Source organism: Vicugna pacos, chromosome 18 (genome assembly GCF_048564905.1).
Source record: "Vicugna pacos chromosome 18, VicPac4, whole genome shotgun sequence".
Taxonomy (NCBI): Eukaryota; Metazoa; Chordata; class Mammalia; order Artiodactyla; family Camelidae; genus Vicugna; species Vicugna pacos.
Window position 1 is genome coordinate 19,498,170 of NC_133004.1, and position 68,667 is coordinate 19,566,836.

At 58.7% G+C, this 68,667-nt stretch overlaps 3 protein-coding genes across 3 annotated transcripts; 1 reads left to right on the top strand and 2 right to left on the bottom strand.

Annotated features, from left to right (window-relative positions):
- The first annotated feature begins 40,373 nt into the window (after positions 1-40,373).
- SSTR5 (somatostatin receptor 5) lies at positions 40,374-46,720 on the top strand. Its single transcript, XM_072942072.1, has 2 exons — positions 40,374-40,476; positions 45,569-46,720. The coding sequence occupies exon 2, from the start codon at positions 45,619-45,621 to the stop codon at positions 46,717-46,719; it is 1,101 nt and encodes a 366-aa protein (XP_072798173.1). The 5' UTR covers positions 40,374-40,476; positions 45,569-45,618; the 3' UTR covers position 46,720.
- Positions 46,721-53,878: 7,158 nt separating this feature from the next.
- C1QTNF8 (C1q and TNF related 8) lies at positions 53,879-55,313 on the bottom strand. Its single transcript, XM_006204247.4, has 2 exons — positions 55,109-55,313; positions 53,879-54,429 (listed from the first exon to the last, which is right to left on the bottom strand). Exons 1-2 carry the CDS (start codon positions 55,311-55,313, stop codon positions 53,879-53,881), a joined length of 756 nt encoding a protein of 251 aa, XP_006204309.2.
- A 4,612-nt stretch (positions 55,314-59,925) lies between these two features.
- Positions 59,926-66,065, bottom strand: TEKT4 (tektin 4). The gene is made up of 6 exons (XM_006204248.2): positions 65,428-66,065; positions 63,232-63,302; positions 62,711-62,854; positions 61,809-62,031; positions 60,977-61,131; positions 59,926-60,211 (listed from the first exon to the last, which is right to left on the bottom strand). The coding sequence occupies exons 1-6, from the start codon at positions 65,959-65,961 to the stop codon at positions 59,995-59,997; spliced, it is 1,344 nt and encodes a 447-aa protein (XP_006204310.2). The 5' UTR covers positions 65,962-66,065; the 3' UTR covers positions 59,926-59,994.
- Positions 66,066-68,667: the final 2,602 nt, after the last annotated feature.

Sequence of the window (68,667 nt, forward strand, 5' to 3'; positions counted from 1 at the left end):
GGTTCCCGGTGGCCCCCCTGGCTTGGCAGTGAGGTGTCCTGGTCTCTTTTTCCAGCAGGCGTGGGCTGAGCGGAAAATGACCTCAGAGGGTGGGGAGGCCAGGGAGGCCTGTGGAGCTCAGAGGGCATCCTGGGGGCTGGGCTGGGGATCCACCAGTGGGTAAGAGCCCTAGCATTCCCAGCCCCTGAGAAGAACCCTGGCCACTCAGGCCGGCCCCTGTCCAGCCTGCACCGTGGGCTGTGCTGACAGAGGCCTGTCTGGGAGGAAGTGGGGGAAGACATAGAGGTAGGCGGCACTCCCACAACCCTGGACACCCAAGCACTGGCTGCACGGAGCAGGAGGACTCGGCCGGGGCTGGGCACGAGTGCTTATCTGTGCTCACAGCGTCAGCAGGGCTGTCTGCGACCACTTAGCCAGGTGGGTGGTGGGAGGTGGTGGGTGAATCAGAATGCGGCTCTGGGCTGTGGGTGGGAACTGGTGGCTTCATAGCAGGTGGGCAGTATTGATAAGAATGGCTTCTCAGTCGGAGAATTGCCAAGAAAAAGAACCCCTCCCCAAGGCGTTTATACCAGAGGGAGTGGAGTGACCCCTGATGGGGGCATGGAGGAGGGGTGCCATGCAGGGTGGGCAGTGTAGGGGTGGGTGATGGAGGGGAGCTGGGGCCCAGGGCTGTGATGCTGCTGAGACACCATGGGCAGGGGGTCCACAGTCTCTCTCAGGCCCACTTCCCCAGGGGCAGGGGGATTGGGTTGAGTGGGGCAGGGAGGGGAACTCCTGCACTGTGGGCCTGAGGCTCAGGGGGGTCGGAAGATGCCCAAGACAGTGTTCCACATGCAGCCAGGTGAGCCAGGTGAACCAGTTGTCCAGCCTCCCCTGCCAGGGCGCCGGCTTAGTGGGCTTGGAACAAATAGCCCACCCAGGTGGAGGGAGTGGAGTGCCAGCCTGAGGTGGGCTGGCAATTTTTTGATGCTCCTTGACCAGTGGCATCATCACTCCAATGTGTGTCTGTCTTATGTCTCTTACAAAGACTCAGCATTAGATTTAGGGCCAACCCTGCTAATCCAGGATGACCTTACTTAGATATCCTTCACCTAATTGCATCTGCAAAGAATCTTTTTCTAAATATAGTCATCTTCATAGGTTCTGGTGGCATGAATTTTGGGGGGGCACCATTCAGCCCCCTGTAGCCAGGCACAGATGGGTCCAGAGACAATGGGGTTTGGACCCACCCACTGCTTTCCTGTCCCTCTGCCCTCAGCGTCACCAGGCAGAGGCTGATGCCTGACCAAGTCCTTGAGAGAAAGAGCCAGGCAAGCTGTTGGGTCACATGGAATTTGCCCGCATGTAGAATTAACCACCAGTTTCAAGGGTCAGGGTCAGGATGACTCGGTTTTCATGAGTCCCTCAGGTGAGGACCAAGGCTGGGCTTAGCACCCTGGCTGGTGGTTCTGCCCCCATGAGCCCTTGAGAAAGGAATTAAAGGCTCTGTTTGCCCTCCTAGACCACTGCCTTCCAGGCCCTATTAACTCTGTTCATTTATCCAACCATCCATCCTTCCATCCATCCATCCACCCATCCATCTACCCATCCATCCATCCATCCATCTGTCCATCCATCCATCCATCCACGTACATATTTATTAACCCATCCAATCATCTATTTGTCTGTCCATCTATCTGTCCATCCTCTGTGTGTCTGACCTTGGGTGATTGATGAAGGAGAGGGGAGGGGAACCCCAGACAGGCCTCATGGTCCACCCTCCTCCCCAGGGCCTTGGCCTTCCTGCCGGCCGCCAGGCAGGCAGCCCAGCCCGCAGCTATGGGCTCCGGGTGGGAGTCTGGACCTGCTGGCTCATGTAGCTGCAGCTGAGAAGTGTTTCCAGTTTGTAGCAGTGTAATTACTCACCCTCCTTTGGACAAGGAAAACTCAGGGAGAAAGATGTGTGTCTGCTAGTCCAAGCTGATTCAGACCAGGAAGAGGACAAAAAGGCTAGACAAGGGTGGTTTAGGCACGAGTAGAAGGGCAAGAGGAGGGGGCTCTGAAGAGGGAGAGACTCCTGAGTGCTCCCAGTGTCCATGGGTCCAAACTTTGCTAGGGCCTGAGGGTGCCCAGCCTTGGGGTAGGGGCTTGGCTGAGGAGAGGGAGTTGTTGGCCAGGGGGTGCAGGCTGCCAGGGCTCTGGGAACTCAGTGGGCGGGGCTGGCTTCATGGCATGGCTACATAACTGGGGCATCTGGAAGATGCCGAAGGGGACACTGCCTGGGGAGCAGTGACCAACACCCTCTGACCCCAACTTGACAGCATCTCCACCAGGCTCCTGAAGCAAGCAGGGATGGTCCAAGGCTGCCAGCTTTGGAAGTGACCCTCAGGGTGCCCAGAGGAACCTGTCTGGGGCTGTGGGAGGAGGGTCAACCATAGACAGCTGCAAGGAGTTGCGGACTTTGCTTCGGATGAGACCCTGGTTTCTGGAGGGATGTGAGGAGGAGAGGACGTTTGGTGAGTGCTGGCCCCATGCCAGCACCACCTGCATCACCTCCTCATGCTCCCAACCTCCCCAAGAGGTACAAGGGGAAACCGAGACCCAGTTCCACACAAGTGGGAAGTGAGGGGCTAACATTCTTTGCTGGCCTGTGCTGCCACTGTGGACAGATCCCCATCCTGGAGGCCCTCAAGCTGGCCACCAGTCCTGAGAGATCTAGTGAGCATGGCAGTGGCCTCCCCTGTGGTCCCGCCAAGCCCACGTGTGCACTGGACAGTGGCCTGACGTCCCCCCCAGCCCCTGGCGTGGGCTGCAGTAGACAACGGGGCCCTGTTTAGAGCTGGATGAGTGGGCATTGGGGGAGGGGAAGAGTCCAAAGGGCAGGGAAGGGCCAGCATGGGGCGCTTCTCACCTACTAGCCTGTCATTAACCCCTTGAGGCCCAGCCAAGAGTTGGGGAAAGGTGGGCCAACTCCGCACACAGTGGTTCCCTGCGGGGCAGATCTTAGCTCAGCACCTACTGTGGGCAGTGCAGGCTACGCTAAGGCTGGGAAGGGAGCAGGATCCCCTCATTTGCTTTGCCAGTTCCTCCTAAGAGGGCACCTGCATTTATTAAGCACCTCCTGTATGCCTGGGTGCACAGGAATTGTCCCATAGCCCTGTATGCTGGGCCATGTTCTCTGCCCTGCACAGGAGACCCAGAGGAGACACAGCCAGCCCCACTGTGGGGCTTCCCATCCATTCCCCCAACAGCCCACAAGCCCCAGCACCCTCTGGATGCTGGAAAGGCCCCAGGAGTTGGCACATAAACACCTGGCTTCCCGCCCCACAGATGGAGCCAGGAGCCTCCCTCGATGGCTGCTCCTCCCTGTCCATCTCCTCACATACCTGCAGACAAGCCACAGGCACTGGGGCCTTGTCTGGAATCTGACTCTAGGTGGGGGATGGGGCCCATCTCTTGGACCCCTGTCCAGGGGCTCAGAGGGCTAAGTGGGAGTTCCCAATGCCCCCTACATGGCTGCTTTGCCTGGGGTCTTGGAGTAGGAAGGGGGCTGGGAAGCTTTGCCTTCTTCCCCTCCTGTCCGTGGGTCCCCAAGTCAGGGAGGGGTGGAGAGACCACCCTCAGAAACCTCAAAGCTGAGGGAGAGGGTCCCAGCCAGGAAGGGGGCTGTGTGTCCCGCAGCTGCCCCCTGCAGCCGAGTTTCCAGGGGAAGTCACCCAGTGGCCGTAATTCATTTCAGATTGCTGTCTGCAGCGCTGCCAGCCCTGAGCGTGTAATCGTCCTGTTTCCGACGGCCGGTGATTTCCGCACACTTATAATTAGGAGGACTCACTCCCCTGGCCGCGCCAACCTCAGGCTCCAGCCGAGCAACTTCCGAAGGAAGCCCCTGCCGTCTGCGGGAACAGCGCGGCTTCCCGCGGGAGAGCCCGGAATCCTGGAGGCGCCAAAATGAGGAGGGGGCCCGGAAGGCAGGGGGGCCCGCCCGGGGGACGTGTCGGGAGGGGCTGTGCTGGCGGGCCATCCTGGGGGGCCCAGGAGGGGCTAGACGAGAGATCCCACGGCTGGGAGACAGGATCCGCCTGGAGACACCCCTTGTCCCTGGGAGGCTTGTGCGTTTGCTGCCTTGGGAATTTGGGACAATTATGTACAGTCGTTTGTGGTTTTCTTCTGTAATTGCTGGTTACGGTCCGTGACTGCCAGGGACTGAGGCCAAAAGGCCAGAGGCTGACGGCACCTGGTCGGTGGCTCCGGAAGGGTCCCAGTGCAGGCCGGGGCTCCCTGCTGCCCCCCTCCCCCTGCAGGTGGTTTCTGCTGCGAGGCAGGGGCTCGGCCCATGGTGTCTCCCATTCCACCCTTCCAGCCAGGTGACCCCAACATGCCCCTTCATCTCCATGGGGTCACGTGTCCTCCCTGTGCAGCTAGTGGAGATTTGGGGGGCCTCTGGGGCTCCCAGACATGTGTCAAAACACAGCCACTGTGTTGGGGTCTAGGGCTCTGTCGGGACCTGGGTTGGGGTGCTTGGGTGACGATCCCGTGAAGTGGCACCCCGCACACGCCCTGGGTGCCCACCATGTGCTCAGCCCTCTTTCCCAGGCTGCCGTTGTGGTCACCAACACTCAGAGGACCCCACCAGGGCCTTCTGAGTGAGACAGGCGTCCCCTCCCTGACCCCACTGCAGCCCTGGGTGGCTGTGTGACACAAGGGAAGATGGATGTCCCTTTCGTGGGAGATGTCAAATATTAGTCCAGAGCTTGGCTGGAGAATCCTCACGATGGCCAAGCTTCTCCCTCCTATTCGTGACTTTCAGTCAATAATTCTGTGTATAGAGTCAGCTCAGGTGACTGAAGAGCCCACCAGAAGAAACACGCCTTGATTCCTTCAATGATAAAGGAAAGAGTAGCTGAGAGCCAGGCCTCAGCGATGACTATTTGGGATGAGAGCCTTTGCCTGGGAGGACCAGTTTATCTCCTGCCTTCTCAGGAGGCTGGACGCTGGGAGGGGTGGTCTGACCCGCCAGGCAGCCTTCAGTTCCAAGGTCAGAACTCAGAAATCTCTGGTCTTGCCCACATTCTTTATCTTTTGCATAAAATTTTAAACACTATCATACAAATAAGGCATGCTCATTGCAAAACTCTTAAGAATGTGCCACTGCAACAGACAGAACACCAGCATTTCTACTGTGGCCCCCAACACACAAATATCCCCTCAGGAAATTTTGGGCCACACGTCTCTCCAGAAGACTTTCCTATAAACGCAGGTGGAATGTATCCATCTGTTTACTGGTTGTAAAATCTTATACGGCAAAATGGAATCAAATCTCTGTAATCCCATGTGGATGGCCAGCCTCCAATATGGTGCCAATGGTTCTCATCCCTGGGTGTGGTCCTTGCCTCGACGAGTAGGGCTGGCCTGTGTAAGTGGTAGGATACTGCAAAGTGACGATGTGACTTCTGCAGCTGGGTCCCTAAAACCTCTTTCAGATCACTCACCCAGGGAGATGCCAGCCACCCTGCTGGGAGGATGCCCATGGGTGCTGAGGCTCCCTGCCTGCCATCTCTGACTTGCCACTCCCAGAAATAAAAAGTGGGCCCCCTTGGAAGTGGACCCTCCAGCCCCCGACAAGCCTCGAGGTGATGCAGCCCAGCTGACAGCTTGACCACATCTTCAAGAGGACCCAAGCCAGAACTGGCCTGTGAAGCTGGGTTCCTGGGCTCAGAGGCTGTGTAAACAGTTAAATGTTTGTAGTTGTGTTTTGTTGGGGTTTCTTTTCTTTTTTCTATCTTTTCTTTTTTTTTTTTTTGTAGCTGTTTTAAGCAGCTAAGTGTGGGGGCAGTTTTTTTGCACAGCTACCCTCATGTGCTAAGGCCACCATAACAAAACACCACAAACAAAGACGGGATGGCTTGAACAGCAGAAATGTGTCTCTCACAGTCCCAGGATATACAGAAATCCTGGACGTCCAAGATTAAGGCATTGGCAGGGCTGATTCTTTCTGAGGCTTCTCTCCTTGGCTTGCAGACGGCTGTTTTCTCCCCACATCCCCTACATGGTATCCCTCTGTGCAGGACCGTATCCTGAACTCCTCTTCTTATAAGGACATCAGTACATTGGACTACGGTCTACCCATATGGCCTCATTTTACCTTCATCACCTCTTCAAAGCCCCCATCACCAAATACAGTCACACTCTGAGGACCTGGGGATTAGGGCTTCAACATAGGAGCTTGGGAGACACACTTAGCCCACAGCAGCAGCAGTGGGAAATACACCACACTAAGCTGTTTTGCCCTTGCCCTGGCCTTTGCCCTATTGAAGAATCATTTTGCCTGGTGAGGCCTCTTCATTGGCTGACATTTCCTGCAGGTGCTCCTCCCCTCTACAGGCATTTGGGTTGTTTGTTGTTCTGCACTGTGGCCACTGTTGGGTGGCAGGCCACAGTCTTGTAACCAACCCCCTGCCCCGTGAGTTGTTTAGGATCGCTTCTGGGGAATGCGGGTGCTATGGCAACAGGTGGAGGGCATCTCTGGGTTTTCCCTCCAAAACCCTACACCCTCCTAGGAGCAAGAGGGAGGCATTATTCCCACTTCTATCTTTCATCACTGGTCACTTCAGGACCATTTGCCAGTGAGGCTGAAGGTCGTGCCCCCAGCAGCCTTGGCAGAAGCCCTTCCCCTCCCACCCCCTCTCAGGTGTTCAACAGAAGCTTTGGCTGCTGGGGGACTTTCAGGAGAACAGCCACCCTCCTGGGGGAGAGCACACGTAGAACCTGGGGCCAGAACGGCTCACCTCCTTTCTACTTCCCAGCAGAAGTCTCACTCATGAATTCACACATTCATTCATTTGTTCATTCACACATTCATTTGTTCGCTTACAAAGCTCCTGCTGAGTCCTCCCTGTGTGCTGAGTCCTGGCGACACATGGTGAACACAATCCCCAGAACTTGCTTCATGTGTGTGGCTGGACCTGGTGCCCCCTGCCCTGTCCCACTTCCTGCCTGCAAACTGGCTCCCAGGGTCCCTGAACTTAGTGGAACTCTCCAGACAGCTTGCTCCAGACACCTCAAGCTCCAAGGAGTCATAGTCCAGGTTTCCTCACGACAGCCAGCTGAGGCACAAATGGTTGGCCTCTCCCTTCTCTGGGTGGGTAACTGAGGCAGAGGGGGCTGAGTAACTAGCCTGGTATCACAACCAGAAAACTGCAGAGCCAGATTCAAACCAGGTCCCTGGCGAGTCTAGAGACTTAAGCTCGTTTCCCAGGCCTGGGGCCTTTGCCCACTCTACGAGAAGGGCAGTGGAGTTTTGGGCTCCCAACGCCATCCCTGACTTCTCCTTCAGGTCAGGGGAAGGCTGAAGAGAGTCCAGAGGAAGGCCCTCTCCCTGGGCAGTGCTGCTGCTCAATGTGGGACCCAGGCCTGCTGCCTGGAGAGGTCCTCACTCCTCCTGCGCGGGCAGGACAGGCCTCATGGCAGCCACATCCCAGCCACGTGCTGTGGCCCCGGCTGCGCATGAATCCTCTCTCTCAATCTCCATGGCTCCCCCAGGAAATGTGAGTATTATAATTTCCTCTTTGTGTGCAGAGACAGGACTCAGAGAGGTGAAATGACCTGGCCAAAGTCATAGCTGGTGGCTACGCTTGGATGCGGACCCTAGTCTGAACGGGGCTGCAGCTGAGAAAGGAGGAGTCTCGGTCTGCGGGCCGTAGGGAAAATGGCTCTTGGGAGGGAGACCTGGCCTGGCTGTGGGAGCCTGGCCTGGGACCTCGGGGCATAGCCGTTCCCACCCTGTGGGGCCGAGGACGTTCCTGGGAGCCTGCAGGGTCCCCGATCTCCCGGGGCGCAGAGGCTGGAACCCTCTGTCAGAGACAACAGCCGGGCCAGAGACTGCCGCCAGGCTGGCCCGCCGCGGCCCCAACGTGTAATTAGGGAAGTGGGCTTTCGGCTGGGGCCGCGGAGCCCTGGGTAGACTAGCGGCCCGGAAGCCCCAGCTCTGGCTCCGAAGCGAAGCCGAGTCAGCAGCCGTCTGCCAAGCCTGGAGGGCGTTTCCACCCGACACCCTGTGCTGAGAGGGCCGCGCCCGGGCTGGGGCCTGAGGATGGGGCTCCCAGCTGGCCGCCAGCCGGTGACAGCCAGAGCCTCCTGCTTGAGCTCAGGCAGCCTCCTCAGCCCTGGGCACCCCAGCCCCACCTCCCCCCTGGGGACCCCCCAGCCCCTACCTTCTCCTTCCATCCTTCCCGCCCCCTTCTCTCTTTAAGTCCCAGAGCTGAACTCTGTCTTGCCTGGTGGCGAGCTCGCTGGCTCGCTGTGTGAGCACAACTGGGACACCTAGCTGTAAATCAGACCAGTCCTGTCCCTCACCCAAGCTGCTGATCCCAGAGCATTTTCACGTCTTCCTATTTTCTTCACCATTTGGCTATAATCCTCCCAACCAAAGTTTCTGATTTCCTTCCCTCTGGATCACTCAGCTTCACCGTAAACTACCACCTGACCACCTGGGACCCAGGACCAGATGGTCCCTGGGGCCTGCAAACTGGACTTGGTGTGAAGTTCATAGGACTCAGCCCTGCACTGGCCGGACTCTTCCACACATGGCCGCCTGGCCACCGTGGAGGGCACGCGTGCTCTGTGCCTGTGTGTCAGCAGAAGCTCCCGTATAGTGGCCCAAGAGACGCTTCCCTCAATAAGCCTTCCTGAGTCCCGGGCTCCCTGGAAACAGTAACAGTTAAGAACCCCCATCCTTTCCTGTTCCCACTAAGGACCACCTGTCCTCCAAGGACCACCTGCCCTCACATCTTCCAAGCTAAGACTTTGTCCTCTCTCTCCCACTGGCTCCTTTGTTACTGAGGCAATGTCACCTCTGCCACCATCTGTTGCTAATTTTTAACCTTGTCCAGTGCAGGTGGCAGTGTAATTCCTGAGGTATTTAATGTGTCTATGAAGGAGCCTTGATGATTTCTGGCCTTGGCATCAGGCTAACACAATTTTACTGCAATGCTATCATTTTCTTGTTTATGTTAACAGCTTCCGTGGACTTGGCATTCATTTTGTGTGTGGTGTGAGGTAGGGATCTGACTGTACGTGTATTTACTGGTAATGGTTGTCCCCACACCAGTCGCTGTAGAATCCACACTTCCCTCCACTGATTCCGGGTGCGCTAAGTTCCCCGATGTGCCACGTCTGTGGCTGAACTCTCTGTTCCAATCCATCAACTCAAATCAACCTGCAAAAATGAATTTAATCAGCCTGGTTATGCGTGACTCTGAAACAGCTGGTTAATTCAGTGAAAAGAATCACATGCCAGATGTAGGCAGATCATGTAACCAAAAGGCTGGGTCACTATTTTCAGTTTCGCTGAGGATTCGGATGGCCGCTTATTCACGACTCATGCAGCATTATGCCTTGAATGCCTCCTGGGGTTCAGGGCTGGACTGGGCTGTGGGGCCATGGTAGTGAATGGAGCTCACATCCAGACCACCTGGAAGGAGGAGATGGACAACCAGGGAGGCGGACACACAGGAAGTCACTGAGGGTCAGTGCTGGGAGAGGACAGCACAGTGTGGGCATAGTGGCTGGTCAGGAAGGACTTCTCAGAGGATGCTATGGACCAAATGTTTGTGCCCCCAAAAACTCTCGTCTTAAATCCTAACCCCAAATCATGTGTTGGGAGGTGAGGACTCCAGGAGATAACCAGGTCATCAGCCTCATAACTGGGACCAAGCTCTTCTAAAAGAGACCCAGGGGGCTCCCTCACTGCTTCTGTGAGGAGGACACATCTAGAGGTCAGCCCTCTATGAACCAGGAAGCAGGGCCTCACCAGACATGGAATCTGCTGGCACCTTGATCTAGGACTTTCAGCCTCTGGGGCTGTAAGAAATCGAGTTTTGCTGTTTAAAATGCCCAGTCTGGGACAGTTTGTCACAGCAGCCTGAGGGGACTAAGACACAGGAGGTGGCCTCTTTATCTGGATTTGATGGACAAGACTGAGCCCATGTACAATGCTCTGGGGTGGAGACATTCCAGGAAGGCTAAGTGTAAAGGCCCTGGGGCTTCATATCACTTGGTTGGTTTACCTGCCCCCATCGGGGGGGAGTCAGAAAGGGGCTGTCGGAGAAGCAAGAGGCCTTGACCACAGATGGGGCCCAGGTGGGAGGAGGCTGAGCCGCCTACCTGGGTTCACTGACCCAAGTCGGGGGGTCACCCTCTTGCACAGATGTCTCCAGCAGCACCCCTTGGTGGCTCTGTGAAGCCCAAACGTCTGAGCCTGCTCCTCGGCCCCCTGCATCGAAACCCAAACCACCTACTACACATCTGCTCAACTGCCAACATCCAGTTTTCTTTTTTTTAATGGAGGTACCGGGGCTTGAACCAAGGATGTCGTTCATGCTAAGCACATGCTCTACCACCGAGCTATACCCAATGTTCCTCAATGTGCAGTTTTCTGTTACTGTGCACCCGACCAACTCACTCAAAAGCCAAATCCAGTTGAGTATTTTAAAATGTGAGAAGACCTGGGGACAAGCCATGTGGTGTCATTCCGTAGCCCTGAAGCCCAGTTTCAGAGAACACTTACAATGTCCAGACAGACATACTGTCCACCCGGACCAGAGCTCATGGGCTGGGGTGGCTCTGAGCAGCCACCAGCAGAACTGCTGGAGGGAGGGGCAGAGCCCAGTCCTTGATGGGATGGCGAGGTCCCTACCTGGGGTCTAGCTCCTGCCTGTCTTGGCATGGGGGCAGTTGGCAGACGGAGATGCAGTCTGGGTGGGGGTGGGGCACCCGGGGCCTCTAAGGGCATCAGGCTGCCCCCTGACCAGAGCCGCAGGGCATGACGTGAGGGAGCGGGTAATTGAGCTCTGGCTGTGATTTGGGCTGGTGGGGGGGTCGGTCGGGGAGCGGGTTTGTTCAGCATTAAGCCTGGCTCCGCTCCGCCGGCTGTGGAATTCCTTGTCTGATCCAGCTCCAGATTGGCCCAGGAAGAAATTGGGGGAGAATTGATTTGTGCCACGTCCAGGCAACCGCGGGCAGGGAGCCCCCCTGCCGTCCCCACTGTCTCTCCCTTCCGCATTTACCCCTGGCCAGCCTGCTGGCGCCACTGGGAAAGGTGGAGCCAGGAGCGATGGTTTGGGCCCACCCATAGGAGGTCCTGGTCACCCCCAGAGGCAGAAGCCCAGCAGGATCTGCCAGCCAATACTGAGCCAGGCACGAGACCCAGGGATGATAGGCTCACCCTGGCCTGAGTCCCCGAAGGACAGAGACATGCCTGTGGGGAGTGTCAGAGGCTGGGGGGCATTCCCAGACCCAGGTAGCCGAGGTGGAGGATGAATGGAGAGAACCTATGCAGCCCAGTTCCCTTCCTTTGGCTCTCTCACCCTCTGTGAGCCACAGGGAGGAGGGGTGGTCTTAGGCAGGCTTCCTAGAGGAGGCGGCCCTGAGCTGATACAGTGGGGACGGGCAGGGTTTGAATGGGCAGGGGCAAGATGGTGAGGCCTGTAGCCCTGGCCAAGCCTAGTGTCCCCCTGGTTGGCCCACAGCAAGGTGGCTCCGTGGGCCAGACCCTAGTGGGCAGCCCTCGCCTGGCTTTAGCTTTGGTGAATCCATGTGCTCTTCCCAAGGGCCCAACAGTGACTACGGCGTCTCACGCCCAGCTGAGCACTCTCAATTGCCTGGAACGTCTCTCCCTGACACCCTGGCTTCCCCAAGTGCCAGTCAGCCCAACAGACTGGCATTGTGCACCCAACCCCTTCTGGAGAGCCAGCCCTGGGGGGCCTCCTCCGCTGGCCGGCCCAGGGGCAGGAGGAGTAGGGCAGGGGCCGCCAAGAGGCCGGGCCAAGATACTGTAGAAGGGGAGGCCCCAGGAGGGTCTGGCATTCAGAAGGGAGCTCAGAAGAGACCCGGCCCTGCTGGCAGCACAGGAGACTCTGAAGAGATGGTTCCTCCTCGGAGGGGGGCCGTGGTGGGGCTGGTCCAGGAAGTGCCATCCCACACCGACTCTGCCAGCGCCAGCCCAGAGGCATTGGTGGGCTCTGGGCCTCAGTTTCCTGTGAAGTGGGGTTGTCTGTGTTCTGCTCAGCTGCCCAAGGCCGTTGTACGGAGGTCACAAAGGGCAGGTGGCCTCTCCCCACTCCGCAGCTGCTCGTGGGTCTCCCTTGGTCCCCCACTCCCTGTGGCTTTGTGTCCACGACAGGGCCTGTGCTGCCCGTAGGCATGAGTTAGTATCCACACCCCTGCAGTCTTGGGGGAGCCCAGGCCCGGGGCTAAGTTTTATTTTGACTCAAATCCTGCTCTTGGGACTGGCTATTCCCGCCTTCATTTCTGTCACATCCTGTACATTAAAACTGTATTAACATGAACCTCTTGTTTTGAAGGACAGCTGTGCCAACAGCAGCCGTGAAGCCCCTGATGGCCCCAAGTGTAGGGCCGCCTGCCCGCTGGTCTGGGCCCTGGGCAACCCTTTCTGACAGCCTGGGAGGGTGAGGAGGGGCGGCCTGACCCAGGGCCCTAGGCCGGCCAGGGAACCATGGTGAAACCAGCCCGGTGTCTAGTTGCCAGAGGCCTGCCTGACCCTGGGGCCAGCCAGCCTCCCCGGCTGGCTCCAGCTGTCCTTACCTAATGCCGCTGTGGGGAGGGAGGCTGGGCGGCCGCCCCCACATGTGTTCCCGGCCGACGCGGGGTGGGGGACCGGGTGGGAGCCAAGCCCCAGCCTTCGCTGGAGCGGCCTGCCCAGTGTCCAGACTGGGGCGGCCAGGCGCCGGCACGCTGCCTGCATGACAGGCCCCTGGGGGCAGGGCTGGGAGGAGTCAGGGCCGAGGAAGGCGGAGGGCAGAGCCCCTCCTGGTGTCCTACCCGCCAGCTGCCGGAAGACGGCCCAGCGAGGTGGGGAGGGGGCTTCCCAGGGAGGGCCCATGGAGGGAGGGCTTTCTGGCTTGTGCCTTGGCTCTGAGCGGAGAGATACTGCTTACTCCAGCCCGGCCTGTCCATGGGTTAGTTTATGTCCTCCTCTCTGCCACCTCCAGGGCAATTCCAGGGCTCTCTGCCTTCCATGAATAGGGGGAACCAAGGCATAGAGAAGGAATGTCCACTGTCTGAGGATGTAGGTGGCCAAGAAGGGATGTGTCTGTGCTCAGCTTGCCCAAAGGTGCCCAGCAGTTGCCCTTGGCCTTGCCTGGCCCTTGGGGGCCTCCTTCTCAGGCTGGACACTCTTGTGGCCCACTTCCTGCCCCTTTCACCTCTCACCACCTCCAGGAAGCTGCCTGGACTGCTCTGCTCAGAACCAGTCCTGTGTTGCCAGTCCCAGCCACTGCCCAGGCCACGGTGCCAGCATCCACGTCCTAGATGCGGCCAAGCACTGGCCTGGGGCCTGTTGAGGGGTGGGGGCCGCCTCACCACATGCTGTCCAGGCTGAGCAGGCGGGGCCAGGGCCGGGAGAATAGGCACCTTCATGCTGCAGCCCGGGCTCTGTGTGTGCTGTGCCCTGGCCCAGCTCGGCCCACCCGCTCTCCCCACCCCGCTGGTGCCCGCGGTGCCCTCCTCCGCTCGCGCGGCTGGCGGCAGGGCCTCCCCGTGTGGGACCGGGCAGCCACCTGCTGCCCACAGCCGCAGCCGCACAATGGGGCCCTTATGCGCCTGCGGCCAGCGGGTGGCGGGCAGCGCCTCCCGGCCCACCCCAGGCTCAGAGCCCCGTTGTGTGGGGCGGCTGCCCTGGCTGGGCAGCACGGAGCCGGACAGGCGGGCCGCACCCGCCTTGGGCCACAGAGATGCCGGGCCCTGTGCCCCCAGCCCCGTGTGGTTCCTCTCCCAGCACCGTGTTGGGGAGAGGTGGGGTTACCCAGACTGAGTTCCATTCCAGGGCCCCTTCCTGGGTGTCTGGGGTAGCCTGGTGCTGAGCAGCCCCTGTGTGCCGCCATCCACTCCTGGATTTACCTTGGCCCCCAGACCTCCTCTCCTCCAGGCCAAGCAGGGCAGGAGGTGGCAGGAGGTGCTTTGTCGATGCTAAAGCTACCCCAGGCATTGTCCTGGGGAGGCCCATGGACATGTTCTGTCAGGGAGAGGTCCCCAAAGATCTTGCCAGGTGCTACTCTGGGGGCAGCCACCAGACTGAGGAGGGCTGGCTGTGTCTCCACGTAGGGGTGGTGGGAGGCTAGAGAGCAGCCGGCCCAGGACATGGCATTCAGGAGTTCGGAGCTAAGTTGCCTCTCGTTGCAGCCGCATGGACTGTAGGGAGCTTATCTTAGGCACAGAAACATCCAGCCCCCAGGCCGGAGACCAACGGCCTTGAGCGCCAGCCCTGAAATATCAAGGTTATTTTAGGCTCAGGCCCCAGAAGTCCTCCGATTGGACAGTGGCCTCTCTTCCCCTGGCTACCTAGGCTCTGTGGAGTGGGCAAGGGGCTTTATCACAGAGTTGTCTTTTCCACTGTGGATGTGACATGTGACTACAGGGTCAATTTGAGCAACCCCTGAGATGGACAAAAGAGGGACAGGGCCTCTCATCTCCAGAAGCTCAGGGCACAGAGGAAGCCATGTTCCCTGGGAGAGTGAAGGCACAGAGAAGCTGAGCTGAGAAGTGAGACAGGCAGGAGAGCTGAACGCCTGGATCCAGCCATGCCTGAAGCTATAACCCCAACTTCATGATCCAAGAAACTTGTGCTTTTCACTTAAGTCAGGGAAATTGATGTTTCTGTTATTTGCTTCAGAGGCCTTCAGGACACTAGCTGGATCCTTAGTGGGGACAGGAGCACAGAGATGAGCTCAGGGCCTGTGACAAGTGAGCTCCATTCCTTTCCCTTCTCCTGAGGAGCCAAGGCTTCAGAGGCCAGGTCTCACCTCAGCTGCCTGTGCCTACGCCCATGTGTAGCCCTGAGGAGCATCACTGCCTCTCTCTGGTCTGGAGGACACAGTCGGCCCACCCCACCATGGGGCCACCAAGCAGCCCCTCCTCCTTGGGGACCTGGAGACAAGGTGCTTGCCTCTCAGAGCAACGCATACCGGCAGGGAGATGCTGTGGCTGTGAAGGGCTCTTGTGACAATGTTGCCATTCAGCCAGGCCTATTGGGGGTCTCAGAGCAGTGGCCTGCTCTGCCTCCAGGTCACACATAGTCACTAGCTCCCATGCCTAGGGTGTTGTCCTGTGTCTCCCGGTCACACCAGACTATGGCCTCATGGTCCGCCAGAACTGCTCCAGGGATGGCTGAGAGAGGGGGCCACACCTCCCCTCAGGCTCAGGACCCTACAATGTCCCTTCCCCTTCCATCTTTCCTCCCTCGGTCCCTGGCCGTGCCCAGAACTCTGCATGTCTCAGAGATAACTTGGTGACACAAATTCCTAGGGTTGTTTCCTGGCAAGGGGAAGTCAGGGGGCTGGATCTTACACTGGGAGCTGTCACAGCCACTCAGGGGGGACTGTCCCTGCCCAGAGGTAGGGGGTGGCCTGAGGTCCTAGCCCCTCACCTGGTGCAGCCCTGTGAGGGCAGCAGTCCCCACCCAGGGAAGACGATACAGACCCCACGACCCAGGTCTCCTCAGCGGGAGGAGGTAGATCCTTGAACTTGGGGGTACAGGTTCCCTGGTGGAGGGTCTCTGAAGAGCAGCCCTGCCCCGCCCACATCTTAAGAAACGGTGCCTCCAGCCCCCCAGGAGTGGGAGAGCAGCCCAGTGATCGCCCCCCACCATGAGCCTTGCTCCCTCCCAGCTGTTCCAGACGAGCAGCGTGTCCCCGGGGGCCTGTGCAAAGCTGAGGATTTCCTCCGGCCCGGGGGCCCACAGCTGTGCTCACACGTGTGGGAGGAGATGAGGAGTGAGTCGGGGTTGCAGGCTGGCGCTTGCTGGAGCCCCTCCCGGCCCAGCAGCTCCAGGGCCTCGGTAGGGGGAGGCGGGCTTGGGCTGACTCGGGTCCCAGAGCCTCATAGACTGCGTCTATGGGGCTGAGGAGCTGGTGTGCCCACATCTGAGGCCAAAGCCTGGTATTTGCTGTCTGGGGGACCCCAATGGGTGCCAAGAGGCTACTCCACAGCTGCCTCCTGAAGTTCCCAACCATCTGTGCATGGTTCACTTTGCACTAGGCTCCTCAGACCTGCATTGCGTCTGGATATAGGGGAAGGTGGGGGAGGGTGGGGGACGGCAGGAGGCATTCCCACCGTTGGCACAGGGTCCTAGGGTGGCCGCAGCCCCCTCGGGCTCCCCGCTAGGGCAGCCACCTGCATCAGTGCAACGTGGTGCCTGCTGTCATCAAGTGCCAGAGACAGACTGCAGCAGTCTCAGCAGGGCTGAGGGGGGCGTCCCCATCACATCATCCCAACAACCCCGGCTACTGCGCTCCGGCCCCTGGAAGAGCCGACAGAGGGCTCGTACCTGCCCTCTTAGCCGCCCAGGTGCACATCTTGGGGATCCTCCAGGGGGGCCCCACTCCTATGAGGCCAGCCATCCACTCTGCCGGCCTGAGGATCCAGGTAGGGAGGGGAGGCTGGCCGGGTCCCAGGCCGATCGGTTCTGTACGGGTGGGCTGGGGAGCTGGTCAGGGGCAGACAGCACGATCACCACAGGGCTGAGTAAATTAAGGATTCCTCCCTCTCCCCCGAGAAGGAAAGGCTGAGTGAGCCTGGGAGCATAGGCCTGCTCTCTGAGCTCTAGGACCCAATTTTGTTGGCGATTAGTCAAGTCAGTCACAAGACAGGGAGGGGCTCACAGATGGGAGACCCAGAGAGGGGACAGTCCCCTCAGCCTCCTCTCTGCCCCATTGAGGCAGCACACAGGAGGGGCAGGTCTGGACCCCCAGGTGCCCTAAACCTGCTCAGTCAGCAGGTCTTCCTGAAGTTGCCCCTGAACCCCTCCTGCTTTATTCAAACCCCCTCCTCCAGCTCAGACACCAGGTCCAGCCTGATGTTGCCAGGGACAGCTAGTGTGGCCCTGTTTCCCACCTGCCAGCTCTGGCCCATTGGATGAATGCTTGGCCTCTCTGGGCCTCAGCTTCCTTGTCTGGGGAAAGGGGCTAATAGTCATTCACATGTTGAATTGTGGTGTAGAGAACAGAACTCACATTTGTGCAGCTCTTCCAATTCTGTCTGGGCACTGGAACATGCTAAAAGTTTGTTAAATAACCACCACCTCTCCGAGCCACATGCCCTCTACGTGAGGGAAAGGCCACTAACATCAAGTTTAGCAACAAACTGAGACAAGCCAGTGGCACACAGTCGATACTTAATGAGGGCTCAATCTTCTTTAGGGTCTTTCTGGGGGACGCTGGCCCTTGCCAGAGCCAAGAGTCCCCAAGAGGTGACAGCCACCCCGGGGTCTGCCCTCCAGGGTGGTGAGGTGCCTGAGGGGCTCATGTAAGGCCCAGCTTTGCTCCCGAGCGCCTGGCCCGAGTGTGTGGCCATAGCATGTGGGCTGAGCCTTGGACAGGCGTTTTGGGACCAGGGGTGCCGGTCAAGCCCCATGGAGCTGCTGCTGGCCCGGGGCAGCTGGGTCCAAGACGAGGAATGGTAGAATAATCTAGCTGAAATAAAGCTCTTAATAGCAAAACCACTTCTTTCGAGGGAAAACATGATATTCGGCCAGCCGGCGCAGGCACATGGGGGTCTGGAAAAGGAGAAATCTGCGCAGAGCTGCCCCAAACCTGCTGCTAAATTATTAAACTCCTGCATGGGGAGAAGCGATAAAATAAACATCCACTGCTTCAGTCTCTCTCAGAAGTGAAGTGTTCCCGGAGATGGGAAATCCAGATCACGCAGAGAGTCGTTCCGTCGAAATAAAACCATCAGACGTTGGTTTGAAGATGCTGGGGAGAAACAAAGCCCAGATAAATCACCCGCTTAAAGCCAGCTAGCCGCCTCGCCCCTGAGCTGGGCTGGAGGGGCCTGTGCCCGGAGGGGCAGCTGATGGATTGGGTGCTGAGGAGCGGAGGCTGCAGTAACCGTCGCGGGAGACGCCTGGGGCTCGGAAGGGGCATGGGGACCGTGTCTTCCTGGCCAGTCATGTCTGGCCCAGGCCTCCTTTCCTAGGGGGTCAGGAGAGGACCAGCCTGGGGGAGCTGGTGTGCCCACGCCCTCCTCGTCTTGTCAGGCAGCCCAGAGAGTCAACTGGAGACCTGAGGCCCTGGCCAGTTCACCCCAGTCTGAATGTTTGAAGTTGACCCAGAGTGGCCTGGAGCCCTGTTCCGAGGCCCTGAACAACCCCAGGCTGCAGGCTGGTTGGGAAAGATTTTGTTTTTAATTGAAGTATAGTCAGTTTACAATATAGTGTCAATTTCTGGTGTACAGTGTAATATTTCGAGCATACGTGTACATACATATATTCCTTTTCATATTCTTTTTCATTATAGGTTATTCCAAGATATTGAATATAGTTCCCTGTGCTATACAGTAGGAACTTGTTGTTTATCTATTTTATATATAATAGTTAGTATCTGCACATCTTCAACTCCCAGTTTAGCCCTCCACCCTCCCATTTCCCCCCCGGTAACCATAAGTTTGTTTTCTATGTCTGTGAGACTGTTCTTTTGCAAATAAGCTCATTTGTGTCTTTTTTTTTTCTAGATTCTACATATAGATATATGGTATTTTTCTTTCTCTGTCTGACTTAACTTCACTCAGTATGATAATCTCCAGGTCCATCCATGTTGCTGCAAGTGGCATTATTTTATTCTTTTTTATGGCTTAGTAGTATTCCATCATGTATATATACACCACAATTTTATCCAGTCATCTGTTGATGGGCATTTAGGTTGTTTCCATGTCATGGCTATTGTAAATAGTGCTGCTATGAACATTAGAGTGCATGTATCTTTTTGAATCAGAGTTCCCTTTGGATATACGTCCAGGAGTAGGATTGCTGGATCATATGGCAAGTCTATTTTTAGTTTTCTTAAGGAATCTCCATACAGTTTTCATAATGGCTGCACCAAACTACATGCCCACCAACAGTGTAGGAGGGTTCCCTTTTCTCCACACCCTCTCCAGCGTTTATCATTTATGGACATTTTAATGATGGCCATTCTGACTGGTGTGAGGTGATGCCTCATTGTAGTTTTGATTTGCATTTCTCTGATAATTAGCAATATTGGGAAGGACCTTTAGAGGTTGCCTGGTTATCCTGATCCCTCTCAGCCAGGTGGCAAGCACTGGCATGCATAGTACCACTTTTCAGATTGATGCCCGTGGCAGATATCACTAATCAAGCCTCACACTCACTCTTGCAGAAATGGCCTCCTGACTTTTGTAGCACATCCTGGAAGCTGTGTATGTGTGTGGGGATTGGGGGGCGGTAGGGGGTGGTCTAGTGGCTCTGGACTGGGAGGTCCACTAACTCGGCCCTCTGTCTGTGTCGGACCTACCTACAGCCGGTGGGCTGTCCCTGTGACAGGAGAAGCAAGCAGTCTTCTCTCCACCCCAGAACTCCCAGTCCTGACTCTGTATCTACCTCAGGGCTGACGCCGCCCTCCTCGATCCGAGGGCTCCAGCTCTGTGCCCCAGGGTCAGTCTTGTTGGGAAGAGGACAGTCCTGGGGAGAGGAGGTGGATGTCAGAGGTGCCACAGTCTCTCCCACTGTGGGGTGAGGGACTGTGACCAGGGCCCTGTGTCTCTGAGGCCTTGCTGCCCAGCCCCCTCTGCAGCCCCACAAAGACATTTCTCTTCCCTAGCCCTGTCCAGCATCCTCAGGTCCTGTATGCGGACTTCAAGCTGTCCAGCTGTTCCACTGTCTGCCCTCCAAGTCCCTAATGGCCACTGCCCCGGGATTTGATGGAGACAAAGACTTAGCCCTGCATGTAACCAGAGGCCTCCAGGGATGTGGGCTGATAGGAAACACATCTCTCCGGGCACATGTGGCAGCCCCACCAGGCACAGTCAGAGGCCACACAGGTGGGCTCCTGATCTTGGAGCCCCAAGATGTCCCGAAGGCTACCTTCTCCCACAGGTCTGCTCCCGATCTGGGGTCTCTGCCCCACCCTGGCCCCCCAGGATGAGCAATTTCACTGACAGTGTAGGTTTAAACCCAATGCACAAGCCCAGTGACACGGTCCATGAGCAAGGGCCCCGGAACTGAGCCTTCACCTCCAGGGTCAGGAACCACAGCCACAGGCCATGCCCTGGGTGAGGGTCTTGGCGATGAGGCAGGGACAGGAGGACTGGTGGTGTCCAGAGGTGACTGCTGGGCACTGGGCACTGGGCATTGGGCACTGAAGGACAGCTGGGTCACAGCCAAGAAAACAGTAAGTCCCTGCCCCTCACCCCTGCCATGTCCATGGATGGGGCCCGTGTTAGTTGGTGTCCTGGGGCTGCTGTACAAATGTTCACACTATGTGAACTTAAAACAGCAGGAAGTTACCCTGTTTCAGTCTGGAGTCTGGAAATCAAAATCAAGAAGTGGGCAATCCCTCCCTCTATCCGGAGGCTCCAGGGAACCTCTTCCTGCTCATCCAGCTCCTGGTAGTCCCAGATGTCCTTGGCTTGTGGTCACGTCCCTCCAGCCTTTGCCTGATCATCACCTGGACCCTGCCCTCTCCTGTCTCCTTATCTCTAAGGACACTAGTTTTTTTATTTGTGCTCACTCAACCCAGTCCATCCTCACCGTGACTTATTCACACCTGCAAACAGGATCACAGCTGAGGGTCCTGGTGGACATGAATTTGTGGGGGACACTATTCTGACCAGGACAGACATCAATTGTACAAGGAGGGGGAGCCATGTGGGGAAGCCTGGCCTGGCTCATGCCCACCCATGGCACAAGACCCTTCTCAGAGTCCCAGCCACTCCTCTGTAAGGTGGGGCCAGCTGCCCTTGGGAGTCCCTCAGCCAGCACTCCTGTGCTGTGTGTCCTAGTTGGAAGCAGCTATCTGTCCTTGGAGGGTGTGCTGGTGGTAGGCCCCAAGGGACAGAGACAAAGTGCTGGGTGGGGCAGAGAGTCAGTGCCCAGTGCTGGTTCAGGGGGCAGAAAAGGGGTTCCCCAGGTTGGCCTCTGGTTTGAAGTCTCAGTCTCTTTTTTCTGTGGCCATGGACGGCCCAGGAAATAGGCAGCCAGGCCAGGTGGAGCAGAGCCAGACACCTGCTAGAAACACCCCAGGCAGGGGGGAGACCCCTTGACAAATGTTCACAACTGGCCTGGACCACTCTGGGCACCCCTCTCTTGGAATTGGAGTGGACAGTGGGGGCAGGCTCACAGGTCAGGGGTATTGGGGTCTCGAGGGAAGGGAGCAGCATAGGGCAGGGCCCGGCTGAGTCTGGGCAGGGGTTGGGGGGTGGGTTCCCTGGGCTACTCACTGCTGCCCACTCGGGTGGCTGGGAGTAATGACACACCCTGCCCCAGGGACCTTCAACGAAGCACCTGTTCTGGTCTGCATGGCTGGCCCTGCAGTGTCGGTGGGTGTGACCACAAGGCAGGGCCCATTCTTGGCTCTGGCCACTGCCCACAGGCTGGCCACAGGGGCCCTGGCCTCTGCTGCCACAGGCCTGAGCACCCCGGATGCCAGTCCCGGCCCAGGGTAACCCCAAAGCTGAGCAGATGAGGATGAGGTGCCCCTGGTACCTCTGGGACCTGCCCTTGGCAGGCTAGGCTGGGCCATAGGGGGCACACCTGCTCCAGGGTGGGGGTGGGGGGCTTCCGGGCCTGCAGCTGTTGGTCCTTAGGACAGACATGGCCTCCCCAGCAACAGCTGGGCCGGAGGCTAGAGAGCCAGGAGAGCCCAGAGCCCAGGCTGCTCCCGCCCAGGGATCGGTTACGGTGGCTGCAGATGCTTGGGGGAGGACAGGGAAAGGCGAAGAAGGGGTGGTGAAGGGGGGCGGGAAGAGAGCACAGGGCTGACCTCCGACAATCCCCCCATCCCCCACACTCCCCTGGGTGGGAGGCCTCATGTACATGACCACCCAACCCCCACAGCCCAAGAGTCCTGCTGTTCACAGGGAACTGCCTCTTGGTCTCCCTTGGTCTGGGTCTGATTCTCTGTTCAGTGGCAGACCCCAGCCTCAGATGCAGGAAAACTGCCTCCCATTAACTAACCCCCTGGGCAATGCATAGCAACACCCAGAAGCGGCCCCCATCCCCACCAATGATGATGGCCACACACCAGCATCCTGGGGCTGAGTGAATCTGGGGAGGTCAGGAGGCAAGATGCAAGATGTGCAGCCTTGGTGAGAGACATCCCAGGGGGTGGGGGCCAGGAGGGGGCTTCCCTGTGTGGGCACAGCTGGGCCCCATGGCATAAAGCAGGAGTCAGCAGGGCCAGTGTGGTGAAGCACTGATCACCATCTCGTAAGTCACTTCCATGGGTGCCTGTCTTGCTTCCCACAGTCTGAGATTTAGGGAGTCAGGGCAGCACCCCACTCTGAGCAGGGGGCTTCACCCCAGATGTCAAGCACCGGCCAACAGGCTCCCCACGGGGCTGGACGCTTCTCTCCCAGCCATGCTGGCCCTGAGGTCCCTGTCATGACTGTGGGCCAGGGCCTCCCACTTGCCGCTGGACCACAGAGGGACGATGCCTCAGACTCCTTCCTTCTGGTCCAGGTGGCGAGGTGGTCAGACTCTTGCTCCAATGTCTCTATTACTTTTTCTGTTGAAAAGTAGGTCTGCAGACCCCCAAGCTTCACTCTAGCAGTGGGGACATGTCTACCTCACCAAAGGCCCAGGGGTCTGCACAACCTGGCCTGCCTGGTGCCCCTGGCTTCTCTGGGCACTGGGGCTGTCTGCCTGCCTGCCTGGCTGCAGTCCCTGACAGCCAGTTCAGCAAAGGACAGGCCAACCGTTGAGGCCAAGGACTCCCTGGCCTGGCCAAGCAGGACCGGTTTTCGGGATTTGGGGATTTTGAACCAGCTGCTGTGGCAGGTGTGGACGGCCCGGCTGAGCAGAGTCCACTGGCCGCCGGGCAGGTTGCCAGCCAGCTGCTGGAGGGTGTGGGATGGCCGGGCTGGCCCCTTGCCCATACAGCAGAGCCAACAGAGGGTGAATGGGGCTGGGGGCAGCAGGAGGTGCCCGCGTGGTTCACCCCTGTCCCAACCAGAGTCTACAACCCAGCTTCTCTGGGCCCTGCAGTCAGCCAGGGTGGTTGGCTGGCTCTTGGTCTTAGCCTGAAACCCCAGGTTCTCAGTCCCACGTGGGAAATCCTCACCATCAATCAGGGAAGAGGCACAGCATGGACATCCCCTACCCCAATCCTCAGGTCTCAGCTGTGGCTAGACAGCTTTGTTTTGTGTCTGGAGCGTTCGTGAGCCGCTCGCACCCCCTAGTGGCGAGTTCCAGCTTTGTTCCAAGTGATTCACAAAGGCTGATAGAAGCCCAGAGATCCAGGGAGCCACCAGGTGGCGCTGTACTGTGATCCACTGAAAGCATAGGATCAGAGAGGGGTTCTGAACTCTCTTGGTGGGGGCAGGTTTAGGGGACTGAGGTAGAGGAGGGGACCAAGAAGAGCTGCCTTGAATTGGGATCCTCAAATCAGACAAGGACCTTAATGCCAGCAGGAAGCCTACGGAAGGTGGAGGGCTTAGGTGTGGGTCCGAGGGCACCCTCGGGCCTTGGGGGCAGCTGTGTGGGGTGTTTGTGACTCCTGTCCCAGCAAATAGGTATGCCAGTCACCCAGGTGACTAGGCACTAGCTGTCCCTGTGTAGGAATCGTGAGCACTGCATGAGCACTGCAGCCTGGCCATGGACCAGTGGACACAGATCTTCAGGCAGATCCCTGAGGAGGGGGCACAGGCGTGACATGCCCCCTCCTCTCCTGCTCTATCCATGCCACCCACACTGTCCTGAGGCTTACAGCATTGATCCCCAAGAGAAGGGCTCCCCATGGAGGGCTGTCTGGCGGGGAGAGTCACTGAGGGAAGCACAGGGGAGGCACTGGGGAGGGGCCCCAGGGACCCCAGCACAGGCTGCAGGAGGTCTGGGGGACTGACTTGGGCCTGGGGACAGATCCTGGGGAGGCCCAGGGCAAGGCTCTCTTGGAAACTTCCAGTGGAGTGGACAAGAGAAGTAATTATGACCCTTATGTTATTGAGTTGGACGTTGAGGCTCAGAGAGGTTGAGTGACCTGTTGAGGCCACACAGCTGACACAGCTTCTACGAACAGTGCAGGGGTGTTGAGCACTGGGGGTGTTGGGGCAGCAGGAAGGACCCTGGGAACCCCAGGTCTGGTCACCCCTGCTCTCACCTCAGTAAGCACCAGCGCTGGAGAGCCGCAGTTGCTCAGCGGCTCCTCCTACCCCATTGCCGCAGAGCCCGTGGGATCCAGCAGGTGGCGCCAGAGGCCAGCTGTTGCATCAGGCCGCGTCTGCCTGTGACCCTCCCAGCGTCTTGTCCCTGGGTAGAGCCCAGCATGGGAAGGAAGGGTTAGCCCCATGGTGCAAGGTCCAGGCCTTGGCTCCCGTACCCATTCTGTGCAAGCATGGGGTCGGTTTCTCTTGGGGAGCGTGGAGTCAGGGGCTGCCTCCTCCCAGGAACCCAAGGGGGAGGGGAGGTGGGTCCTAGCCTCCTTGTTACTGTCCTTTCCCCATAAACTTTCCCTTCACTGCACCCCACTGGGGGGTCCTGGCAGGGAGCAAGGTGTTGGGAGGAAAGGGAGAGCTCCATGGGGTCTAGGAAAAGTGGAGGAAACATGGCAGGGGAACTGGGGGTCCCAGGAAGAGAACCCTTGGCGGGGAGCAGTGACAGGAGAGGACAAAAGGGCCTGAAAGCCCTCAGGAACAATTGAGAAAGGGTGGGGGGGGCTGGGGCCCTTGACCCCCTATGTCCGTACCTCCTCCCCTCCCCCTTCACTGTCCCACTTTAGCTCAGAGCTGGCCCCGCCCTCAGCCCATTTTCCTCCCAGCTGTGTTGAGAGCCTCTAATTTGTCCTTGCCTAATGCCTTAATTTGTCTTTTCAGCCAATTATCACAATGTCAATTTGATGCTCCGAAGACCTACGTGGAAGCACAGGCAGGGCCAGCCAGTTCTCAGCGGTTTTGAACATTTCCTGCTGAGGCCTGAGCCCTGCTGTCCTGGGAGGGGGTTCTCGTCAGGGCGCCCTGGCATTCGGGAGCGGGCACTGCAGGGCTGGGGGCTTTATGCCTGTATCTCGCCCAGCTGTCACAGCTGTGGGCACAAAGCCTGGGGGTTTCCTGATGTTTCCCCCTCCACCCCTCTCCCTGCCTCCACACCCTTCCTCCCCCAAGTCAGCATCCAGGTTCCAGGTTAGGCCATCACATTTTGCTGGAGGCTTGGCCTGTGTCTTCACTGTGAAACCCTGGTTTTTTTCTGCACCTCATTCCCTGTCTGGGTCTGGGGGATTCCGTCAGGCCTGCCCCGCAGCTCTTTTATTCTCTTTTGCCCACAGACAAGCTGCTATGCCAACCATCATTGAGGTACTTATAGCAGTAACCACACTTCCCGTCCTGAAGGTTCTGTTTGGTTGTTTCCCAAATCTGCTGTGCCTTTTTTCATGCTATTGTATTGGCTTTTACTTCCTCTTCTGTCTCTTTAATCACTTTATGCTTATTATAGGATCTCTTTTGAATTGTTCTGCTATTATTATTTCTAGTTCTTAAAGCGCCAGTATGTCTGCTGCCTCCCCCTGTGCTGTGAGCTCATCTTCGTCAGGGATCATATCTTCCATGGAGCCCCTGCCCTGGGGTGGACACTGGGGACATTTGCCTTTGCTGGAGCCTGGGTGGTCTCTGTGCCCCAGAACAGCCCCTGCAGCCCTCATCCCCACCCCACCCCTACCGCTCGGTGTTGGTGGTGGTGCCCTGCTGATGCCAAAGACCTCCAGTGAGAGAGAGGCAGTGGGCACCGTGGTACAGACACAAACCTCAGTGTCCGCGTTGGAGTTCAGCCCTGTTGCTTATCAGCTTCATGGTTGTGGGCGGGGTGTGTGGAGGTGGTAGCCAGCACCTCCCTCATGGGTGCCGAGAGTCCAAAACAGAGTAATCGTTGTCAGAGGCTTAGCTCAGTGAATGCTGGTTCCCCTAGGCACTATTACTCCATTTTTCCAGCAGCCCCTCCCGTCCAGGGCTGGATGGAACAGACTTGAAAGCCAGTCCCCAGTATCTGCCTCATGGCGAGGCCAGAAGGTGGTGAACTGTGGGCCTTCCCAATGAGTTGACGGCTACTGACAGCCACACAGCTCAGCCCACCGGGACGGGGTTGAAAATACCTGCGGCTTTTTGCTCAGGACAGTGTCCTCGCAGGGCAGGGCAGGGCAGCGTCCCGGTAGCAGCTTCCAGTCTCACTACCTGGGGATTGGAGGGCAGGGTGACCCTTGGCCGGCAACACTGGTGGCCCCTTCTCGGTGGGCAGGATACCCTCCCCAGCCTGAGTGCCTGAGACAGGGGAGGTTTCCAGAGACAGGGGAGGTTTCCAAAGCCAGGGACAATGTGTGTGGTGGAGTGCATGGGTTTTACAGCCACCTCCATCCTCAGGCCAGTCCTGCATGGCGGGCAGTGGGCCGCCAGCTCAGAGCTCAGGCCACTTCTGGTTGGCCACCCCTAATGAAGTTAGAGGTGGTGGCTCTTAAATGCCTTCAGGAAGCCGCTGAGAGGCCCCCATAGAGCCTTCACAGGGCCCCACTGAGGCCCAGAGTGGACTCCTGGTTACCCTCAGCCACTGCCTCTTTGCCTTGGGTCATTGGGGGTGGGTGGGCACAGGTCCTACCCTCCTCCTGGCGTTCCACATGGTCCCTTCATGGAGGTGGAGGAGGGCCCAGCACTAGGCCTGGGGAGGAGTTTGCTGACGAGCAGGACTGCCCAGTGGTCACTGTAGCCAGAGGCCTGGGGCTAAATCCATCCCTGATGCTAGAAGCTGACAGTATGCGTTGAATCATCGAATCGTGTCTCCCTAAAAGATAAGTCTCAGTCCTCTCTCCCAGTAACTGCAAGTGTGACATTATATGGAAGTTGGGTCCTGGCAGATGTGACTGAAGTACGTGGAGGCTGTATCGGGTGAGGGTGGGCCCCCATCCAGTGACTAGCGTCCTGGTTAGAGGAGGGAAACTTGGACACAGACATGCAGGGAGATGGCCGTGTGACCAGAGGTAGAGATGGGGGTAAAGGAGGACTAAAGAGGTGGACGACACCAGCGCCAGGACAGTGCAGGGGGCCCCCAGAGCCTGCAGAGGGAGCACGCCCTGCCTGCACCTTGAGTTTGACCCCCAGTCTCCAGACTGAGAATCCGTTCCCATTGTGTTAGCCCTCACATGTGGTCCTTTGTTGCAGCAGTCCTGGAATGTAAGGCCCTGGACTGTGGTCAGTGCTTCACCCTCAGGGCCTAAGTTACCTCATCTCGTCCTTTGCCACAGGGGTGACTGACGTTCGGGAATGGCACTAGGATCCAGAGCCCAGCAGGTGCCTTGTGAATTCTGGTTTCAGCCCTGGTAGTCCTGCCTCACATGGCTGCCCCCCACACCAGCCACCTGAGACATCACGAGGCAGCTGGACACTCTGGCCCTGGGGCCTAGTCACAGCTCCAATTCTGATTGAATCAGGCCCAATTTAGTCACCATTTAGGGGGCTGTGGCCTCGGCACGGGGAGCTAAATGGTGGTTCAGGACTGCTGGGCACAGAACTGGTTCCACGGCCAGGGTTGCCGGCCACCGGGCACCTGCACCATTGGTGGGCACTTCCTGCAGCCCATCTGTTCTAGGGCCTGGCTCTAGGTCATCTGAGTGGGGCTTGGAGGTGGGACATGTTTGTGGCCTCCCTCAGCCCCTGCGATGTGAACCTCAGTCCACACGGCGGTGTCCCCATGATGTGATCTTCGATGCTGCAGCCATTCCTTCCCTAGGAAGCCTCAGTCTTCTGCCTGGACGAGGTCCGCCCACCTGAGGGAGGTCTGTCCTTACTTAAAGCCACCCAATGGCAGATGTAAAGCACCCACTGTGTGTGTGACTGAGCAGCTGGGTAGAGCCTCGCCAAGTGGGCCCAGAAAACTTTTCATCACAGTTGGTACCATTAATTTTTATTATTTGTATTGCCCAGCTCTTACAGACAAGGAAGCAGCAGAGAGGTGACCACTGCCCTGTATCCACAGCTGGTCAGGGCAGAGCCAGGGTCCCTCAGCTGCCACCTTACCCGGGCCACCCCAGGGAGGCTAGACTGCCTGGTCAGGTGTCAGAGAAAACACAAGGCCAAGGCCAGGCCCCAGACGCACTGGGAGGCTTGGCGGATGTCGTGGCTGGAGTTTGCTGATGGCGTCTGTGATTTGGGGCAATAACAGTTTTTCTCTTGAAAAAAAAATCAGAAGTTCTGGTGATGCCGGGCCTGTGTTCTTGAATGGTTACCATCAGCTGGAGCTGAGAGGGGACCCTGGCTTAGACAGTGGCTCACAGGTGGCCCAGCCCCACCCCTGACACAGGTGCTGTCCCTCATCCAAGTTCCCGGCCAGCCCCTGAGGACGAGGCGTTTGGGAGTGCGGCAGTTGCTCCTCTGCTGGGGGCTCAGATGCTGTGATGTGGTGGGGTGGGGCTCCATCCCCTAAAGCCCAGCACCCTAATTTGCCGCTAAAACAGAGCAATGCGTGTTCTGTGTTTTCATGCTGACTTCTTCATGACTCTGTCTCTGATGGTGAATTCTGCCTCCAAATGCCCTTTGAGTCTCAGATGTAAACTGGAAACAAATAGGTTGATGAATCACTAAATTCTAACTTATCAGAAAAGAGCACTCCTTTGGCATCTAATGAGCGAAATGGACATTTTAACTGATGTAAAAGCTGGTTGATGTGAACAAATCAAGGCAAATGCACTCCTTTTGATTTGCATCCGAGTAGGAAATTAAGAGACTCAAATGAACTTTGAATGTGCCAACATCAGAACATGTTAAGTGTGGAAACGCAAAATCCCACAAAACTCTCGTATTTGTGGGGAGGGCGGGGAAGGTGTGCCTCTCCCTGCCTGGGGAATGCAGCCCTTCCTCCCCCGGGGGGAGCTGGGGCCACAGAGGACATCCGACCACAACCAGCAAGGTTTCTGAAGGGAAACCAGAGTCAAGGGGATAAGGCCAAGACGAGGGTCTCCGGGGGTTATCAGAGAGAAAGATAGGGAATCTGTAAGGGTTGATCCTGTCCAGTGTCCTGGGACCACCAAAATCTGGTGACTCGGAGCAACAGAAGTTCATTCCCTCACAGTCAGGCCAGAAGTCCAAGGTCAAGTTGTAGGCAAGGCCATGTTCCCCTCTCAGGCTCCAGGGGAGGATCCTTCCTGCCTCTTTCAGCTTCTGGGACCCTAGGCAATCCTCGGCTGTGGTCACATCCCTCCCGCCTCTGCCTCTGTCTTCACCTGGTGTCTCCTCTGTGCCTGTGTCTCTCATAAGGATTTAGGGCCACCCTCATCAAGATGATTTCATCTCAAGATCCTTCATTTAATTACATCTGTAAAGACCTCATTTCCAATTAAGGTCACATTCTGAGGTTCTGGGTGGACATGTATTTTGGGGAGACACTGTTCAGCCTACTATGGGCTCTTTGACACTTACGAGCCCATGATGGCCACAGAGCTTCATGGAGGAGGGCTTCCTGGAGGAGGTGGCAGGGCTCTGCTGCCCAGAGAGCTGACATATCTCCCCCTCAGATTCCAAGACCAGAGTTCTTTGGGCAAGACCTGTTTGGCCATCCAACACTAGCTGTGACCCCCGATGTTTGCCTGGCTCCGTACCTGATAAGGCCTGATAAGGGTGAGATGGGCCCAGGGCAGTTTCCAAACAATCTTGTTCTGGAAGGGTAGATTCCTGAACTGACCCCTGCCAGGCCATGTGGGCAGTGAGAGGGCACTGTTTTGGGGATTTGAGTGTTACATTTCCGGTCCCTAAAAGGACAGAGGACTGGGAGCAACCCAGATGTCCTTCAGTGGATGATGGATAAATAAACTGTGGTCTATCCAAACAATGATATATTATTCAGAACTAAAACGAAGTGAGCTATTGAGCCCTGAAAAAACAGGGAGGTACCTTAAATGCTTTTGACTAAGTGAAAAAAGCCAGTTTAAGATGGCTGCAGCTGGATGATTCCAAATACATGGCATGCTGGAAAAGGCAAAATTATGGAGACAGTTAAAGAATCAGTGGTTCCCAGGCGCTGAGGGGGAGGAAAGGATGAACAGGCCGAGCACAGAGGATTTTTAGGGCAGTGAAACTATTCTGTATGATTATGTGATGGTGAATACATATCTGTATACATTTGTCCAAGCCCATAGAATGTACAGCAAATAGAGTGAACCTTAATGTAAGCTATGGACGTTAGTTAATAATGATGTGTCAGTATTATCAATCATTGTGATACTCATTGTAAAAAATGTATCACAAATGCAACACCGATAATAGAGGAAATTGTGTGCAGGGGGAGAGCGGTATATGTGAACTCTCTGTACTATTTGCTCCCATTTCTGTAAACAAAAACTACCCTAAAAGTGCATTAATTAAAAAAAAAAAAAGGCAAAGAGCCAGTTCCTGGGTTTCGGGCTGCAACCAGGCCACAACAGGCTGGTCAGAGAGGTTCAGGTGGGAGCCCCCAGTCCCTAGGACTCTCTGTCAGGTACCCTGTCCCCCTGGGGCCCCTCCAGGGTGTGTGTGTCACCCTGTCCTGGATCCGGGATGTGCAGATCATCACTGCCCCAGGTGCCCCACGTCACTCTCGCAATCCTCTGGGTTGACTGCATTGTAGCCACTGATGTTACATCACACTTGATGGGAGACCTGCAGGCCGGCTCCACAGTGTCCCTGAGGGCACTGTGGGGAGATTAACTTCAGCCCAGGCTGCAGAGAGGCTCCAGGTGCTGGCCGCCCATCGTGGTTTTTGCAGACACAGTGGTCCTGCCTCCTCTCGGCTCTGGGGACTGAGGCCATCATCTTGGCCTAGAAGAGTGGTCACTCCTGGCCCAGCATCTCCTTCCAGCTAAACCCAGGCTCTGAGTAAGGCAGTGACTTCATAGCTCTGGTCACTGGGCATTGAGAACATAGTGCAGGGAGGAAGGCACCACAGGTGACTGGTGTTCGCTGGCGCAGGCCTTCCCTGGTTGGGGTCTGCCCACCAGCTTTGTGGGGCACTGGGTTTGCGGGGCCGGTGCAGTGGATGGGGCGTATGCAGCCTGCTCTGGGGCTGAATCTGTCCCTCTGCTATCTGAGTTTGCAGGGCTCACTCTTTTTTGGGGGGAGGAGGTAATTAGGTTTATTTATTTTTAATGGAGACACCGGGGATTGAACCCACGACCTCATGCATGCTAAGTGCAAGCTCTACTACTGAGCTGTATCCACCCCGACCCTGGGCTCGCTCTTGCTAAACACCTCTTCTTTGTGCCAAGGGCCTGCACAGTGCCGGGCAGGGGCCAGGCAGGAGTACGAGTCAGTCTCCTCTCCCTTCTTGGTGGTCCCTCCTGTCTGTGCTTGGTTCCCTCCTCCCTCCCGTCTTCCCTGGATGAACAGACCTGGAGCAAGATGAGAACACAGGGCCTATGTTCAAAAATCAGGGGAGAAGTTCTATCAATGGTCCTAACACAGAAGATGTTTTCCTTTCCTCTGCAGTCTCTGCCAGTTTGTCTTGGTGTTTTCATTTGGTTGTTTAATGTTGTTTGAAGTGGGGAAAAGTTTTTAAATTTAAATTATGAACGTGAACTCTACCGTTCATCTCCGTATCGTGTGATGTCCATTGTAAGTGCAGCTGTAAGACTCTTCAGGGAAACCACCCAAATTGCCAGTTCGTACTTCATGGTGAGTCTGCGCACGTGCATTTGGTTGTTATCGGATTAGTGGAAACAGCAACCCGAGATTCAGGCAGCTCTTCTGATTTTGCTCCTGGATCTTCACGTTCTGCAGCCCTCTGCCTCTGTGACCCCCGAGATGGGACGGAGGTGAGGCCTAGGTGCTTTCTCTTCCCTTTCCTTCTGTGTCATCATTTCAGTATAGCAGGGTGTCTCGTAGGGAAGAAACATGGGTGAGGAAGGATGTGATGGGGTCCCTGCCTGCATGGGTTCTCAGGATGATACAGGAAAATGAATGTGGGGCAAGAGGATGGCCATGTTCCAGGCCTCGGTTGAGTCCCTGGGACGTGCCCTGTCGAGTGTGGGTCCTTGATTTCATGCAGGAAAGAATTCAAGAGCAAGCCACAGCTGAGTAAAAATAGGTTTATTCAGAGAGATACCTACTCCATAGACAGTGCAGGCTGTTTCGGAAGGCAAGTGAAAGGCCAGGAGGTATGAGGGTCGAGTGCTCAGTAGATACACTCTCCACAGACAGAGTGCTGGAGGTCTTGGCAGGCAAGGGAGCGAGAGGCCACCAGGCGTGGTGTGGCTCATTTTTATGGGCTTGGTAGATTCACATGCTTACAAGAGGGAGGGTTGTTCCAACTACTTTTGGGGAAAGGGCTGAGAGTCCCAGGAATTGGGCCCCCACCCACTTTTTGACCTTATGGTTAGCCTGAGAACTGTCGTGGCCCCTGTGGGAGTACCATTCACCATGTTACTACATTGCAATGAGCGTATAATGAAGCTCAAGGTCTCCTTGAAGTCAAATCTCCCACCATCTTGGGCCTCAAGGCCTGTTGGGAGTTGAATTTTCTGCCACCTCGGTGTTAATTGCCATGTTATTTCTTGAATGGCTGTGCCCTGTCCCCTTCCTTCCTGTCTCAAGGACATTGGTGCCTTCATTCCGGTTCCAACAGAAGGCAGGGACCCTCCGCTGTCAGCTGCCTCCCCCACCAGCTGCCTCCCCCTCACCTGCGCTCACCCAGGGTCCCAGATTGAAAAGGATCCTCCCAAAGTCCATGTGACCTTATTTGCAAATAGGGCCTTTGCAGATGTGATTCAGGATCTACACTCATCCTGGGTTTGGACCTACATCCAGTGACTGCTGTTGTTATCAGAAGAGGATGTAGAGAGACACAGACAGAGAGGAAGGGCAGTGTGAAGACGGAGGCAGAGGTTGGAGTGATGTGGCCACAAGCCAAGGGATGCTAAGGCTGGCCAGAACACCGGAGGCTCAAGGAGACAGGAGCAGAGTCTCCCCTACAGCCTTAGGAGGGAGTGCGACCCTGCTGGCACCTTAATTTCAGACTTTTGGCCTCCAGACTGCGGGAGACCATACCTCTGTTGTGTTAGACCCTTCAGTATGTGGTCCTTTGTTACGGCCACCCCAGGAGACCTTACACTAGCTCTGGTCTTATTGAACTCCATGCATGGTGGGTCCAGAATTGTGTGCTCAGGGCATCATGGGTCCTACATGCACACCGATCGTGATGGACACGCACATTGCATGCATGTCCCCTGCTCCCACACTTGTACCACTGTGCCATCAGATGTCACTTACAAATCACTGTTTCAAAGATCAAATTATTAAGAATTTCAAGATGGCCAGAGCAGAGGGTTCAACCAAGTGAGTGACCATACGAATCAAACAGTATGTAGGGAAAACAGCCCTGTTTTTCTCTCCTACAACCCTCTTCTCCCAGAATACTCTCAAAACTTCAGTTCTGACACCAGATGTATCTACACATCAAGTGGTTCTCAGACACCTGCTGGGTGTCCTACAATTTGACTCGATTCTGACATGGTCTACCTGGAGATCATGCCAGAACTCACAGGATAAGAGCTCAGTCACCACAAGACAGCCTCCACTTGCAAGCAAGTCCTGTGCTTCTTACCAACCAACCAGCTGTAGATCCATGGAGAACAGAGGCTGTTTTTCCAGAATTTGCTACGTTTAGCAAGTGTCAGCCACCGCCCCTGCACCTGATATAGACTCAAAGGTGAACCGGGTCTGGAGAAAGCCTTCTGTGGAAGATGGGTCTGGCTGCAGGTATGTCCCATGGAGGCTGGGGCAGCTCTGAGAGGTGGGCGCCCTGTGTGAAGGGTCTGGGGGGCAAACTGGACTTTTTCTGACTGGTCTCAAGTTGGGAGTGGGGACCATACAGGGTAGCTGCCATCTCCAACCAAGTCCTGACCATTCTGGGTGGAGGAGGCTTCCCAACCTGGTAGCTGCACGTTGTAGGTCAGGGTCCCCTTGTCACATGTGGCTGGCCACTGTCCGTTTGTACATTCAGTCTCCAATCCCTGGAAGGCACTGCCAACCAGGGGCTCCCCATGTCTGAAGCCCTGTCTCCCCACCTTTGGGCATTTCTCATCCGTAACCATGGGGGTTCAGGGTGCTGGAAGGGGACAGCAGCCCAAACCCACCAACACGGCCGGGGCCACAGGGGAGGCTGGTCCATGCAGTCTGCCCCCCTGAGCGGGGCTGCTTGGCCTGGCCACATCATCACCTCCCGGCCCCCGGGGCACAGCATCCTCACCCCTTCCACATTCCAGCCCTGTCCTCTCCTCATCCCTGGGCTCCAAACTTCAGGTCATCTCCCCCATATCTCTGCCTACCCCTTTGGTCAGGCAGCTGGGGAAGCCCGTGGCCTTGGCACTGGGCAGGGTTGGATGTCACTCTGCTGTCTACTCCCAGTGACCTCAGGAAAAGGGACAACCTCTGTTCACTATGTCCAGGAAGGCAGTGCTGGAATGTTTGTTCCCGAGGTCCCAGCCCCTAAACACCTCCAGGCTCAGGGCCAACACTGGTGAGTCTCCACTGATCAATGATGCTGTCTGCAAATGAGCAACAACAGCCCCCACTTCACATCTGCTAATTTGGGAAGCTCGCCGCCTGCCTCCCCCCGGAGGCCTGCCTTCACACCCGCCTCTGAGTCAGTGCCAACAGCTGCACCCGATGCCTCATGCCCTTTGGGCAGCTGTTCCTTACACAGGCAGGGCGGCCCTGGAAACGGCCACGCAGCCTACATGGATGGGCCTCGCCTGCCTTCCCCACCCTGCGCAGGTGGAGCCCACAGCCTCCATAAGCAATGGCCTGAGGAGTTGAGGGACGAGGAGGACCAGTCCCCCTTCTGGGGAGTCTTTGGCAAGAATGGGGCTTCTGAGTCACCCTGAGAGGCCTCTCCTGGGTGATCCAGGCCCTGCCTGAGCCCCTCCATTCCAGGGACAGGAGGGCAGGCATTCTGACCAGGCCTTGGGCTGGATGTCCTGACCCTGGGATCCAAGTCCAGCTTTGCCTTGCATCCAGACAAGCCCCCTACCCTCTCTGAACCTGTTTCTCCAACTTCAGATGAAGAGGTAGAACCTGCAGAATTCTGCCTCTCCTGCCCCCTGGGGGCCACAGAGGGGCCCACGTGTGCAGGGCAGCTGTGTCTGGCCTGGACAGGTGCACCCCCACCCGGTGTCCCCCTTCCTTCACACATCCATGTCTGGTGGTGAGTGCCCTCCGCTTGGTGGTCTAGACTCGTGGGAGCGCATACCTGCCTGGCCCTGACCTGAGGCTTCAGCTCCTTTACTAGGCCTGGGAGGGGCCAGGCTCCCCTCAACAGAGGGTCCTGCCCCTCTCTCAGCCCAGACAGTCGGGGTGCTCTGAGCAGGCACTCCGGGCGGGCAGGAGGCCTCACCGGGGCAGGTGAGAGGAGGGCAGCCTTGGAGGCGGTGGGACTCTGAGGGTCCCTGTGATTTCCCAGGAGGGCCGATTTTTCACCCCAGTGCAGACACCAAGGCTCCCAGGGGGCCTTGCACCCAGATTCCTCGTCCTTCCTCCCTCTTTACCAGGAGCTGGGTCTTGGGGCCCCCTCTGTCCCTGCACCTCCATGGTGCCCAGCACAGCACGGTGCCCATAGAGCCTTACAATGAAGCCCCATCCCCACCCTACCACCCATCCTGAAAGCTGGGAAGCGGCATCTTAACAAGTGCAGGCCTGAGACCACAGCCGGGAGGGTCACCCCAGCCACCCCCAGCTCCCCAGGGGCTCAGCCCCTGTAGAAGGCCCCCTGCCTCCCGCAAGCCCATAGTGGTGTCTACAGGCTGGTGGGTGGCAGATGCTCACTCACCAACATTCACACCTTCTGCAGCCAGGATGGATGTCACCAAGGGGATGTGGTCTGGGAGCTGTGGGCGGCTGAGGGACAAACAACCTGAATGGGGCAGGTAGCTGGGGGGTGGCTTCCTGGAGGAGGGGGCATTTGAGCTGACAGGTGGGAAAAAGGAGGCTGAGTGTGCCAGGCAAGGATATGGCTGGGGCAAAGGCTCTGTGGTGGGAGGCAGTAAGGCCCATCTGGGGAGTGGAGGGAGGGCCAGCTTGGCTGGAGGACAGAGGGTGCCTCACAGCCCTCCAGGACCCGCCCCAGCTCTGGGGTGTTGCCAGGTAAACTGGAGTCAGCCTCCCTCATTTTTGAATAATCACGGGGAGCCTCAGCACTGGTGCCTGAGTACAGGCAGGGGCAGAATGGCTGGTGAGGGGAACGTCGTGTCCAGCAGCCACTGGCCACAACCTCAGGAAAGTGGGGTTGGCAGACCATGGCAGAGCTGCAGCTTGGGTGGGTCTCCACGGGAGGGGTCCAGAAGTCATCCATGGGGAGCCCATCAGGCATTGTCCTGTTGCCATGGCTCCCGAGTGCTGCTAATCCTCACCCTCCTTGTCGGTACTGGCGTGACCTCTGCACAGTGTCCCCAGGCTTCACCTCACTTGATCCTCCTGGGGCTCAGGACCAGGGCTGAGAGGCTAGTGGATGCCTGCCAGGAGCCAGGGTGACAGAGGAGGGGCAGGCAGCCTTGGGGTGGACAGGCTATCTCTCTGGGCATCTTCTCTCCTTTCACATCAGAGTCCCCAAGAGGGCCCAGGTGAGACCACCCAGGTGTTAGGGTGTTGGGGGTGTCCCAGCCTGATGCTGTAACTGACCAAGCACCTGCCCACCCACGGGCCACGTCCCTGCTGTGTGACCCCCCACTGAGGATGGAGGAGTTTGATGGGGGTCTGGATAGCAGGAGCTGAGCCAACACAGCCTATCACCAAACGTGAACCCAGAGGATGCCAGAGGTTGGGGGAGGCTGAGCGGAGGGCCCGGCACATGAGGGTGGGCAGGGAGGAGTTTGAGAGGTCACACAGGGTTTCTGGAAGGATCTACCTGGGGAGGCTGCTGCTGTGTGTGGGCAAGGGGGAGCCTAAGTCTCTTCAGAGAGGGCAGAAAGGCAAAGAGCTGACACAGGGCAGATTCTGGGAAGGGGCCTGGGACCTAGCTTCCAGCCCCCAGAGCCTGGCCTGAGTCTGGGCAGGGGAGGGGCCCAGAGTAGGAGGTTCAGCCTGGGCGGGGTGAGCAGGAGTTCTAAGTGGGCCCAGGAGTGAAAGGGGCCGGGAGACACTGATTTGAGGTGGGCAAGGGGGTTTTGGGTCCTGCCTTTGGGCTAGAGGATCCTCTCAGGCTGCTCTGTTCCCACAGCCCCAGGGGCCCAGGACCAGGTCCAGGCTGAGAAGGATCATGGTGTCTCTGGAAGGGACCAAAGTGGCCGAGGGCCTCAAGACAAAACGTCCAGCACCCACCATGTCCCAGTGCAGCGCCCTCTAGTGGCTCATCCCCCAACAGGGTCCCAGGAAAGAGGATGTGGCCTCCCCATAGCTTTACCAACACGAGCCCTTTGTCTGCATCCTCAGTTTGCCTGACTGCACAATGGGGTGGTTAGACTGGCCGCTGTGGTTGGGTGCTGGGTGGGGAGGGCAGGCTGGGGGCTCAGCAAGGACTCGGGGTGCCCACACATTCCCTCTCCCCTCTTCACTGGATGCTAGAGACCTGGGCAGGTGCTCAGGAGTCCACGCTGTTGCTCTGAGATGATGGGTCCACCTCTCATCACCCCCTCTTGCTCATGGCCTGGTTAAAGCCCCAAATCCTGGCCTGCATCACTTGCCTGGCCAGGCCCCGGGGCACCCCAGTCCCAGGCTGGCCAACCTTAGGCTCTGAGCACAGAAGCCCATCCCAGGCCAGCAGCCAGGCTGGGAGGAGGGATGAGGCCATACCCAGAGCAGAGCAAGCAGCCAGATGGAGGGGATCAGCCTCTGGGAGGGGGCTGGGTAGAGAGCTCCAAGCCCTCCCGGAGGGACCTGAGACCTGAGAGGGCAAGAGGCAAGATGGACCACTCATCTGGGATGAGAGCTGCCTGCTCCTCTGGCATTCCCACCCTGGCCACCTGGCTCAGGTGTGCACACCACAGTGCAGCCATGTGTGCCAGCTTGCTTCCCTGCCTTGCTGGCAGTCCCTGAAGCACAGGCTGAGTCTGGGGTACAACTCAAGAGGTGACCCCGGCATGCAAGAGAGAGGAGTGGGGATGGTGAGACTGAGAGGGTGTGTGCACAGGGTGGACTCAACCCACCAGGACAGGTGGCCTCCCCAAACTGTCCTTCAGAAAAATGGGGCTGGAACTTTTATACTGGCTCCTGTCCCCCACTGGTTGGGGTCCCCCCAGGGGATGAGCCTCCTATACTTCTGGGCTGGCTTCTTGTGGGGTCAACAGAGCTTTCCCTGCACCAAGGAGGGCAAATCGTGCTGAGAACAGATCCTGCCTGGGGTTGGCTGGGGTCCTCTAGGAGCCAGAGGTCACAGACCCCACTTACAGGGGAGCCACAACCTGACCCAAGGCACTGCCATGGACCTTCACTGGCTCTGACTCGAGACACCCTGAGCTCGTGCATGGGGAGGCCAGAGTTGACTGCTTAGGCTGCAGTGGCCCCTGAGTGTGTTCTCAGGATATGAATCCAGTGCTCTCCATTGTCCTCAGCTCCCAAGTCCCGCCCTCTGGTCACTCTCGGGGTCAGGTCACACCCCTTGCCGCGGAGACTACTTCTGCTGTTCCTTCTCTTTCTCACCTGGGGACTCCTTGCTGGAGTCAGGCCTCTTCTTGGAGAGTCTATCCCAGCCTTCCTGTCCCCACTGCTCTCTTTCTTGTCACCCTGATCCTCTGCATATATTATCTACAAAAATTTAAAAGTACGTCTGTTAATTTTTTCTTTTTTTTTTTTCTGGTTTGTCACCCCCTCTCCGCCAGTCTTGGAGCTCATGGGATACAGCCTTGCCTGCACAGCGTCTGCATCACCCAGTGCGGGCGTGGTACCTGGGAACACCGGGAACTCTGTGTGTAATGCATCCAGAGGGTGTGCGAGACCACCTCCCCACCTGGCCAGCCAAGCAGGACATGCAGCCTGGCCCTGGCTGGCCACCCTGTCTTGTCTGTTGAGCCCAGAAGGCCTCCCACACCAGCACATGGGGACAACTGGACCTCAGCATGGGCCGTGCCTGCTTCAGTACCAACATCAGGCCCGTTGTGCTGCAGCCACTGTTCCCAGCAGGACGTCAGGAGGGACAGCTGCCTCTTTGTGGGCAGCCAGGACTCCACTGCAGGCCAGGCCGGCAGCTGCCCGTCTGATGGCCAGCAGGCCTCCTCAGCCTGAGGACAGAATGGGCTGTGGGGGAGGGCTGCACCCCTAGGGGGTAGTTTTCCACTCCCTGGTTCCATTTTTCCTTGACTTGGCTCCTGGCCTCATGTCCTTGGGGGTAGGGGGAGCTGGGGGATAGCTGGGAGATAGGTGGGGGAGGGGAGCTGGGTGACTTCTAGAGCATGGGATTCGGAGTCTGGCTGGGAAGGGGGTGCTGTGTGCTCCAGGGAGCCTCCAGCCTCCCCAAGTGGAGCCTGCATGAAGACAGACACTGGCCTCTGGGCTGGGATGTTTGGATCTCTAGGTGCTTTTTCTTGATTAAATCATAAGCCACAATCCTGGTAGAAAATGTAATATCACAGAGAACCACGAAGAAGAAAAGAAAGGGTCCAGGCGCTCAGCCCCACTGAGTACCCCAATATAACAGGTCAGCATGACACTATCCTCACCTGTTGCTGTCTGAATCCCCTTGGGCGAGGCGCTTGGTGTCTTGGGGGTCTTGCCATCATCCGGGAGCACCTCATTTCATTCAATCGGGAGCTGAGCTCCCCCAGATGGGGGCAGGGTAGGAGCACTGGGGGCTGCATCCCAGGGAGGGACTGTCCAGCCACCCACCCGGCTCTCCCCGCCTGACGGAGCCCAGGCACTAGACTCTGGTTAAAATCAGCAGCTGTCAAGGTGGGGCCTCTGAAGCAACAGCAGTAGCATCACCTGGAAACTTGGCAGAAACGCAGATTCTCAGGCCTGCCCACTATCGGAGTCAGCATTCCCGGCCTGAGACCCGGGCACCTGTGTATTGATGCCTCTATTCAGACGACTCTGATACCTGCTAAGGGGAGACCCCACGGAGTGAACCACCCAACCGGCTAGGCCACCTGCTGCCTCTTGGTCACAGTCTTGACCCCCATGTCTCCCTCGAAACCCCACCCATCAGAGACATAGACCTCCTGCGCTTCGTGCCTCCGAGTGAGAATTTCGGATGGATTCTTCGGGTCCCCTCCAACCCCTGCTGGGGTCAGGGCCCCCAAGCTCTGGTCTGCAGACCGAAGAGAATGAGGTGGGGGCGCCGATGTCATTGGAGTTGCCGCCGACTGGACAAGGGCTGAGAGAGAACGTGCGGAGGCCTCAGGAAGAAAGAGGCACAGACGGGGAGTAGGGCCCACGGGGAGCCGAGTGCCCGCCCCCTGCCCCGCCCAGGGCACCCCCACCTCCCTCCGACGCTCGCCCCGCCCCGCCTCCCCGCCGGCGCCCCGAGCCCCAGCCTGGAGCCCTGAGTACCAAGGGACAGCAGCGCAGGCACTCGGCGGCTCCCCGCGGGCCGGAGGGCACAGCCCCGCCCGGGTGAGTGCCGCGCGTCCCTACCCCTTACCCACTCCCGCATCCCTGCCCGCGCCCCTTCCCTCCGCTCTCACCCGACCCCGCGCAGATCCCCGTTATTCTCTCCGGGAGTCTCACCACACTGCGCGCAGTCCTGCGCCGCCCCGGCCCCGGGGCCCGCCGCGCGTCCCCAACCTGTGGTCGCCCTGTCCCTCCACGCACCCCCTGTGCACCCCTGGGATCCACCTGCGGCTGCCCTGGGTCTATCCTCTCCCCTTTCGTTTGCTCCTCTGTCTCCCCCGCCCCGTTCCCTCCGACCTCCTAGTTCCCGTACCCCTCGCCATCCGCTGGCCTCTGGACCCGATGTGCGAGTCAGGGCAGAAGCCGCAGGGAGACTGGGTCGACCTGCTCTCCCCACCACGCCTCTCTGGGCCCGACGTCCCCGCGGTGGGCGCTGCAGCTGGGCTTGTCCAGGGGCTGGCAAAGGTGGGCGGCTCGCCCTCGAGGGTTTGCTGGGAGGCTGTGGCTGGGGTGGATTTGGGAAGCAAGCGGGATTGCGAGCGAGCAGGAGTCTCAGGGAGGGGGTGGGGCACGCGGGGTTGGGGGGCGTGGCAAGAGCCGAGGTCTGCCCTTTGGCCTGAGGGGAGGCTGCGGGAAGACTGTCCAGGGTTCTGCCAGCAGCACACACACAGTGCCTGGTCCTAGGGTTCCCAGGGTGTTTCTCCTGGATTGGGGAGGAGATGCGGTGCTGTCCTGCCGGCTAGGAACAGAGGCCCTGCCTCCCCAGGGCTTGGCACCTTGGCCCACTTGCCCCCTCCCCAGAAGGAAGAACACACCCTGGAAATTCACCTGTGTGCCATCTCCCCACCTAGGGTCCAGGTAGGGCCCTAACCTGCCCACCTGCCTGGCCCACTGCCCCTGGTCCTCCAGCCAGCCTGGGGTCCTGGGAGAGGGCAAGGTCCTGGAGCCCCTGTGGCTAACCCTGGGAACAGTGGCCACTTGAGGGGAGGACAGGGGAGGACAAGGAGCCTCCCAGGCAGACAGTAGTTGATGGCACCAATGACAGTGACCCCCATTGGTTCCTAAGAATCCCAAGAAAGTGTGCTGGGGGTGGAATGTGGCCTTGGAAACTTCTTGCAGAGTGTGCAGACCCGGGTGTGCAGACCCCAATGTGCCCCTGAGGAGGGGCCTCTGCCAGGCCAGCCTCCTTGTTGCTGCACAGAGCCCCCCACACCCACCTCAGTTCTCCCCTTGAGGGGAAGGGATACCCCAAGACCAAGGCTGCCTTAAGGACAGATTGGGGCTTATTTAGGGGAAGGATAGGAGTGGGGGTTTCCATGGGCTGTGTGCACGGGTAAGGGTGGGGGAAGGCAGGCCTGGATGGGGCCCTTGGATGGTGCTGGGCCCTGACCTCTTAGTCATGACATCCCTGAATGTCTGCCTCTACCCTGTGCAGATGAGGCATGAGCCCCAGAGCACCAAGATTTGACCTTGGTGGTTTCCACAGCTGCCCTTGGGTGGAGGGGGCCAGTTCCCTCTTGTTGACCTCAAACCAGGCCAGCCTGGAAGGGGTTGGAGAGCCGAGGGACCTCCCCCAGGCATGAAGCCCTCGAGCTCCAAGGCTCCTCCCTTCTCCCAGGCCCAGCAGAGCATCTGGTCCCTTCTCTGCAGAGCCCCAGGCAGGTGCCTTTCCTGGCCCTGGGGAGGAGATGCTGGCCACCTAGGCAGGCGGATGGGAGCAGTGATTTAGCACCTATTGTGTGTCGGGCACCGCATGCAGCCTCTTGCTCACCTGAGCTCATTCCTCTGCTCAGCAACTTTGAAGGGGTCACTTAGCATGGAAATCCGGGGTTCAAAGAAGTGGCGTGACTTACCCAAGACTACTTGGCGAGTGTGTAGGGGTGGGCTGGGCAGGGACGGGGCAGGGACGGGGCAGGGGCCAGCATCTATTCCTGTGTTGCAGCAGTGGGTGGGCAGTCCCTTCCTGGAAGAGGGGATCTGGGTGAGAAAGCCAGAGTCGGCCTTTGGTCCTTCCACAGACCCTCCCCCACTGAATCCCCAAGCTGCAGAGGAAACGGACCAAGGGGATGATTTCCCCATGAGTGTGTGATTTCTGTAACTAAGAAGATTGCTGTCTCTGAATGAATAATGGCTTGGAATTATGTTCCAAGAGGCGGGTGCAGCTATGTCGACCTAATTTTGTTTACTGCTCTGAAGTTTAACTCAGGAGTTGGGGTGTTCAGGGGATGGCAGGGAGCCCCGACCATCTACTTGGCCCACTCTGGGTTCTGGGCAGTGGGGAGATCTGGCAGCGGCCTCAGAGGAGCCCTGAGCAGTGGAGAGCTTCCTAGAGACAAGGTGCTCATCTGCTTTAGAGTCAAAATCACATTCAGGTGCTCTGAACCCTTCTAACCCCTTCCTTCAGAGGCGCATCATTCTTCACCACCCAGCCCCCTGAAAGCCCCTCTTTGGGCATTTTCTGGGGAGGGTGTAGCCCCTGGGACTCTCCACCTAGATGCCTATACAACTAACCCGGCTGTCTCCAGACCACTGTCCTAGAATTCATTCCCCACTTACCCTCAAGGGGGCTTGAAACCTTATTTTATGTTTTTTATCTTAATCTTTTAAAAAATTTATTTATTTTAATTTTATTTTTTTATTTTGTGGGGGAGGATAATTAGGTTTATTCATTTATTTTTAATGGAGGTACTGGACATTGAACCCAGAATCTCGTGCATGCGAGGCATGCACTCTCCCACTGAGCTCTACCCTTCACCTCTTTTATTTCTTTTTAAAATGTGAAGGGAGCCCCCTCTGTGCCAGGCCCCGATCATCAGACCGATCCTGCCTTCGGGAGCAAGCCTGCCCCAGGAGGCCCTCCTCCCAGCTGGGTGCAAAGGCTGAATGAACACCTGGGAGTATGGGCTCAGCCCTGCCCTGCCTCCACCTCCAACCCAGGCTCACCCCTTCCTGAGGGCCCAGAGCTCAGGCCGAGGGACCCAGCTTTGTCTTGAAATGCAGTCATCCCCAAACATCCTACCTTGGCCTTTTTTGGGTCATACACCTCAGATTAGGTCACAATATACAGGGCAGCAAATCCAGTGAAACACAGAAAATGTTCTCTTTCCTTCTGGCTGCTGGAGCCCCTGTGGCCTCAGCTACCCCCACCTCTGCTCCTGCTCTTTCAATCCCCCAATTCTCTCTTCAGCTGTATCCAGATGGCAGTTGATCCTGACTTCTGTGGGGCTTTTTTTTTTTAACCCAGATGATGATTTTTCACACCCAAGAGTTGTAATTTTCAAAAATAGGCTCTTGTTCATTTTACTTCTTTGACAGAAGCCAAATTCATTTCATATTTTTATCCATGCCTATTGAGGACCCTAAATATTTCAAAGTGTCTAAGCATGTCAGTGTTTATTTACTTTATTTCACCTGAAACAAGTCCACCGATCCACCTTTTTATTGCCGATTTTCTGGGTCTTGTTTCCCAGGGTCAGTTAGCATGAATTTGGACGTCCAGGTGTGTCTGCCCATCCGGAGCGGAGGCTTCTCTCTATCACTGTCAGCATTGTTTATTCTGCTTCCCACCTTGTCTACCAGATTTCAGTTTCCCCTCAACCCAGGGGTCCCCAGTCCAGGCTTGGCAGCTGCTGGGGTATCGTCTATGTTGAGGTGGCTCGTGGGCATGGGGTCAGCTGACCCTGGATGGTCATCACAGCCCTTTCCAGCCCTGCTCAGGCCCTTATCGGGACCCCTGGAGGCACTTAGACTCCCTGCCAGCCCCCATCCCCTGTGTAGTGCTTTCCGAGACGTCAGCCCCCATCTTCCCGTCCTCAACTTCTCATCAACGGAGGTGCTTATTTTCTCCTCTGTGTCACCATTTTTATGAACTATTTCAAACACACAGAAAAGTCCAAAAATGATGTAACAGATCCACGTGTGCCCGTCATCTGGAACCACAGATGCCAAGATTTCCCTCTGCGTCCTGGCTCTTTCTCTACAAACACATCACACAGCTGAAGGCTTTCTCTCCATCCACTCCCCAAGATGATACACTTTCACACTCCCTCCTCCCCCAGTGTCCCCCACACACATGCATGTCCTCCTGGCCTGTGGCTCAGGCAATAATTCATCTGTGCCTGTCATGGGTTCGCTTGTTCACGGTGTGTCAGGGTCTTCATCTGCCTATTCCCACTCTGGGTCCTCTGCCTGGGGCTTCAAATGTGGTGTCCTTGGGGTAGGGGTGATGGACCCACCCCCGAGTGTGTGCCCTCATGCAGCCATGTCCTGGATCATCTCTTTGGCCCAGCGACATCCATGCTATGGGCAGGGGGTAGCCGTTGGGGGCAGGGAAACCAACTCATCATGGCCACATGGCCAGGGCTCACTGGGGGGTGGCATAGACATGGCTCACCAGGGTACTGTGTTCTTGAGAGACTGGTAGATGCTGGCAGAACCTCTGCAGCCTGGGTCTGCCTTTTCAGCCACATGGGAAGCCTGACACCCTCCTAGAGGTTCCAGGAGGCCACCTGGAGTCCAGCTCTGGGGTCACCCAGGAGAGCGGGTCTGGCAGGTGTCACTGCACTTCTGGCTAGCATGGGCTAGCCATGTCCGGCTGATGTCTCAGCCTCCCTATCATCCCTCCACCCCTCTCCACCACCCTACAGGTCTCTAAGGAGGTGACTCCCACTGTCCTCAGTCCCTTACCTGCAAGTTGGGGGCTATCAGGTCCACTCCCAGGACTCCACAAGGCCTCAGTGAGAGGGTGCCAGCCAGAGGCTCGAGGATGGCCGTGGCTGAGTGGAAAGGGAGGCAGCCAGGGCGGGGAGGGGCGTGGGGGAGGTTGGGTCTCTGGGAGCCATCGTGGTATCGATAGACGGTGTCGGCTCATGGGGCTGCCTGCCCGTGGCCTCCGCAGCTGCTGCCCCGCTGCTCCTTCCTCTCTGGGCTTGTTTTCCAAACAATTTGCTTAATGTGATTCCTGGTCCAGTTGAACATGAGTAATCATGTTTACCTGCCGCCGTGGGGTAATCCTGTGCCACCCAGGGCAGGTGGGGCTGGGCACACGGGAGACGCCCTCCAGGTCAGTCGCTCTGTGTCCTTCATTCTCTTGCAGAGGACGCGCCCAGCGCTCCCGCTCTCCCTGTCCTGCCTGCAGCGGCTGCAATGGAACCTCTGTTCCCGGCCTCCCTGCCCACCAGCTGGAACTCCTCCTCGGCAGCCACCAGCAGCGGCAGCAGTGAGAACGGGACGCTGGTGGGGCCAGCGCCCTCACCGGGTGCCCGGGCAGTGGTGGTGCCTGTGCTCTACCTGCTGGTATGCACGGTGGGACTGGGCGGCAATGCACTGGTCATCTATGTGGTGCTGCGCCACGCCAAGATGAAGACGGTCACCAACATCTACATCCTCAACCTGGCCGTGGCTGATGTGCTCCTTATGCTGGGGCTGCCCTTCCTGGCCACACAGAACGCCATCTCCTACTGGCCCTTTGGCCCCGTGCTGTGCCGCCTGGTCATGACTCTGGATGGCATCAACCAGTTCACAAGCATCTTCTGCCTGACCGTCATGAGCGTGGACCGCTACCTGGCTGTCGTCCACCCCATCCGCTCTGCCCGCTGGCGCCGCCCCCGGGTGGCCAAGCTGGCCAGTGCCGCGGTCTGGACCTTCTCGCTGGTCATGTCGCTGCCGCTGGTGGTCTTCGCGGACATCCAGGAGGGCTGGAACACCTGCAACCTCAGCTGGCCGGAGCCCGTGGGCCTGTGGGGCGCCGTCTTCATCATCTACACGTCTGTGCTGGGCTTCTTTGGGCCGCTGCTGGTCATCTGCCTCTGCTACCTGCTCATCGTGGTGAAGCTGAAGGCATCAGGTGTGCGCGTGGGCTCCACGCGGCGACGCTCGGAGCGCAAGGTGACACGCATGGTGGTGGTGGTGGTGCTGGTGTTTGTGGGCTGCTGGCTACCCTTCTTCATTGTCAACATCGTCAACCTGGCCTTCGTGCTGCCGGAGGAGCCCGCCTCTGCTGGCGCCTACTTCTTCGTGGTTGTGTTGTCCTATGCCAACAGCTGCGCCAACCCTCTGCTCTATGGCTTCCTCTCCGACAACTTCCGCCAGAGCTTCCGGAAGGTTCTGTGCCTCCGCAAGGGCTACGGCACAGAGGATGTGGAGGCCACTGAGCCACGGCCTGGCCACAGTGGCCGGCCACAGGAGGCCACGCCGCCTGCACGCAGCTGCGAGGCCAACGGGCTCATGCAGACCAGCAAACTGTGAGGCCGAGGGCGGGTGGGGCGGGTGGGGCGGGTGTGTAGGGAGGGGCAGACAAGGGCGCAGAAGCCCACAGCCACCTCTTCAGCTTTTAGTCTGGAGAGGGAGGAGGACTGGAGCAGAAGAGGGGAAATATCCAGACAGCAGCGGAGGGGGGCGGGGGGCAGCCTCGCAAGGCAAACAGCAGACTGGAGAGACCGCGTGGGCATACGCAAACGCCAGGTCCCCAAAGAATTCTGCTTCCCAGTCTGCAGCTAGAGTGGTCCTGTCCATATCCCAGAAACGCCGGCTCCTCCTGCCCCCAGTTCTGAAACAGGTCCTAGAGAAGATGCCCGCCAGCCTCGCTGGGAGAGGCCTGTGGGATCCTGGGTGCCTGGGCCTCCGTGAGGCTGGAAGGAGAACCAGAATGTAGGGGTCAGCCGGCCCACTTGGGCTTCCCAAGTCTGCGCAGAGCCAGACGCCAACCCCAGGAAGGCGTGGGGAACAGACAGATCCGTGTTGGGCAGGAGGAAGGCCAGCACGGCCTGGGCCTCGGCAAGGACCCCAGACAGAGACCAAGCCCTGGAAACGAGATCACATAATGAGGGCGCTTGTGTTTGACAACCGCTCCCTGAATAAATTAGAGAATAAATGTTTGACTCTTTCCCAGAGCAAATATTGTCCCTGGAGCCGATCGAAGCCAGTGCAAATCAGAGCAAGTGGATCGTCCGTGGCTGGGAAAGGGGTGGGCAGACACCCAGATGGAAGTGGGCAGCAGGGTGCTTAGACGATAACACGGGCAGAGTGTAAACAAGTGGCCAAAAGAAGTGACAGGCGGGGCTGTCCCATCACCTCCTGGGGGTGGCAGGATCAGTATTTGTCCTGGAGGATGTGGGGTGGGGGTGAGGGGCGTCTGCTCCTTCCATGGCTGGTGAGTGAGGGGAGTGGGAGGCTCATTTGGGACCCCTACTCCCACCCCTGGGTGCTTGGGGACCCAGCTGCCTCCCTGGCCCTAGGCAGAGTCTCCTCCACTCCTGGGCTCTGTCCTGGGTAGTTGCGGCCACAGAGCCTGGCATCAGAGTCACCGGGAGCTGGTGACAAAACCGACCCCAGCTGGGCCCTGGGGACCAGCATCCAGGGAGGGGCTGGTTCCCTGGGAGAAACTGAGGCCTGTTCAACCAGCCTTTCCCCAGTGCATGGTCAGGCCACCCCTGGGTTCAGATGCAAAGTGCATCTGCTCAGAATGACTTTGGCAAGCGAGCAGATGGCTCGGAAATATCTGCCCCGGTCAATTTCTCCCAATTGATCTGACATCCCGAGCTCCCTCCCCAGGGCGGTGCCCATGTCGGGACTGCAGACGCCAGCAGCGCCCTTACCAGTTCCTGCCTGTGAGGCATGTGAGTGTGTGGGCGTGCTTGTGTGTGTGTGCGTACATGTGTTCTTGAGTGAGAGTCTGTGTGCATGTGCCTGTGTGTGTGAGAGTGCATGTTATGTATCTGTGTGTATGAGTGTGTGTGCCCAGGGCCTGATGGACCCAGTGGGTGGAGGAGCCTGTGGGATGTTCTGGGCGATTCCAGGCAGGCTGTGTACCTTGGGTCTGAGTGGGAGCTGGGGATCAGGCTTGGCAAGTGTGAACAGTCTCCGAAGCCCTGGGCACCCCGAGGGCCTGTTGAGGAGCAGGGACAGGAGATTCCCAGGAGGAACGTGAGCCCAGAGAACCAATGGACATGGCCCGGTGGGCCTAGGGATGCAGCCTGGCCTGGCAACTGCTCTCCACACCCAGCACAGGTTAGGGACAGCTGTGGCGGCCACAGAGCTACCACACTGCTTACAGGTCCCAGGTCTGCAGGCCCTGAGTTGGGGGAGCTCAGAACAAACACCCTCGGCGGCGGCAGGTGGGTGACCGACCTGCTTTACCGGCTTTCTCTCCGCATCAGTGGGTTTTATTGGCCACTGGGCTCCAGTGGCTCCCAGAGTGACCCTGCTCAGGAAATCCGGCCTGGGGGGCAGGGTGAGGCAGCATCTGGGATTGGGATGGGGCAGGGTTGGGTACAGGGTGGGAGGAGCAGGTGACTGCGGTGCAGCCCCCACAGGCAGAGCCAGTGTTGCAGCCTACCATCAGGGAAAATGAGGCTGGCCCACCCTGGAGGCTGAGTGAGGGGTGCCCTGGGTGGGACTCAAAGGAGGGGTCAGGAAGAGCCCACCCTCTTGGGTGTCTGGGGCAGGAGGAGGGCAGACCATGGGTAGACACCAGGTAGAACTTCCCACGGGAACCTGGAGGCTGGGAGTTGTGATTCCCTTTGGGGAAGTCAGGGAGCTGATTAACATTGAGAAGGTCTTTGTGGGTCACCTATCAGGGCCCCACAGAACCCTGGATCTGAAGGGCTTGGTGGACTGAGGACCTGGAGGGACCACTGGGTCTGTGACCGCCTCCTCCACTCTGGCTGATGGGGGAACTCAGCCCCTACACCACCACCTCCCCTTCATTGCAGGCAAATGCACTGTTCTGTCCTGTACAGACTGTCTGGTGCCATCCTGACTCCTGAGGGCTAGTCCAGCCACCACAGCTCTGAAGCATGTTTGTTGAATGAATAACTGAATGGCATTGAGTGATGGGGGAAACTGACCCCTGGGCAGTGGGGACTGGCCACGATACACTTATGCTCCACACCTACATGGTTCCCCACGCCCCTCCCACATTCCCCCCCGCCACATGCATGAGGAAACAGGCGACCCCTCCACTTGGGCAGTTGGAGGAGGATTTAGTTAAAGGACATTTTGCAGAGTGGTGGGCGAGTGGGGCCTGGTGGGGGTTGTACAACCTGAAGGGTGGGGTCAGAGTTATAAGAACAAGAAGACCAAAGCCCCTCCTGCAGCTGAGGGCAGCAGCTGACTTGGGGACTGAATGCCCACTCTCCCCTCTCCCTTCTACATGCTGTCAGGCTCCTGTTGCCGACCCTGGAAGGTGGTCTGGTCTTTTGGGGACCATGTTCTGGAGGTCATCAGGCCTGAGTGCAGAGGGGGAGGGGACCGAGGCTCACCTGAGACGGGACTGTGTTGCCTCGGGTCTCTCCTCTTGATGCCTGGCTATGGCCTCCCTCTGTGTGTCCTCTGGAGCTACCTGCTGGGGCCCACGAGCCCTGCCCATGGGTTCCCCAAGGATCGGGGATGATGGTGGTGACCAGACAGCTTGGAAATAAGAATACCTGGTCACTGACGCTCTTGGTGGTGAGGAAGGAGCACTCCGGGCCCACGGCCACTAGGATGATTTTCGCCCCTTCCTGCACAGATGAATCTTCTATCTCCTCTCAAGTTTTCTTTGTCCATCTGGGGGCTCCTTTAAACAGCATGAGCACCCTCACTCTCCCCAAAGCAGAAGGACTTCCTAGGGTTCTACATTTTGGCTTCAGGACTCATGTAAAGCAATATTTTCTATTTTTACAAAGTCAAACCTGTCATTCTTCTGCTTAGGAAATTCCTACACTTAAAAAAAATTTTTTGAGAGGTCTTTCCCATCAGAGGTTAGCTAAGTATTCCTACATATTTTTAATTGTGGTAGAATACACACGACATAATATTTTCCATAACCATTCAAAGTGCCCAGCTCAGGGGCATTAAGTGCATTCACACTGTTATGTGACCATCTCTACCATCACCTCCAGAACCTTTTCATCTTCCCAAATGGAAACTCTGTCCCCATTTCCCCTCCCCAGCACCCTGTCTCTAGGAATTTGACTCCTTCAGGGCCCTCTTGTAAGTGGGATCAGACAGGATTTGTCGTCTTCCGTCTGGCTTATTTCACATAGCATAATGTCCTCGAGGTTGACCCTTAATGTAACCCGTGTCAGAGAGTCTTGAATAATATCCTAAATTTACAGATAAATCACATTTTCTTATCTATTCATCATCGGGGGTTGGGGGGGTGATGGCTTGTGGGCTTGTGGTTTCTGTGGGGGGCTGAAGACATCCTGGAACTAGAGAGATTTGTGGGTTGCATCACATTGTGATTGGAATAAACGCCTCTGAATTGTTCACTTAAAAATGATAAATTTTACGGTGTGTGAATTTCACCTGAATTTTTAAAGTGGATGTTTTGTTGGAGTTCCACTAAATGGGTAAACTGAGGTGGAAAATCGGCTCCCTGCAGGATTCCGGCTCTTGGGCTGCCCTGTATTCCGGTCTTCTCGAGCTTTCTTCTCCCTGAGCAGGGACGTTCCTGATTCCATCCAAGGCCACTCAGCAGGAGCTTCATGGCTGCTATTCTGACTGGGGCCATTTCTCTCTTATCTCCTAAGTGGTCGAGGCAGCTGACAGGGCACATTGATTTCTGCCTTCACTGTGCCGGTTGCAAGGCTGCGTCTCAGGTGTTCATCACTTTGCAGAGATGACGACTTCACCTCATTCCCTAGCTCTCAGTTGCTGTTTTTAAATAAACCTGGAGGGTGAGTGGGGGACGCAGGCACTGCCATCTCCTCCTGGACCCCCCAGCAGTGTCCCCTGGTATATCTCCTAGAGCACCTCCACGGGGAGGCCCCCAACCCACCCCTGGTTCTCTGAGGATGTGGGTGGCCTTGGATTTGGAGTTTATCAGACACCTTTCTTAGCCTGACCTGCTTGGCCCTCCTGGGTCAGCAGCTGGGAGCAGGGCTGTCCTGGGAGGCTCAGCTGAGCTGCCCCAGCTCCCCCCAAGTCCAGACACCCTGGCCAGTGAGGTGACAGGGAGACCAAAGAGCCACCAGGTCTGCAGGCTTCCCTGGTATGCCTGCTTTCAGCCCTGTAACCTCAGGGCCCCCAGAGCAGCACGGAGGGGCTCTGTAGCCAATGCTGGACAGGGGAGCTGAGGCCACATGGGAGGCTGGGAAGAGCACAGACTTTGACTGGAGCCTTTGGGCAGGGGCTGTCCACCTGGCCTCGCCCAGCCAGGCTGGCGTGCAGCAACACACAGGGGTCTGGGATCCCAGTCAGGGTGGGAGGGGAGACTGGGACCTGGGAGGACAGAGGGAGGATGGGGTCCTTCCAATCCCCCATAGACCCCCACTCCTGTTGGGGCACCACTGTCTCCAGTGGAGCCCTCCCTGCTGCTGCAGCCCCGTTAGTGCTCAGAGGAGGCTCCTGACGCCCTGCTGGTTGCCAAGCGCCCTGGGCGTGACCAGCTATTCCAACCATAAAAGGACACAGACTAAAGGGCCAAAGTGCAGCCTCAGGTTTCTCGGCCCAACTCAGCTTCCCAGGGGGGCCATGTCCTGGGATGGAACCCCACCGCCCTCCAAGTACAGAGCCGGCCTGAGACCCAGACCCTCACAGCCCTCAAGGGCCAGGCCATGGGTGGGCAACTGTGGGTAGACATCTGCTGGGCAAGACCCACCTTGGTCCACAGGGGATGCCTCCTGCCCAGGAGGCTGCAGGTCCAGGCCTCAGGGTGGGCTGCTGGCAGAAAGCCCCCTCCCCCTATAGACAAAGGGATTCAGCAGCCCCTCGCCAGTGGGAGCCCCCTCTCCTGCCCCTCCTTTGTCCGGGGCCACACTGATTGGGGGGGACAGCCCAGCGCATGGCGTGGGGGCAGCTCCCAGCATCACACATGCTCAGGGGTTCTACATACCCTTGCCAGGCCTCAGTTGCCCCACCTTCAAGGGTGTGGCCTTTGTCCCAGGACAGGAAGCCCCAATCTGTGTATCTGGGAGGGTGGTCCCTGCTGTCCATAGGTGGGTGTGGAAAGTTCCTGGCTCCAGCCTTACTCAGGGTTGATGTTCCTGAGGGATAACTGAGTTCTGTGGAGGCAGGGGAGGGTCTCTATGTTCCTAGCGTCTCCTCCCCCAGCGTGGAGATGAAGGTGTGTGTGTTTGCGAAATGGATGAAGGGGCCTCTACCCCCTTCTTGCCTCTCCCCATCAGCTGACCATTGTCTGGAGAAGTCTGTCCAGGCCATGTGGGGGCCACAGCCAGTCAGAGATTCATCTCAGGATGGGCTGGGCTCCTGCTAGGAGGGAGTGGGACAGGGCAGGCTGTGACAAGGAAATAGGACCAGCCAGGCCAGCAGTCTTTGGGCTCGGGACCCCAAGGTGGCTGAAGACCAGTTCAGCCCGGCCAGCCTGCAGCTCCAGCCCCCTCAGTGCAGCCCAGGACCTCAGCCAGCTCTCCGGGTGCTGGTGATTCCAGACGCTGCTCCTGCCAGGGCCCTGGAGGCCTCACTGCCCCAGAATCCTCACTCGGGAGGGAGCAGCCCAAGGAGGAGATGACAGGGGAGGTCCCAGGAAGGAGGTGGCAGGGGATGGGGACACAGGGGCTAGACAGAAGGTCCCAGAGTGGCCAGAGGACACGTGATAGGAAAGGAACAGACTCGTAGTGGACATGAGGTCGGGGCAGCCTGGTGGCTCCAACCATGGGTGGACTGAGGCCTCCTGGGATGTGAGCGTGGCCAACCTCCACCTCCATCTGCCCGCAGGGACCAGGCTACCCAGCTCACTGCTCATCGCCGCCAGGCCTGGCTTCAGCACATCTAAGTACATGGTGACAATGTCAGCATTTGGGGCCCCGCAGGCTCAGGTACACATCAAGATATGAACTTCCTCCACTTTCCAGCCCATTCCTGAAAGACAAGGGGATGCTGGGAGCAGAAAATGGGCCCACCAGAGCTGGCTGCATGTTCACCAGAGGATGAGTCATACCTAGGCTGGGGCAAGCACCCCCACAACTCCACTTCATCCTGTCTTGTGGCCTCTGCTGCCCTCTGACACCCTGGAATTCAGCCTGTTTCCTGCTAGAGTCTAAAGTCGGCTCCAGGTGGGCCAGCCTCTGTGTTTGACCCCCCTGGACTCTCCAGTGTCCAGCCTGGTACTCAGTAGGCGCTTTGTGAAGGTCTCCACGGCAGTGTTGCCTAGCACAGCCTTTATAAGCAGAATAGGTAGCTCAAACACAGGGGCAAATTCCACTGCATTAGAAGTAACCCCCCGCCCCGCCCCTCATGTGCCCAGAACACAGGTCTGTTTCCCGAACCCCTTGATGTGAACACTCAGTCCGCGTCCGCCCCCACCAGGGCAGGCCTGGTTTGTCTTCCTGCTCCCACACGCCTGGCGCTCAGCTCAGCACCTGCAGGCAGCGCTCAGTCACTGCTGGCACTGATCTCAGCTGGGAGGGCTCGGGGTGAGGGCCACCAAGGGCTGGGCATGGCACAGGGGCGTCTCCGCGGGCTAGAGTTCAGCATCTGGCTTGACCAGGTGGCCGCTGAAGGTGATGTAGAGGTCTCCGTGCTCGCCGTAGATGGCGTTGTCGCGGTCCCGCTGGAACATGCGCACCCAGACAGTGTCGCCAGTGGCCAGCAGCAGCAGCAGGCTCTGGGTCTGCATCACGCTGCGCTCACTAGGCTGTGCGTACAGCACAGCCGTGGCCTGCCGGTTGCACATGATGTGCAGGTACGTCTCCTTATAATTCCAGGTGTGCACATTGAGGCTCAGGAAGTAGACACCAGGCACAGTGCAGAGGAAGCGGCCAGAGGCCAGGTCGAAGGCACCATCCAGGTTCACCAACTCCGTGTCAAAAGGCACAGCCTGGAGGGCGTCGGAGCTGTGCAGCCCCTCCCGCCGGCCCACCGAGAAGGCCGCGTAGGCGCGCTGGCACGGGGCGCCTGGTGGCCCCACCTGCCCCTTCTGGCCCTTGCGGCCCTGGAGGCCCCGGGAGCCTGGCGGGCCCTCCTTCCCGCTCCTGCCTGAGCGACCTCTGACCCCTGCCTCGCCCTTCTCACCTGCAGGGGGCAAGGGGAAGTTGCCAGTCAAGGTTTAGGATCCAGGGTCAGATTCTCCAGCCCCTTGGCCTTACCAGTGACCTCACCCTTCCGAGCCCCAGTCTCATCTGTCAGGTGAGTGCTAACCCACCCTCATACACTGAAGTTGTGGCCCTTCTGGGACAGTGGGGACAGTGGGGTCCAGCAGCTTCCAGAGGAAGGGTCTAAAATGGGCTTTGAAGGACAAGAGGCTGGGAAGTTGGTAGCCAAATCCAAGTTCAATTGTGGCCTCCTGTCCAGCCCTCAGGGTGGTGCCCTCTTGGAGCTCAGCCTCACTCCCCTCTCCCAGGAGGATGCTGCTCATGTGGCCTCAGGGACCTTAGCCCCCTTTTCTGCCTCACCCAGGGGCTGGGCCAGCTGCCGGCCAGTGAGCAGGATTAAAGGGAGCCTCAGGCTCCACTCTGTTCACAGCCCCCTCCCCAGGCCACCTTGCTTCCCAATTGTGGGGGTGGCCAGAGGGCTGAGGCCTTCACAAGGCTGCAAGGAGCAAGGAACAGCCACTCAGTGTGTCCCTACTCCAGGCCCCCGCCTTCCCAGAGCCAGCTCTACCCAAATCAAGGCCTCTTCCCTGTGCTTCTCAGTGTGGGCTGTTCCTGTAGGGACAGGGGTGGGGAGGGGCCGCCTTTCCAGGGACACTCACCTTTGAGGATTGAGATGTCGATGGTCGGCCGCACACGGGGCAGGCGCACCCACTCGTCCCCGTCACTCCTGTGGGCAAACGAGCCGGGAGCAGCTGGGGGCCAGGCTGGGCGGCAGCAGTGCACGCACGGCCGGCGGGGCAGCCCCAGGCCCGGCCAGGCCCCTGCAGGCAGCACCAGGAGGAGCAGGAGGGCAGGGGCTGCCATCTGGGCCAGAGTCTGGTAAAGGGGACAGGAGGGGAGGGAGAGAATGGGACAGGAAGACAGGGAGTGGAGGGGGCATGTAGGAAATGCCCCAGCTGTGCTGCCTTGTCTGTGAGAGACAGTAGGGAGACCAGGGAGCTGCCTGGGTGGGTCTGGACCGTCGGGACCAGAGAGCTGCATCCTGGCCGGCCCTCCTGGACACTCAGGTCCCTACCCCAACAGACATCACTAATGGATCCCCACACATTTTCACCTGGACTGGATGCCTCAGAATCCTCCTCAACGTAGCACGTGGGGATCACTGCTGAGCTGAGGGGCCAGCACAGGGGACCACTCACACTCGCCCTCCCAGGGCCCCAGCAACTGGCCAAGGCAGCCCCACTCTGTCTGAGCTGGCACATCCAGGCTCCTCCTCAGAGGCTGCTCCCTCCTTGCACCCTGTCTCTCCCCAGGGCCGGGGCCTTCATTCTGGGCTATAGCAGGCACCCTACTTGCCTGCAGTTGGGGAGTCCTGGTCCCCAAGGCCCCCATGACTGGAGACCCAGCACCCAACAGATGCAGGGGGAGCAGTGAGGGGATGGGGGCTGTGAATCAGCCCTCGAAGGCCCCCACCCACCTGGGCCAGGCAGACTCCTTGGGGAGGGGCAGCTAGGCTGCTTCAGGGAAGGGTAGCCTTGCTCCCCCACCAGCTCCCCACCTCAGCAGCTGGGCCTGGGGCCCGGGTTGGGTGGGGCCTTGCATGAGGCACAGTTTCTGCCTAGCTAGGCAGAGGGTGGCACCCACATCCTGACCTCCCAGGGGAGGGAGGGCAACAGGGCAGGCTACCCTGTGTGGCCCCCCACCCAGCATAGGGGAAGAGGATCTTTAACCCCTACCAGTCATGAGCCTCCTGCTTCCACCTTCTCTCCCCCGGGAGACCCTGCCTGACACCTGGCCATCCGTGCCAGGTGGAGGCACCACTTTCCAGCTCAACCAGCTACTGCAGGGCCTTGGGTGAGCTCCACATAGACCTGGGCCTAGTTTCCGCCGGCAAGTGGGCCCTGTCTACCCTGGTCTCCCCATGGCTATATCCCAGAGGCTCAGCCAGGTTTGGTCTCCAAGGGCAGGCATGTGAGGTCGGGTCCTCACTCTTCCCTGTAGCCTGGTCATGCTGGGCAAAGACCCAGGCCCTCTCCTCCAGGAAGCCCTTGGGGACTGCAGCCCAGGGCGAGGTCCCTCCTCTTATATAGTGGGTCTGAGACCCACTCCCAGGCTGAATTTCCCTGGCAAATGGGAACTTTTCTTTCCACTATCTTTCCCTCAGAGCACAGCAGAGCCTCACCTACCCCTCTAACCACACTGGACCCTGCAAGACCCCCTTGAATTCCTCCCGTGGAGGGATCCGGCAGGAGTTACTATCTCCTGGGGATCCCACCCCATAGGCAGGCCTGTGCTGCTGAGGCCCCTGGAGTCTGGGGTCCCAGGCATTCTGGCCACCTGGCCCTGACCAGGGTGGCTGTGAAGACCCTCATCCACCCCCACACACCCTGTTACCATTTCACGATCCGGTGCTGCTGTCTGCCTGGCTGTCTCCGGCGTCAATGCCCCAGTGGCTTGTGAAAGAGCCCTTTCATGCCTTCCCCAGGCGCCCGTGGCTTCCCCCTGGGCCATCCAAGACCAACAGGCCTCAGGCCAGCTTCAGAGCTCCCAGGCAGGAGGCTCACCGGGCCCCACTGCCCGCCGCCCAGCCTGCCCTCTGCCCGCCACCTGCCACGACTGTGCAGTCCTGCCATGGGAGCTCCAGGGTCCTCCTGCCATGTGTGGCTCTGGGGACCTGGGGCATCTGGGACTGGTGGGTTGAGGGTGGCACCATGAGCTGACCACTGTCCTCCATCTGGGGTGCAGCAAGTGGAATCCTTAAGGGGGAGTCGGGGAGGTTGGAGCTGAGTCTGAGTGGAGACTGGTGTGGAGGCCGGAGACCAGAGCAGGGGGAGACGCCTTCCTGTCTCTGGCTGGAACATGAGGGCTGGGCCTGGCAGGTGGAACCCTGGAGAGCCACGTGTAGCCAGGCCCATGGTGTCCGCCCCCACTTCCCGCTGCGCCCTCCCAGGGTCACGCTGCCCAGTGGAGTGAGAGGCCTGCTCTGACACCCTGTTGGAGGCCCTCGGCGTTCACCCAGCTTTTCAGCGGATAAGAGTTGTGTCCCTGGGGTGCCAACCCCCCAGCAGGAATGACTCACAGAGTCCTCAGGCAGTGGCAGGTGGGGGCTGTGCCCACACCAGGGCCTGGCCTCATCCTCCTCTGGGCCTGGACAGCTGAACACTAGGCCTGGGGCAGGGTCTGGCACCTCTGCCTCTGAACATGGGGATGTGTGATTCCCTGGGAAGTGTCCGCAGCTATCCCCATCCCCATCACCACCACCAAGCCAGGCTGCCTGGCTGGGAAAGGCACCAGAGGTGGCCTGGGGAACTGTGGCCGCCTTACCAGGAAGGCAGCTGGGGCCGGCTCACTCGTCTCTGTCAATCTGTGCACAGCCCAGGGGCCAGCTCTCCTGTCAGGCTCCCCTCACCAGCCCTCCTCACTGATGACCAGGGAGGGGGCAAGAACAGAGGTAGAGAGGGCTCTGCTTTTGGGGGTTCCCATGCCAGGCTAAGGGGAGTGAATTTTATGATGGTTGTGAGCGGAGGACCACACCAGCTGGAGCTAGTTCCCAGACATCCACCCCCCACCCACCCCCACCCCCTGGAGATGACAGCTCACACTCCAGCAGGGCTCAGCGGCCCCTATGCCTTGTCAGCACTGCTGGAATCTGGATTCAAGTGGGTCTGACTCTGTGTGGCCTAGATGGAGGCTTCTGCAGGCACCACCCAGGGCGGGCTAGCCCAGGCTCCTGTGGGAGTCACTGGGCCAAGGAGCAGGCTGGGGGCTCCTCTCTGCCCACCCTGCTGTTGTCTCTGGGGGCTCCTGGGGTTCCCAGAGAAAGGCAGACACCAGAGCTCTGCTGCCCCCTGCATCTGAGCCTCAGTTTCTCCACCTGTAAAATGGGCACTAACAGACTAAGAAGCAGCCAGTGTCCTCCATAGTGGATGGAAACACCACAGGCTTCCGCCATGCTGCAGGGCCCTCATGTCCCTCCCCCGGCAGGGGCTGAATCCCTGCTGGTGGGTGTAACCATCTGTCCTGGCTTCAGGCTCCCCAGGGAGACTGATTCTACAGCGTGACTGACACAGCCAAAGCCTCAGGAATTTGCTGTGTGGCCTGGAGCCACCTCTCAGATTGCTCCAGGGCCTGGTCATTTGTCTCTACAAGAGGACAAAATTTCCCCTCTCACAGGTGGCCATGAGACAATGCAGACAATGAATTCCCAGCTGGTGCAGCGGCCCCTGGGGACCGTGCTGTGCCCTCCCAGCCTGTGGAGATAATGACCTTCACACAGCACCCCACTTAGCTCCCCATCAGCTGCCACTCTCCAGGGGGCTGGGACGAGGAGGCCCTCAGTGCTGATGGTGACACTGCACAGCCTGCCTCGGCCTCGGGCGATAATGGGGGTCTGACGTGCATGAGGCGGAGTTATTAGCCTCTTAATGGATGCTTCCCACTTCCTGTTGATGAGCTGCTGCGGGGGGTCGAGGTGTAGGAGGGTGGACCGTGGTTGAGAGCTTGTCTGTGGGGCTTGAGGGGCACAGAGAGAGGGCCTCATTGCCACCCGCCCCTCCTCAGTGCCTGGCCGTCCTGGAGGAGGCCCCGATGCTGCGCGCAGGGGGGCTGCAGTTTTGCCCAGAGCCGTGGACGCAGGGTGAGGGCAGGGTGGGGCTGGGTGGGCAGATGGGGGCTCCGTGGCCCCCCTACACCCTCCCAACTCACTTGCTGAGTGAATGCAGGAAGAAACAGTGGAGCACAGATGCTCCCCGGGAGACATCACTGAGGAGCCACGTGGTCCCCTTCTAACTTGGAACATACTCTGTCCCACCCTGGTTGGGCTTCCTAACCTCACTGGAAATTTATGAACTTGAAGTTACTTGAAATGGCTTAATAAATGGGATGAAGGTATAGACAGCAGTGACATCTATGAAACAGTACACCTTGGAACTTAAAAAAATAAAGGGAGGGGTTGGACGAGGAGCCTGGCCACAGAGGTGACCAAGGCGGCTGAGGGTGGAGGCCCCCTCCAGCCCTGACCCTGCCTCCTGGCTCAGGGTCTGCCCTGAGTGCTGGCCCTGTGCTGGGTGGGGTGGCAGGCAGAAGTCCCAGGTCCTGTCTGGTGCCCTCAAGGGGCTTGGAGGCACTGCACGGACACCCGCAGCCCTGGGGCCAAGTCCCTCAGGGCAGAGCCGGGCCAGCAGTGTGTCCTGACACCTCTGCTCCAGGCTCACCTCCTGCTCTCCCGCTAATGGGGGAAGTGCTTGACCGGCCTCAGGTGACAGCATCAGGGCACAAGGAAGAAAAGAAACAGGGCTTCAGTTATCACTGTAGTGACCAGAGCTGTGATGAGTGATGGGGGGGCCTCGATGGCCCTTGGCTGACCCCTTTCTCCAGGTGGCGACTGGCGGGGCCCCAGGCTCTGACCCCTGGCCTCCCATGGCTGAGATGATGGGATCCACAGGTAAAGCTCACCTACCCAGGAACACCCCCCAAGTAGAGAGCTCACGCGTTCTTTATTTGAGTAGGGGGACTGGTCCCTGCGCCCGACCGGATGCCGACACTGTCACTGGTAGCCAGCCAGCTGGAGGGCGGTGGGGTAGTGGGCACGGTGGGTCATGCACTTCTGGCGGTCGATGAAGAGGCTGTTGGTCTTGATGGCAATGTCCTTCTCCAGGCTCATGCGCGTGTCCTCCAGGTTGCGCAGGGACTGCTCCGCTTCCAGAAGCTTCTCTCTCAGTGCCGCCAGGGACAAGTTCAGCTCCTCCACCTCACTCACCAGCCTGTGGGGATTGGAGGGGCCGGTGAGCTGGGACTGAACGGGGATGCCTGGCCAGCTGAGGGGGAAGGCGAGGCCCAAGATTCAAAGTCTGGGAGCCCTGGTGGGGGGCCCTGGCCAAGACACTAGGCCACAGAAGAGCCACAAAAGGCTGGAAGGGACACCCAGCAGCCCCCGGGAGGGGGCTGGGCCAGGACATCACACGAACTTCTATTCCTTCTGGTCTTGGTCCCTCAGATCCAGGGGCAGGCCCCAATTTCCTGAAGGAATTGAGGGGCAGGAAAGGAGGAATGCCCAAAGAGGGCACTTCTGCTTACAAGGGTGACCGGGCGCTTAATAAATTGGAAAAACAGAAGACGTGACCCCACCTACACCTCAGGCGGGAGACGTGGGTCCACTGCGATATCAGAGGTGTGAAGAGTCGTGAGCAGGGTGGGCAGGGTGCCCAAGTGGCCTAGGGACCTTGGCCTCCCAGACCCCAGAAGTCCTCACCAGGGAGATCACACAGCATGGGGGGAAGTGGGAAGTTCCCCTGACACTCAGTGTTCCCCAAAGAGCATCCAGGGTCCCGTCATGCTGGGGCAGGAGGGGGGACATGGGAACCCCGAGTGTGTAAGGCGGGCTTGTGTGGGGCCCAACATAGTTCCTCTTCACGTCTGCGAGGCTATGTGTTGTGGGGGTTAAGGGAGCCCCAGAGGCAGGTGGATGGCATGTGGACAGTGGATGGTGACTGGGCCCAGTCCAGAACAGCCGTGGCAGCGGCAGTCACCTAAACTGGGCAGAGTCTCGGCACAGCTCCACGTTGGGCCGGTGTGAACGCTGGTACAGGCGGGTCTGGACCACCTTCAGAGGTGCCTCCTTGTCCCTGATGGCCTGCTTCAGTGCCGCGAAGTTGTGCTCCTGGTCCGTGATCTCCTGCAGTGTCTGCACACAAAACAATCTCCATGGGTCTCTGCACCCACCCCAAGCCCTGGGCCGTGTCAAGCAGGTGGCCCTGTCTGCTGGCTCGGGGGGAGGTGTGGAGGGAGGGAGGATGTGCATGGCCACCTCCGGCCTCCCATCGGCACCCAGAGGGCTGGGGTGGGACAGCAAAGCCTGTGGTACAGCAGCTCTGGCCTGATAGCCTCTAGCCCTGGGGTTACCAGCCCCTGAGCCCGGTCAGGGGTTGAAGAGACAAAAACAGCAAAGGTCACCCTGAGAGCCTTGGGTCAGAGTCCTGCCAGGCCAGGACCAGAACCAGGGACATCCAACTAGGCAGCAGAGCCCTTCCACCTTCTTGCACCTTCATGCCTCCTGCTTGCATCTGGTCAATCACTGATGGCAATGTCACCAACCCCAAATGTCACTTGGTTTCCCAGGGAAGAGTGGCGGCCCTGCTTCTCGGGTCCCTCAGGATGGGCAGGCAGAGGGGGAGCAGGCGCCAGCCCAGGTCGTGACCAGGGCATAGTGACCAGTGAGGCGGGAGAGGGCTGGGCTATGCTCTCTGAGCCTGGTCTTTCTCTGTGGTTAAGGACCTCGGCCTCTGGGGCTGCCCTAGGCATGGCTTGGTGATGGGCTGGGCATGGCCTGACGTGGGTTGGGTGAGGCCAGGGCTGCCCCACCTTTCGCAGATGCTGCTCCAGCTTGTGGCGCGCATCCTCCAGCTCCTCACAGCAGCGCCCGAAGGCCAGATTCACTGCATCACACTGTAGCCGCAGGTCCTCGGCCGTGTCCTGCAGGATGCAGTCGATGAGCTCCCGCAGGTTGACTGAGGCCAGACGTTCCCGCTCCGCTCGGTACAGGTTGTCCTGGGTGAACTTGGCCCAGGTCTCAGGCGTGGAGGCACTGCGAGCGGGGAGTGGGCCGGCACCGCAGTTGGTGGGGGTACCTGCCAACAGCTCTGGTGCCCACCAGAGCCTTCCTCGTGCCCCCTACGCCCAGTGTCCCTTGCGCCCCAGCACAAACGACCAACCCCAGTCCTAGTGTCACCCCTTGCCCCCACGTCCCGCCAAGCTCCCCACGCCTCTTCGTGCGCCCCTCCGTGCGCTCCCTGTGCCTCTTGCACCCCCAGCTCTGCCCCGCTATCCCGCACCCCAAGTTCCCCCAGTGTCTCTCATGCCTCCTGAATCCCTCCCTTGGTTCCCGCGCCCTGTGTCCCCAAGGGCTGCGCTGCGATGAGCGGTGGCAGAGCGCCCCCTGCCGGTCGCGTGCGGAGCTGCATGTCAGCGGAGCTGCATGTCAGCGCCCCTGCTTCCGGCCGCCTTTGAGTCTGGGTCCTGCTCCCTCCGCAAACCCCAGCCCCTCTAGTGAACTGCGTGTGCTGGGCACTTGCACAGGGGTCCTGCTCGCCTGTCCATTCTTAGGAGCAGAAGAGCTACACAAGGGCCCCCTGTGGTGAGGGCCTCGGGGCGCCCCTGTTCCCCGCAGGTGGGGGCTAGGTGGAGGGGCGCGAGAACAAGGGCGGGGGACAGGGCGATTGTGAACACTTCCTAGCAGAGGGTCCCTGGAGGGGCTGGGGGCCCACCTCTCCTCGAATGTGGCTGAGTGCGGATAGAGCTGCACCTCCGTGCTTTGGTTGTGGTAGCGGCAGCAGGTGTCATCGATGTTGTAGGCCTCCACCTTGTCAGACCAGTCCATCTCGCAGGTTTCCTTGTGCTCCTGGTTGAGCCTGGGGGAGGCGGGCAGTGCCTGCGTCTGTGTGGGAGGTGGGAGGGGAGCTGGGCCCACCCAGGAGTTGGGCAAGGCATGGCCTCCCAGCAGCAGGGGTGCCTCATCTGCCCAGGGTGGACCCAGAGATGCTGGCCTGGGTTCTCAATGCCAAGTACTTTCTGCTCCCTCCCACCCTCCCTCCCATTCCTGTGCATAATATTCCACCCCCCTGCCCAGTACCCCCACCCAGCCCCGCGGACCTGGCTGTGACCCAGGACAATCCCTCACCTCTCAGAGCCACAGAGCAGGGTCACCCTGACTTCCTGCCCATAGCTGGCCTGAGGGGTGGGGTTAGGGGTCATCCCGAGGGCAGCCCTAGAGGCTGCCTAGACCCACCGAATCTGGTTCACCGCCTGCATGATGGTCCTCTTTAGGAGCTCCTGAATGTTCCGGATGAGCTCGGCCTCCTGGGGGAGAAGACCCCCATCCTTGGTGAGGATCTGAGGTCCGCCAGATCCTCACCGCACCTCACCACCCACAGTCAGTTCCTAAAGGGAGGGGCTGAGATTTGGAGCAATGCCCCAGGGAACTAGGGCCTCGGCCAGCACCTGACCCCTGCTGGTGGCCCTGGGCCAGATGCCCACCTTGTTGACTCCCAGACTCTTTCCTGGAAATGGGGGACAAGCCCAGCTTTCTGGCTGGGTTTAATCTGGGGGGTTGAATATCCTCACTGCTGTGAGTCTTTTCTTCTGGGATGACAAGAGGGGCACCCAGAGGTGGTTCCTACATGCAGGGCACTCAGCACCCCCTGGGTTCTGGGGGCCATCCCTGCAGCCTTCCCAGGACACTGAGGGCACCAGCCTGCCCCTTGGCTCCTGGATAGCCAGGCAACAGCCTCCGAGGACTCTGGCAACTGGGAACCAGGAGCCCTCCCAGGGCTGCACATTGGGGCCTTGGGCTCAGAGAGGCCTTCCGCACAGGGAAAACTTGGTGCTTCTTCCTACTACCTTGACAGTTCCATTTTCTGTGTAGCAACAATGCTTTCCCTTTGATTTGAATTTTCGCCTCCATCCGGCTCTAAACCCTCGTGTATCGGAGTCTGACCCATAGGTCTGTCTCCCTGTCCCGGCACTGTTGTCATCCATGTACCGCTGGGGGAGGGGGGGCTGGCTCAGGGCGGAAGGGTTGTTCCTGGAGCCTTGGGAGGTTCTTGAGCAGCTGAATGTGAGGGCAAGTGGCAAGGGGCAGAGGGTCGGCCTGGGGCCGGAGGGGAGTCCAGGAGGGGGAGGGGACACACTTGAGGTTCTGGCCTGAGTTTGGGGGATGCAGGGATGCAGGGGATGCCTGGGCTCCTGGGCTAGCTGTTTGTCTCCCTGACCTCTCATGAGTTCCCACAGCCTGCAGCCTGTTCACAGGTGAGGCTCTGAATGGCGCGGGAACTCTGCCCTGCCAGGAGCAGAGGCCTGGCCTGGCTAACTGCCTGATCCTTTTGGAGGCTGCCCCAAGGACAGGTCCTGCCAGGTTCAGAGAGGATAAGGCTCCTTGTGAGATGCCTGTGGCCTCCAACCCACCTTCACCCCATCGACACGTGTGCTCTGGTCTGTGGCTGGATTTCCAAAACAGGCATCAGGGATGGGGGGTGGGCGTGGTGGGCTCAGCCTCTGGGAACTCAGGGTCAGGCTTAATTTGCATGACCCAGGGTGACCAAAGGGACTGTTCAGCAGGTGCCAGGATCCAGGGATGACTAAGGGACCACCCAGTGGGTGGTGCAGGTGCCACCAGGACCTGACCAAGAGGGTCTCCCCTTGCCCCACCTCAGGCAGCTGCTCTTGGGGCTCAGCTCAGTCCCTTCCTGGTTTTCAGAGGGAGTGTGGAGGGGTGTCAGGGCTTGGGGGAACCAGCCAGACACCCCCCGCCTCAGTGGCCTCTGACTATCCCACCCTCAGGCAAACATCCCAACACTCATTCCAGATGTGGCTACTGCCATGGCCAGGGCCCCGCCTCACCCCCAGGTGTGAGCCTTAAAAGGGGAGGCCCTGGACACTGGGCTGGGACAAGTGGACAAGCACCAAGATCCAGCCCCAGCCCCCAGACGTGCTCAAATCCCCATGCTGGGACCTGCTTCCAGGCCATGGGGCCCCCAACCCATCATGTCGTGGCTGGGTCCAACTTGCAGGGAGCCCGGCCTTGCCCACAACCCGCTGTAAGGCCCAGGCTGTGGGCAGGTCAGACCCACACCCTCCTGGAACCAGGGACAGCACCTCCTTCCTGGGCAGCCTGAGCCCTGACTTGGCTCCCACCCGGGGCTGCCCAGCACCTAGTTGGTTCCGGTCCCTGACCAGCCACGTGTCAAGGTGCAGGAGAAGGCGTATGGACTTACTAAATTTATTTGTTTCTCAGTGTCTGGGCGTGTGCCCGGGCACATGTTCTACGTGTGCCTGTGTGTCCCTGTGTGCGCTGCAGGGCACAGGCTCCCTGTGCCTATGTGCAGCCACACAGTGCACATGCACCAAGGTCTCTGCCAGCCAGGTGGGGGCACACACGTGCCCACCCTTGGCCCAGGGGAGGTAATGGGACCGGAAGGGGTTGAACCTTCAGCAGCTCCATCTCCACGCAGTCGCGCACGAGGTCAGGGTGCTGGCGGCGCTCCCGGCATTGCAGGTTGTCGGTGGCGATGGAGAACGGCACAGCCGTGGCATCCAGGGCACGCTCCAGCCGCTGCTTCTGGGCCAGCAGCAAGTCAGTCTCTGCAACCAGCTCTCCCACCTGGCGCTGCAGCTCCGACTTCCAGCAGTGCATGTCCTGCAAGCGTTCGCCCATCTTCCTCGTGGAGTCCTTCTGTGTGCGCTGTGCCAGCGCTTCTGTCTCGGCTGCCAGCTGCTGGCTCTCGTGGCGCTGCCTCTCTGACTGGTCGCGGTCAGCGAAGGCCTGGTGGTAGCGGGCATAGCAGTTCTGGAACCACTCATCCACCAGGTACTTGGCCGTGCGGAAGCCAGCGGTGGCCAGGCCCGAGGACGTATGGGCGCCTGTATTTCGGGCCACATCGTACAGCTTGTGGGGCAGCTGGCATGCCTGCACCGTCTGCGGGGCAGGCTCCTTCGTCAGGAGTACATCCGTCTGTGCCATGGTGCCACCTGGGCACAGGTTGGGGGGAAATGGAGGAGGGCCACTCAGCACAGTCAGCAGGGCAGCTCTGGCCACTCTGTCCCCAAGCAGGATGTGGTTCCTGGTCTCCTGGAGACAGGTATACACCAAGCCTTCCTGTTGCTAAGCAATGGGGTCCCCTCCCCTGCCTCAGAATGGCCCTCTTAAAGGGCCAGGTGGGCCCCAGCCCCACCTGTCCTGGCCATGTCTGGCACCTACCTGGAGGAATTGCACCCAAGGTCAGGCCCTTTGTCTCCTGCTTCTTGTCCCAGTGGATTGCTCCCCTGGGGCACACAGGTGTCTTTGATGGGGAGTTGAATTCAGCCTTCACTGGGTACCTGGAATCAGAAGCCTAAATCTTCCTCACATGGAGGAGGCAGGTCTTGTCCTGGGGACAGTGTCTCCAGGGCCACCCAGTTGGGTTCATGTTTCCTAATCTCCAGGGGTACATCTGCAGGTGCCCCATCCTGGGCAGGGAGCGTGAGTGCCTGGGCGATGTCCAACATGGCCAGCAGAGGGCACCATTGGCCACAAAATGGTGTGTCTCGATGGGGAGGGGCAGAGGCTCCTTCGGTTCTCCTGAGTCAGTCCAGCCGGAATAACTCTGGTCTGGATGACCGCTACTCCTCCTGCTCTGACTCCTCCCATGGGACCCTCCAGTCCTCAGCAGGACATCTGCACCCTGCTCCCAGTACAGCCCCATGGCCCCTGCCCCTTTGCCTCTTTCACCACTGCCTGGTTCCCCGCTCAGGCCTCAGGAGTCTCCGGACCTCCTCAGACATACCAGCCTGGGCTGGCTCTTGGCCTAGGCCCCCCGTGCCCTCCTCCAGGGGCCCTGACCCTCAGCACTGTCACCCCTCACTTGGCTGATGGCATTTACACCACCCACCATACAGCATGTGCTTCATAAACATGGACTTTGGACAGCAGCCGGAGACCTCTCCCAACCCAGAGCCCACCCTCGAGGGCAGGTCAGGGGACCCCTAGGGCTGGCACCCTTGAGCTGTCTGTGCCTTGGTTTCCCCAGGTGGCAGCGGACATACAGGGGTGGGTGGGGACCTGCAGCTGGGACCACTGTCCACCTTTTATTAGAAACTTCTCTTCATGCATCATCTATCCCCCATGGCCAGAGCAGAGTGGACCTACTGGGGTCTGACCCAGGAAACCAGCCAGAACACTTGGGGCTGGAACCAAGCTCCTTGACCTTGGAGGACCCTGTGGTATGGCAAGTGGGCCGGCAGGGGGCTCTCTTCATGTGGGGGTCCTGTTCTAACTTGCCGCATGACAGGACATGGTCCCCAAGGCAGGAGCCCCAGGCCAATCTGGCCATGACCTTGGACAGCAGCAGACCCTATGGCCTCCAGCCTTCAGTCCAGAGGTGAGTGGTATTTCTGGGGTGAAGATGCCTTGGGACGCCCCTTAGGTTGGAATCTGGCCCTGCCCTTTACCACTGGCCAGACAGAAGCCTCCCCCACCCCATCCTCAGTTTCCCCATCCAGGGAGGGAATGGGGTTATACCGGCCACTGCATGAAGCTGCTGTGGACATGGCCTGAGCAGAGACCAGTAAGTGGCTGGCCTGATGCCTGGTGCTGGGAGTGACCAGTACCCCGCTGAGCCCCTCCCACCCCACACAGCTCCCCCAGCCTCTCAGGATCTCTGGTCATGAGTCCCCAGTCAGGCCCGTTGCCGGGACCACTGTGAGTGAGGCCTGTGTAGGTGAATGGGTCCAGCCTCGTATTAGGGTGCAGGAGCGGGCGTAAGGACTTATTAAATTTATTTGTTTCCAAATTGCATTTGCACGGAGAAAATTGAGTCTCAGGACATGCCAGGATTGCCCAGTGCCCTCCTCCCCGGCAATGTTCAGACAGCGACTCAGAGCCTGCGGTGAATCTGCAGGGCCCTGAGGCCCCAACCCTCCTCCAGACTCTGCTTGCCTGCCCCCAGGATGAGGCGCTTCCTTTCTCCTAGGGCAGCTCTGCAGGACAACCTCCACGTGCTCCTCCCCTTGAGGTCAGTTCGTCTCATGAACCCTCCCCAGACCTGGGCCTGAGCCTGCAGCCCAGAGCCCTGATCCTTTAGGGTAAATGGAGGCAGGAGGAGGGAGAGGGTGGTGAGGTCATGATACCCCTTCCTGAGAGCTTGCCCATGGGCCTGTACCGGCACCCTCAGGCCTCCTGCTCCTGGCTCTCTCAGGCCCCCAGGCAGCTACTCTCCCTTCGTACAGAGAGCACCCTAGACAGGCAGCCACCGGGAGGCCGCAGGCAGAATTCTCACACAGGCCACCTGCTCAGCATCAGCTCCAGGGCCCAGAAGTGGGAGCAGCAGCTCAGAGAGGATGGGGGTCCCAGAGGTTTGGGGGAAGCCCTCCTCAGGAAGGGGGCAAGGCCAGGGTCCCCAACTTGGGCCCTCTGTACCACATGGCTGGACCTTCTGACCCCAGGATCCCCTTTTATGACTCAGAGTAAGATAGGTATCTGGGACCCTAGCAGCTGGGGGTATGTGTCAAGGCAGCTGGGGATCCCGGAGGGTGCTCTGCCTCGATAGAGCCCTGGGGTCAGGACCCAAACATGGGGAGGGCAGGGCTGAGGTCATCCTGGCTATAGCTGGGGCTCCTGGTGGTGGAGGCAGGGGCAGGAGCAGGAGCAGGGGCATATCTCCATTTTGGGTGTCCCTGTGACAAGGATGAT

What these genes read in the sequence shown, in the direction of transcription:
- SSTR5 (XM_072942072.1), top strand. Translation starts at nt 45,619, where the DNA reads ATGGAACCTCTGTTCCCGGCCTCCCTGCCCACCAGCTGGAACTCCTCC.
- C1QTNF8 (XM_006204247.4), bottom strand. Translation starts at nt 55,313, where the DNA reads ATGGCAGCCCCTGCCCTCCTGCTCCTCCTGGTGCTGCCTGCAGGGGCC. An exon ending in CGACATCTCAATCCTCAAAG is followed by an intron (nt 54,430 to 55,108) that starts GTGAGTGTCCCT and finishes TGCCCCCTGCAG; the next exon opens with GTGAGAAGGGCGAGGCAGGG.
- TEKT4 (XM_006204248.2), bottom strand. Translation starts at nt 65,961, where the DNA reads ATGGCACAGACGGATGTACTCCTGACGAAGGAGCCTGCCCCGCAGACG. An exon ending in TGGAGATGGAGCTGCTGAAG is followed by an intron (nt 63,303 to 65,427) that starts GTTCAACCCCTT and finishes CTTCTCCCCCAG; the next exon opens with GAGGCCGAGCTCATCCGGAA. An exon ending in CAGGCGGTGAACCAGATTCG is followed by an intron (nt 62,855 to 63,231) that starts GTGGGTCTAGGC and finishes CGCCTCCCCCAG; the next exon opens with GCTCAACCAGGAGCACAAGG.